This window comes from Lactuca serriola, chromosome 2 (genome assembly GCF_051521515.1).
Source record: "Lactuca serriola cultivar US96UC23 chromosome 2, Lser_US96UC23_V15, whole genome shotgun sequence".
NCBI lineage: Eukaryota > Viridiplantae > Streptophyta > Magnoliopsida > Asterales > Asteraceae > Lactuca > Lactuca serriola.
Genome location: NC_136409.1, coordinates 96711170 through 96783258, shown reverse-complemented (window position 1 = coordinate 96783258; position 72089 = coordinate 96711170). Strand labels below are relative to the sequence as shown.

The following is a 72089-nucleotide window of genomic DNA, read 5'->3' as shown; positions in this document are numbered from 1 at the left end:
GTGGCCCCTAAAATTTTTAGGGTGGACTTAGTGGAACGGCATGAGCCACAGGTCGGAGGCGGTACTGCTTGTACCGCCGGCCACTCCTGTGATACCGTCAATTGAAAGAGAATCCATGTTATGTAAATCGTTGCTAGTCTCTTTCTCTCTCTCTCTCTCTCTCTCTCTCTCTCTCTTGTTGACCGTTTGACCATCGGTAATATTTCAAATTTTTAATCATTTTTCCCACTAAATACAATATTCTACCACTTCAAAAATCACATATTTTCTTTCATTCCATTCCAATTCTCTCTAATTCCAATTCCATTTTCATTTTCTCCGGTTCCAGTCTAATTTCATTTTAAATGGATTCTACTCCTAGCCAATCCCAAAGATGCAGACAATGGTCCGAATAGGAAGAAAGACGTTGGTGAAAGCTTACTTTGACACTTTGGAAGATAAAGACTGAAATTTTTGACGATGTTTTAAATGCAACAAAAACTAAGTATCGCTATCGCCATATGAATAATTTTCCACAAGATGCCGCGTGTGATATTTTAAAAACCCACTTTTATTATTATTATTATTATTATTATTATTATTATTATTATTATTATTATTATTATTATTATCCTTGAGTTTAATTGTCATTTAGTCATTTTATTTACCGTTTGTAGTATTAATGTTTTATTTTATTAAAAGGATATCTAATTTTTATTTTTAAATTCTATCTTTTGAATTTCAAATTATAAAAAGATTAATTTAAAATAATAAATAAATTGAGTAGGTTGGGAGAGATAAAATTTTCATGTGTTGAAAGATGGAAAGGTGATGAAACTCGTTTTGACATTTAGCACCTAATACACAAATTTTCATGTTTTAAGCATCAAGAAGCATGGTTCAAAATTCATTTATAGTTTAAAGCAATATCTCAAACTTTTTATCTAGACCCTTAAATAACCCGTTAAACTTTTTGTATAGAACCTCAATCAATTCATCAAACTTCTTCTTCTGCATATCAATCTTCAAGAATATGCTAGAAATAGGACCTTTAGCAATAAGAGAGGAAGGTTTAAAAGATTACTGTCACACCCCAAAACCTAGAACGGCGGAAACGTTCTGGGGCGGAGGACGTCATGTATAGTATCACAACACAATATAATAGTAAACAAGTAAACAACATCATCCATTGCATTAAATATATATAATTTAATACAAGTGTGTTCTGTAGTATATAAGACACCAAAATATGAATCAAAATAAAAGATGAGTCTTGTATGCGTTCCATCTTCTCAAAAGCTGGCATCGTTACTTGTCTACTGATGACCTAAGAATACAAGTTATTTTGAAAGAGTTTATCGACATTAAAGCTAGTGAGTTCATAAGTATTTAGTGTCTATGTTTGTATCAAAATGTTAGAAACAGTGTTTGAAGTACGAGTTTGTAAACGTTTGTAGTAAAAGTATGTGAATGTTTGTAAGTGTTTGTAAAAGTTTGTAACTCCTAGAAAATCCTATATTTTCTACTAAAAGTAGCCTTCTACCAAGGCACAACTGTTTTGTATCTTTGTTTCTTGTAACAGTGTGTAATTTTCCCAAGCGTAACTATCATTATCAAAATATAGTTTGTACATTATTGTTTAAGTGAAGTAATCACCAAATAAATGTAAAGGGTAAGTTAATGTAGTACTATAGTGTTGTATTATAGTAACTACTATTGTAATAACTACCTTAAACCGGATTTATATTAAGGTATCATGTGATTAGTTGTACCATGTTATCGACTATGAACACGACGATGTAAGATGTCGAAAAGTAATGACATTTGGCACCCAAAGACCTGCAGGTCCCACTGTAGCTAGCAGCAAGGTGTAGGATAATCAATCCATTATAGATCTATAGGAAAACTCATGCTCTCCCTCCAGGAGATTCTGGTTACAATTCGGGCCATGAAAATGAAGGTATGCTCCGATACAGTGGATCACATTTATGTTATAGTATACTTGTATATGTAATGTATGTACTTGTGTAATGAATGTATTGTTTCTCATCATAGTATCGTTGTATAAGTTCTCATCATATTATAGTTGTATAAGTTCTCATCATAGTATAGTTGTATAAGTTCTCATCATAGTATAGTTGTATAAGTTCTCATCATAGTATAGTAAGTAGTGACTCGTGAATGAACTGACTCTTTGTATGCTTCATTGGACTAGAAGTAGTAAGTAGTATAACCCTAAACTATACCTATTATAGTTTACTAGTAGACTTGTTTGTATGACTGAATGTACTGAACTGAGATAAAAGTCTTTATATCTATACGTATATACATAATATATAACTAAGGATTCAACGACACTCGGACAAACAATCGGGTACTTTAAGTCCACAACCAAACAAGGAATAGGAAGTAAAGTGAGTTATCAGGCCTAAGTCCTTCAAACCTTATTTATATAACTATATATGTATTAGACATGGTTTTAGCAATATATAAGTTTGAAAACTATAAGAGAAAGGTTTAGTGTACAAAAGTGAATTTGATAAAGAGTTTGACATGTAAAATAGTTTGATAAGCAGTCTGAAGTCATATGTTTAGTAAAACAGTTTAACATATGGAAAATCCATTTGTATGCTAGTTATTAATCACATGTGATTGATATACTAACTATGATATTCAACTTGTATCCCCCCCCCATAAAAGCATTTAAAATCATTTAAAAGGTTGATTAAGGGGTATGAACTCACCTGTAGTGAGTGATGCGACGGTAGGATCGGTTTAGGAGGTTGAGTGACAATTATGGACTTGAGCACAAACGAATCCTATTAATCAGATAATGAAATATGTATGTATACAATTAGTGTTTGTAACAACTAATTATTGAATTGGGACCACCTTAGGGACTAGTATACACTTATATTGAAGTGTTACAATCATATATGATTGTATATAAGGGGTGTATGGCTCTACAAGGGAGTGTGTGGTCAAAATACACCATATTGGTTTGTGTGCGGCCAGGGTGTGTGTGCGCCCAGGCCTGTGTGCGGCCGTACACTCCTATCCAAACGTGTCAAAATCGATTTTCCAAGGCTTTGTGATGATCCTAAGAAGGTGTTTTGGTCGATGCTATGCTTAGATGAGTGTTTGAGTCCATTTTAGGACTAAAAGATGTATGTGCGGTCACACATGATGTGTGTACGGGCGTACACACATGAATATCATCTAGAACGATGATTTCATGGATCAAACTCGAGGAAAAGGCTTTCTAATGTGTTGTAGTAATGATCTAAGGATGTTTACTTACTTGTATTGCCGATTAGAGCGGAAAACTTGAAGGACTCTTGAGAGAGAATGTTCCAGCTTTGAAGGAGTAGGAAAAGGGTGTAAGGTTGATTTAGGATCCTTTATATAGGTTGGAGTGGTAACGCCTCGAGAGTGCATCAGCCACCACATTGCTTTTGCTATCCTTGTATTTGCATGAAAAATGAAAGGATTGCAAGAACTCCACCCACTTTGCATGTCTTGTGCTCAACTTTTGTTGCCCATTGATGTACTTTAAGGATTCATGATCAGAATGCAAAATAAAATGATTTGCATGTAAATAATGACTCCAATGATCTAAAGCACGGACAATAGCATAAAATTCCATATCATAAGTGCAATAATTCAAACGAGCACCACCCAACTTTTCTGAAAAATAAGCAATAGGACGTTTGGATTGGATCAAAACAGCCCCAATACTAACTCCACTTGCATCACACTCCACTTCAAATGGTTGAGAAAAATCAGGAAGAGCCAAAATAGGAGCATCACACAACAACGCCTTGAGTTTCTCAAACGCCTTTTGAGCTTCTTCTCCCCATGCAAAGACTCCTTTCTTCAAACAACCTGTTATGGGACTTGCAATGGTGCTAAAATCACGAACAAATCTTCTATAGAAAGAAGCAAGACCATGAAATGATCTAACTTCAGAAATATTAGTAGGAATAGGCCATGACTTGATTGCTTCAGTTTTGGATGGGTCCACGGACACGCCATTTCATGACACCACAAAACCCAAAAATGCCACTTCTTCCACCAAAAACGAACATTTTTCTTGCTTCCCATAGAGTTTTGAGCTCTAACCGTCTCGAAAACCTGTTTTAAGTGCACCAAATGATCCTCCAAGCTCTTGCTATATACCAAGATATCATCAAGGTACACAACCACAAACCTGCCCAAAAAAGATTTTAGCACTTCATTCATTAGTCGCACGAAAGTGCTAGGTGCGTTAGTTAGACCGAAATGCATCACGGTCCATTCATACAAGCCATGTTTAGTTTTAAAGGTTGTTTTCCATTCATCCCCTTCACGCATACGAATTTGATGGTAACCACTTCTCAAATCAATTTTTGAGAACACAATAGAACCATGCAACTCGTCCAACAAATCATCAACTCTAGGAATAGGAAATCGGTATTTTATGGTGATGTTATTAATAGCCCTACTATCAACACACATCCTCCAAGAACCATTTTTTTTTGGAACCAACAAAACTGGAACAGCACAAGGACTTCGGCTTTCACGAACATAACCCATTTTCATGAGTTCATCAATTTGTTTTTGCAACTCTTTTGTCACCTCCAGATTACATCTATAGGCAGCTTTATTAGGCAAAGGAGCACCCGGAATAAGGTCAATTTGGTGTTCGATACCACGGATTGGAGGCAAACCCGGTGGTAATTCGCTTGGAAACACATCTTGAAACTCCAAAAGCAAATCAGCAATAGCGTTTTCTCCATGCACCATCTTCTCCACCTTTGCATGCTCTTTGGCCACAAGCATGTAAATAACATCACCTTTGTCAAGAACTTGCTCCACCTCCCTTTCACTAGCAAACATAGAAAGATTAGGTTTTTTTACTTGTTTAGAATTCATGGACCTTATGGCCGTTGGGGACATGGGTTTTAACATAATTTTTTTATTATTGTGTTTCAACTCATATTCATTGCTCCTCCCTCTATGTAACACGTCCCTATCAAATTGCCAAGGACGCCCCAACAAAATATGACATGCATCCATAGGAATAACATCACACAACACTTCATCTTCATAAGACCCCATAGTTAGACCAACTCTAACCTGTTTTGTCACCTTTATTTTTCTTCCATCATCCAACCAATGAAGAACATATGGTTTTGGGTGGTTTGTAGTAGACAACCCCAATTTGGTCACCATTTCATTAGAAGCAACATTAGTACAACTTCCACCATTAATAATCAAACTACACCACTTGTCTCTAACCAAACATTTGGTGTGAAACAATTGGTCTCGTTGATCCATATCAGCCACGGTTTGAACCCCTTGAGTTTTAAGGGTTCTAAGCACCAAAACTGTATCATACACCGGTGCTTCATACTCTACCTCCTCCTCTTCTTCCTCTTCTTGTTGTGTATCATAAAAATACCCGCCAACCTCTCTTCTTCCTCCAACTCTTCACGACATTCAATGGCCTCCCTTAAAGTCACCACCCTTTTGTTTGGACAAGCATTTTGGTAATGACCAAAACCTTGACACTTGAAACATCTAATTTTCGTCAAACTAGTTTCTTTGGTACCACTAGTAAGTTTGGGAGCAACGGGAACACTACTAGAACCAGAAGGAGTAAAAACATAATTTTGTCTATTGCTAGACTCGGGCTTGGACCACGACTTTGACTTGGGATTTTCGAGACTTGAACTTGAACTCCCACCATAACGTGATTTGGCTTGCCCCTCCAACTTCAAACACAAACCACTAAGAGTTCCAAAATCAGCATAAGGATACAACTCCACAACATTGGCAATGTTGTAGTTCAACCCTTTTAGAAAACGAGTCATTTTTTGTTCTTCAATTTCTTCAATAACCCCCATCAAGGATAACTTCTCAAATTCATCAATGTATTCTCCAACATTCATTTTTCCTTACCTCAAATCAGTAGTTTTCTTGTAAGTGGCAATTCTATGAGTAGAAGGAACATATCTCTTTCTTAGCTTTCGTTTAGAGAAAGCCAAGAACAAATTTTTTCTTTGCCTTCACGGGTTCTCTTGGCCTTAAGCCCTTCAAACCACAATGAACCACCACCACTTAGCTTGAGAATGGCATACTTGCAGCTTTTTTCGTCATCCACTTCTTTGAACTCGAACATTCTTTCAATCTTCCTTTCCCACTCCAAGTAGCGTTTAGGATCAGTTCCACCAACAAATTCAGGCAATTCAGACACCTTGAATTCTTCCACAACCCTATGTTCACCACGGCGGGGTTGCCTTCGATTTCCACCTTCTTGGATGTTTCTTAATGCTTCACGAAGATTTTGTAGGAACTCTGGATCATCAAAATCCATTCTGCTCTCTGATACCACTTATGATGCGTGTATGGGCTTGATTTAGTGAGTGGGGTAGTATTTAGGTAAATTAAGAGAGAGTAGCAACCACAAATGATATGTGAATGGAAAGAAATAGATAGATTAGTAACAACTCAAGACCTATTAAGTTGTATACCGATGAAAACAATCCAAGACCTATTGGATTGAGTTCGTATCAAGTCAAGAACACGTCCCAACAAGATAATTTGAGAATTATAACAATAATTCAAAGTGAAAATAATGGTTATTTGATTAAACTTCGTGTATCACTTTTTCCATGCATAATTTGGCTTTATATGAAGCCTTTATTACAAATTTGGCGGTTAATTACAAGCCAACCAACCAATTATTCATTAAAACTAGTAAATAGAAATTAAGGTAACTCTTGAAAGAACACAAAAAAACGTCCATGAGACTTGTGAATGAAAAAAACGGCTATGCTTCATTAAGGAGCCATAAGAAGCATTAAGGAGTCATCATAAGCATTAAAGTGTAACCCTAATCCACCAAAGAGTGTCAAAAACGGCTAGGAGGCTTTATGAAGCAAATAGTAACGTTTTTAGCACTTATGAAGCCTTAAAAATGTTGCCCTAGTCTTCATGCAACCCTAATTCAATTTGTGGGTTACCATGCACAACCCAACCATTGAGCCCAAACCTCCTTCTAGCCCACTAGTAATCACTAATCCATCACATTTTGGGCTTTCATGATCCATGCATGGATCATCCCCTCCCCCTTTTGAAAGGAATTGACCTCAATTCATCAAGTCCATCATCATCAAGATAAGGTGAAAGATTTCCCACATTAAAGGTAGCATGCACTCCATGGTCTCCTCCCAAATCTACCTTATAAGCATTATCATTGACACGTGACACCACTCTGTAAGGACCTTCAGCTCTTGGCATCAACTTGTTTTTCCTTTTGTTAGGAAAACGTTCTTTCCTCATATACACCCACACCAAGTCACCATCTTGAAAGACACGTGGTTTCCTATGCTTGTTGGACTTCTGTTTGTACAACTCATTCACGGCTTCAATCTTCTCACGAACTTGTTGGTGTAGTTTCATCATGGCCTTCAACTTGTCATTAGCATCCTTGTGAACCAATTCATCCTTTGGCAATGGAATCAAATCCAAAGGCATGTAAGGATTCACACCATACACCACCTCAAAAGGAGAGTGACATGTAGCATTCTTAGGAGAACGATTATAGGCAAATTCAGCATGTGCAAGTTTGATGTCCCAATCTTTTTGAGTTTTGCTAACCAACCCTCTCAACAAAGTACCCAAGGTTCTATTAGTCACCTCTTTTTGCCCATCCGTTTGTGGATGATGGGATGTACTAAAAAGTAACTTAGTACCGACTTTCCTCCACAAAGTGTTCCAAAAGTAACTTAGAAACTTAGAATCCCTATCAGAAACAATTGTTTTAGGAATACCATGCAAACGAACCACCTCTTTAAAGTACAAATCAGCCACGTTAGATGCATCATTTGTTTTATGACATGGCACAAAGTGAGCCATTCCTGAAAACCTATCCACCACCATCATAATGGAATCCTTCCCCCTTTGAGTTCTAGGCAAAGGCATAATGAAATCCATGGACACATCTTCCCAAGGACGAATAGGAACCGGCAAAGGAGTGTAAACATCATGCTTGAAAGTTGTTTTCGCCATATGACATGTAACACACTTGCCCACTATGTTGGTTACATCCCCCAACATCTTCGGCCAAAAGAAATGTTCTTTAAGCACCTGCAAAGTTTTGGTAATGCCAAAATGACCAGCCAAACCACCGCCATGAGGTTCACGAATCAACAACTCCCGTATTGCATGTTTTGGGACACAAAGGTGATTGCCTTTGAATAGAAAGCCATCTTGAATCACAAATTCACCATTAGGACCACCTGCACATTTCAAAAACATATCTCCAAAGTCCATATCAGATTGATAATGGTCCTTTAGAGTTTCAAATCCCAAGAAACGAACATCCAAAGTCACCAACAATGAGTAACGCCTCGAGAGTGCATCAGCCACCACATTGCTTTTGCTATCCTTGTATTTGCATGAAAAATGAAAGGATTGCAAGAACTCCACCCACTTTGCATGTCTTGTGCTCAACTTTTGTTGCCCATTGATGTACTTTAAGGATTCATGATCAGAATGCAAAATAAAATGATTTGCATGTAAATAATGACTCCAATGATCTAAAGCACGGACAATAGCATAAAACTCCATATCATAAGTGCAATAATTCAAACGAGCACCACCCAACTTTTCAGAAAAATAAGCAATAGGACGTTTGGATTGGATCAAAACAGCCCCAATACTAACTCCACTTGCATCACACTCCACTTCAAATGGTTGAGAAAAATCAGGAAGAGCCAAAATAGGAGCATCACACAACAACGCCTTGAGTTTCTCAAACGCCTTTTGAGCTTCTTCTCCCCATGCAAAGACTCCTTTCTTCAAACAACCTGTTATGGGACTTGCAATGGTGCTAAAATCACGAACAAATCTTCTATAGAAAGAAGCAAGACCATGAAATGATCTAACTTCAGAAATATTAGTAGGAATAGGCCATGACTTGATTGCTTCAGTTTTGGATGGGTCCACGGACACGCCATTTCATGACACCACAAAACCCAAAAATGCCACTTCTTCCACCAAAAACGAACATTTTTCTTGCTTCCCATAGAGTTTTGAGCTCTAACCGTCTCGAAAACCTGTTTTAAGTGCACCAAATGATCCTCCAAGCTCTTGCTATATACCAAGATATCATCAAGGTACACAACCACAAACCTGCCCAAAAAAGATTTTAGCACTTCATTCATTAGTCGCACGAAAGTGCTAGGTGCGTTAGTTAGACCGAAATGCATCACGGTCCATTCATACAAGCCATGTTTAGTTTTAAAGGTTGTTTTCCATTCATCCCCTTCACGCATACGAATTTGATGGTAACCACTTCTCAAATCAATTTTTGAGAACACAATAGAACCATGCAACTCGTCCAACAAATCATCAACTCTAGGAATAGGAAATCGGTATTTTATGGTGATGTTATTAATAGCCCTACTATCAACACACATCCTCCAAGAACCATCTTTTTTTGGAACCAACAAAACTGGAACAGCACAAGGACTTCGGCTTTCACGAACATAACCCATTTTCATGAGTTCATCAATTTGTTTTTGCAACTCTTTTGTCACCTCCAGATTACATCTATAGGCAGCTTCATTAGGCAAAGGAGCACCCGGAATAAGGTCAATTTGGTGTTCGATACCACGGATTGGAGGCAAACCCGGTGGTAATTCGCTTGGAAACACATCTTGAAACTCCAAAAGCAAATCAGCAATAGCGTTTTCTCCATGCACCATCTTCTCCACCTTTGCATGCTCTTTGGCCACAAGCATGTAAATAACATCACCTTTGTCAAGAACTTGCTCCACCTCCCTTTCACTAGCAAACATAGAAAGATTAGGTTTTTTTACTTGTTTAGAATTCATGGACCTTATGGCCGTTGGGGACATGGGTTTTAACACAATTTTTTTATTATTGTGTTTCAACTCATATTCATTGCTCCTCCCTCTATGTAACACGTCCCTATCAAATTGCCAAGGACGCCCCAACAAAATATGACATGCATCCATAGGAATAACATCACACAACACTTCATCTTCATAAGACCCCATAGTTAGACCAACTCTAACCTGTTTTGTCACCTTTATTTTTCTTCCATCATCCAACCAATGAAGAACATATGGTTTTGGGTGGTTTGTAGTAGACAAACCCAATTTGGTCACCATTTCATTAGAAGCAACATTAGTACAACTTCCACCATTAATAATCAAACTACACCACTTGTCTCTAACCAAACATTTGGTGTGAAACAATTGGTCTCGTTGATCCATATCAGCCACGGTTTGAACCCCTTGAGTTTTAAGGGTTCTAAGCACCAAAACTGTATCATACACCGGTGCTTCATACTCTACCTCCTCCTCTTCTTCCTCTTCTTGTTGTGTATCATAAAAAATACCCGCCAACCTCTCTTCTTCCTCCAACTCTTCACGACATTCAATGGCCTCCCTTAAAGTCACCACCCTTTTGTTTGGACAAGCATTTTGGTAATGACCAAAACCTTGACACTTGAAACATCTAATTTTCGCCAAACTAGTTTCTTTGGTACCACTAGTAAGTTTGGGAGCAACGGGAACACTACTAGAACCAGAAGGAGTAGAAACATAATTTTGTCTATTGCTAGACTCGGGCTTGGACCACGACTTTGACTTGGGATTTTCGAGACTTGAACTTGAACTCCCACCATAACGTGCTTTGGCAATGTTGTAGTTCAACCCTTTTAGAAAACGAGTCATTTTTTGTTCTTCAATTTCTTCAATAACCCCCATCAAGGATAACTTCTCAAATTCATCAATGTATTCTCCAACATTCATTTTTCCTTGCCTCAAATCAGCAGTTTTCTTGTAAGTGGCAATTCTATGAGTAGAAGGAACATATCTCTTTCTTAGCTTTCGTTTTAGAGAAAGCCAAGAACAAATTTTTTCTTTGCCTTCACGGGTTCTCTTGGCCTTAAGCCCTTCAAACCACAATGAAGCACCACCACTTAGCTTGAGAATGGCATACTTGCAGCTTTTTTCGTCATCCACTTCTTTGAACTCGAACATTCTTTCAATCTTCCTTTCCCACTCCAAGTAGCGTTTAGGATCAGTTCCACCAATAAATTCAGGCAATTCAGACACCTTGAATTCTTCCACAACCCTATGTTCACCACGGCGGGGTTGCCTTCGATTTCCACCTTCTTGGATGTTTCTTAATGCTTCACGAAGATTTTGTAGGAACTCTGGATCATCAAAATCCATTCTGCTCTCTGATACCACTTATGATGCGTGTATGGGCTTGATTTAGTGAGTGGGGTAGTGTTTAGGTAAATTAAGAGAGAGTAGCAACCACAAATGATATGTGAATGGAAAGAAATAGATAGATTAGTAACAACTCAAGACCTATTAAGTTGTATACCGATGAAAACAATCCAAGACCTATTGGATTGAGTTCGTATCAAGTCAAGAACACGTCCCAACAAGATAATTTGAGAATTATAACAATAATTCAAAGTGAAAATAATGGTTATTTGATTAAACTTCGTGTATCACTTTTTCCATGCATAATTTGGCTTTATATGAAGCCTTTATTACAAATTTGGCGGTTAGTTACAAGCCAACCAACCAATTATTCATTAAAACTAGTAAATAGAAATTAAGGTAACTCTTGAAAGAACACAAAAAAACGTCCATGAGACTTGTGAATGAAAAAAAACGGCTATGCTTCATTAAGGAGCCATAAGAAGCATTAAGGAGTCATCATAAGCATTAAAGTGTAACCCTAATCCACCAAAGAGTGTCAAAAACGGCTAGGAGGCTTTATGAAGCAAATAGTAATGTTTTTAGCACTTAGGAAGCCTTAAAAATGTTGCCCTAGTCTTCATGCAACCCTAATTCAATTTGTGGGTTACCATGCACAACCCAACCATTGAGCCCAAACCACCTTCTAGCCCACTAGTAATCACTAATCCATCACATTTTGGGCTTTCATGATCCATGCATGGATCAAAGTCTGCATAGTCGTCAGGGCTTAAGCATCAATTCTGCATGATTACCAAGGTTTAGGTATCAAGTCTGCATAATCACCAAGTTTTAGGCATCAAGTCTGCATGATCACCAAGGTTTAGGCACCAAGTCTGCATGAACGCCAAGGTTTAGAGTACACCGGGTGAACACATCGTTCACAACACCTACAGGTTGCGAGCCTGCTAGTGTTCCACTGGACTGTCTAGAATAGTTTGTGGTTGTCATCCATACTCTGCTGAATGACGGGGCCATCATTTGGGAAAGGCTTCTCATATTGTCCACCTCTCACCCTCACCTCGTGGTCTATAACACCTCTCAACTCATCATCCAACTCATATTCCATCTATTACATCTACCCATGTTTTACCCCAACATTATCGTAGATATAAAATACATATACAGTTTAAATCATTTAAAACATGTATAAAATCGTTCAGCTAGCATAGACAACAAGTACCCAGATAATATGCACACATAACATGTAATTTATGTAAAATACTTCATATCTATGTGTAAGATGAAAGTAACTATGCACTCACTTGAGTAGGTGGTGACTCAGCGCTTGGACAGCACTTCGTTACTCTTAACACACTTTTCCTTTTGCAAAACCTAGTATCATTGCCACTAGGGTTTAGTCTAACGATAACCGCGATTAATTAATAGTCTAGCTATTATTATTATTATATAAGCGTTGAAATATACTTATATAACCGATAATAATAGCCCAAGTACTTATTATAAGGTCCTAATAACATTACTATATTAAAACGTAAGCTAAACTAAAGATAGGTTAGGCGTAGCTCACTTACAGCGGGTTTTCTCGAAAACTGGGCTTCGCTGGAGCAGCGTTCCCGAGTCGAAAGACCCCTTTTCTCGGGACTTCGGGATCCTCGGGGCTTCCTTCGGGTGCTAGGGGGTTTTCCTAGACTTTAGGGGGCTTAAGGAGGCTTAGAGAGAGATTCTAGAGAGAGAAAGAGAAGTTGGAAGGTGTGAGAAATGAGGATGCCCCGGCACCCTTTTTATAGGCTGGAAATCACCAAAACTCGTCGAGTTTACCTCAAACTCGTCGATTTTTATGGCCAGGTGTCACCATCTGGTGGCTAGCCTTGGGGAGGAAGCAACGGCCAGGATTGCGCCACGTCACCCGATTTCGCACAACAGCCTCGCGACTTAGAAAAATCATAACTCTCACATACGAGCTCCGTTTTTGACGTTATTTTTTCCACGCGTAGGTAAAAACAAGATCTACAACTTTCATTTAGACTCCGTCGGCTAATTCTCGACCGATCTTAAATTTAATAGTAGGAGGAGATTAGACTGCTAAATGACCGCGAAGAATTTGTAACTCCTTCATACGGACTCCGTTTTCGTTTGTCTTTTTACCGTTGAGTTCCTATTAATGAGATCTTCAACTCTCATTTAGGTCGCGTAATCCAAAAACCGCTCGAACTAAAATTCAAGTTTCGGGCTGTACACTGCTAGGCCGAAACTTTGAAAAATCATAACTTCCTCATACGAAGTCAGATTTGGGCGTTCTTTTTATGGATTTTCTCGGTTTAACATACTCTACAACTTTGGTTTAGATCAATAAGGCTAAAAAGTCTTCTATCATAAATTCACTTTTTACGTCTCTAGGTGTCGTGCCGGTTTTGCCGAAAAACTTCGACGGGCCATAACTTCTTCGTTATAACTCGGATTTCGGCGTTCTTTATATGTACGGAAACTTTGTAACATATACTACAACTTGGTTAAGATTTTTCATTCTAAATAATCTTTTGTCGAAAAGTCGTTTTCGACCCCTATTATCTCTAAATTGACTAGCCCGGATCTACGGGCGTTACAACATGTTGCATATCATCTTCTTCTTGCTCTCTCCTAATGCATTTTGTTAAAGGATCAACTATATTTTTCTTTGACTTTATGTAACTAATGGAAATGATTCAATTCTTTAGCAAGTCTCTTATTTTAATGTGTATGCACTTAATGTGTCTTGATTTGCAGTTGTATATTTGATTTTGTGCTATATTGAGAGTAGACATACTATTATAATGTATACCAATGGCAGTAACATGTTGAGGTCACAGAGGAGTACATTCTAGGAAGCTTTTAAGCCATTCAACCTATTCAACAACTTTGTCTAAAGGAAAAAACTATGCTTCCATTGTAGAACGAGTATTAATAGTTTGCTTAGATGATTTCCAAGATATAGTAGCTCCACGAAGAGTGAACACATATCTACTCATGAATTTTGCCTCAGAAGTATTAGAAATCGAATTTGCATCACAATATCCTTCGAGAATAAGAGAATATCTCGTGTAATTCAATCCAAAATCCATTGTATGCTTTTAATATCTAAGCACTCTTACTAATGCATACCAGCTTTCTCAGTATTATGCGAGTAATGCATCAATCTACTTAGACTATATGCCAAGTCAGGTCTATTATAATTCATAATATGCATTAAGCTTCTAAGAACTTAAGTATATTCTAGCTAAGCTACACTATCACCTTTATTCTTCTTAAGATGACTAGAAGGATCAAAGGGATGACTACCGACTTGTCATTATTGTGTCCAAATTTCTTTATTACACATTCAATATAATGAGACTGAGTAAGAGTATATCTATTAGCTGTTATTTGAACTCTTACACCAAGGATCACATATACTATTCCCAAGTGCCTCATGGAAAAGGAGGAGTATAGCATTCTCTTGGTTTGATTTATCACATCCAAGAAATTATCCATTATAAGTATATCATCTACATACAAGCATATGATGACAAAGTCATTCTTGTATTATTTGACATAAACACATTTATCACATTCATTACTTCTAAATCCATTAGAAAGTAATGTGTTGTCGAACTTCTCATGCCATTGCTTTGGAGCCTGTCTTAGTCCTTAAAATGATCTGAGCAACTTACAAAATTTGTTTTCTTGACCTTTAATCAAAACCCCTTCAAGTTGATTAATATAAATCTCTTCATCTAGTTCACCATGCAAGAAAGCAGTTTTCACATCCATTTGGTGTATTTCTAAATTATGAATGGCTGCAATTTCTACCAATATATGAATTGATGTTATTCTTGTAATACGTAAATAGGTGTCAAAGAAGTCTTGACCCTCCTTTTGACGATACCCTTTAGCTACTAAATGAGCTTTGTACTTCTCAATGGTACCATCAGGTCTAAAATTCTTCTTGAATATCCATTTATTTATGCTCAATTGGTTTTTCCCATGTGGTAAATATACCAATTTCCAAGTGTTATTCTACATAATGGAGTTAATCTCACTTTTAATTTCCACTTTTGAATAAGGGCTTCAGAAGAATCCATAACATCCTTATAAGTTTAGGGTTCTTTATTCACTATGTAGGTCATATAATCAGGTTCAAAATCTTTGGCTATTTTACCCCGTTTGCTTCTTCTAGGTTCTAATTTCTCTTCTTGAACCTTAGAAGAACTCTATTCATTTGATTGTAAGCTTTTGTCATGAATGGTTTCATTCAATCTATCATCTAGAGGTCTTTTCTTGGAGCAGGAAACCTCTTTCCCTTTATCCTTAAAAGGAAAAATGTTTTCAAAGAATTCATCCTTTGCTGATTCCATGATGGTATGATTATGGATATCATCAACATGTGATTCATACACAAGAAACCTATAGGCTGCACTATTCATGACAGGGCCAAGATAGATACAATATATGGTTTTGGTCCAAGTTCAGTCCTCTTAGGAAGAGATACTTGTACCTTAATAAGGAAACCCACACTTTCATCCTTTTGTAAGAGGGTAATGTCCCTTTCCACATATGATAGGGTGATTTATCACTCTTTTTATGAGGAATTCTATTAAATATTGAATTTCTTGCAAGACATGCTTCTCCTCGCATTTTATGTGGTGATCCAGAAGTAATTAACATTGAATTAATCATGTTTTTTAATGTTCTATTCTTCCTTTCAGCCACTCCATTTTGTTGAGGTGTGTATAGAGCAGTTGTTTGATGTATAATACCATGTAAAGAACAAAATTCGGAAAAGTCATTGGACTCATTTTCTCCTCATCGGCATGACCTTAAAATTTTGATATTTTTGTCAAATTTATTCTCAACTTCAGCCTTATAATTCTTAAAAGATTTTAAGGCTTAATCTTTGGTATCTAACAAATAAATATAGGAATACTTTTTGATATCATAAATATAGGATATATAATAATTCTTTCCTCCTCTTGTAGACGTTACTCTAAAATAACATAAATCAGACAAAGTGGATTAAGCTAAGAATTTCATTATATTTTTCTATTGATTTAGGAGGATGCTCTGATAATTTTGATGTTATGAGAATTTTGATTCTACACAAACTTCACATTTCATATTTTTGTCTAAAGAACATTTTGGTAACATGCCAAGTATTTCCATTCTTTGTATAGAACGAAAATTGACATGTTCCAATCGAGAATGCCATAAAATTGAAGGATGATGCATAGACATAGAAGATGGGCTAGTAATGCCAATTACTGAATCAACATTACATCATCATTGTTTGGTGTTTCAACACCATAGTACACAGGTAAAGCACTGACTTTGAGGAGACGGTCACTAAGGTATCCCTTTCCAGCATACACCCCACCGTTAGTGAGAACAAACTTATCATACTCAAATATAAGTTTGAATCCCTTGTTTCTAAGAATGGGATCAGAAATTAGATTCTTAGTAATTTCAAGAACGTGCAAGACATCACTTAGAACAAGTTCTTTGTCAGAAGTCAATTTCAGCTTTCGCTTCATTTTTCCTTTTCCTTAAACTTTTGTAGTAGTATCATTCCCCATAAACATAGGTTCATAATCAAATAATTTTTGGTATGTAGAGAACATGGTTTAAGAGTTGCAGATGTGCCTTGTGGCTCCAATATTAATCCACCAACCCACATAATTACTAACCATATTGGTTTGAATCATCACGACAAATTGATTTGGTGATTCAACCATATTAGTTTGACCAACAGTTCATTCACCAGAATTTCTACCATTGCTTCCATCGTTCACTCCATTGTTTCCTCCACTATTGCCTCCTTGACCATTATTGAATCTGTAATCCTTGGCCTTGTGTCCATTCATGCCACAAACATAGCAAGGACTCGAATTCTTCTTGCTTGTGCCATGGTTTTTGCCATCTTTGGAAGAGTTTTTGGAGCGATTCTCCCCTTTTTTGTTGTTATGCTTTGTCTTGGATGTACTTGTTTCTCCAACAAAGTTTGAACTTGGTTCTAAGGACTTTGCATCATCCTTTTCATTCAATCTGTTACCTTCTTCAACACAAATACTCAACACAAGTTGCTCAAATTTAAGTGCTTAAGATATAATTTGAAATTCTTTCAAGAAATAGGAAGTTTTTTTTAATGATTCTACCAAACAAGAAAGTTAGAATTTATTCTCATACCTTCAACTTCAAGATCATGAGTAATTACTTGAAGTTCCTCCACTTGTTTGAGGACATATTTGGTATCCACTATCTTGAAATTCAAGAAATTTCCATTCACAAATTTCTCGGAACATGCCACTTTTGTTTTATATTTCTTTTCCAATGATTCGCATATGCCTCTTGCAGTAGCAACTGTGGAGTAGATATTGAAGAGGGAATCATCTAAGACATTCAAAATATAATTTCTGGAATTATACTCATTCAAGTTCCTGGATTCCACAACCCTTTTATGTTATGCTAAGTGGGCTGTAATGGGTTGATTTGTTCTTTAGTAGTGGTAGGACCAGTGGTAGGGGATGGAGAATAATCATTGAGAACATTGGAAACATGAAAATTTGTTAGATAAAACAACATCTTTTGTTGTCATCTCTAAAAATCCGAGCCTTTGAATTTATCTGGCTTTTCCACATGTGATTTGATGATGGGGTCTTGATATATTATTTACTTTTTGATTTCTATCTTAGATGATTATGACAATGATATACAATCAATGAAAAAACACAAATAATACAAACAAAATTCAATTATATGTAATATACAAGAATCATTTTTACAAAAACATACTTGAATGAATATTACAACAAGAATACAGTCACTAAAATGTATAGATTGAGGTCTGCATTGTAGTGTCCTAAGATAGAAATTCCTAAGGTATGGATCTATCTTGTGGATACAACAATCAATCAAGAACAAATCTTGACACTGACGAAAAATTCTCTATATTCCCATCATGATTGAAGAGTTTGAAAATAAAAAAAGAGTGTTAGTTTTATCTAACTCTCAAAATTGTGTTAGGTGATCCATATTATATGTAGCATCTATAATGATTAGTTTTGATTTTGAACCCTTGAGTTTTGATTTTCTTGCAAAAAAGGTCCCTAAAGTCAAAATATTGAATTTTTGGTGTTGCTCGTGTACACGGGGTGCATGTCTTGGTACGTTCAACGTACTAGGCCCTGTGCGAGTAAGATGTGTGTGCTCCATTACGCAGGGAATACATGTCTCAGACCAAAACCCTAATAATTAGGGGTTGTGCACCATTTAAACCTCATTATGGCCCAAGACTTTCCCCTACCTCAGCCTCCATTTCCTTTCTCGACCCTCTTAGCAAAACCTAGTTCATTTAAAGCATTTTAAGCTTTTTAGAGTGATTGTGTGTGATTTTTGGTTGTGAATAAGGTTATTCAAGAAGAAAGCATTCCCTCAAGACTTTGGATCCAATATCTTCTCTTTATTTTTTAACACTAGGAAGGTTAAAGGTCCAAACTTGGTTTGTGGTTCATTAAGTTCTAGTTGAGGCTAGTTTTTTCCTTCTCATCCCCAAAGTTTAGATCTTGGTGATTATTAGCTACTCCTAAGCTTTCAAGTTGTATTTTAGACATTTCTAGACATCTTAAATCTTTAAGGTGCAAGGTTGGACCTGTTTTAGTCCCCATTCAAGAGTGAGTGTCGAAAGGGGTGAAATAAGCTAGGTTTTAGAGTTGGACTCATTGTAGCCATCTAAAGGTATAAAGTTTGCAACTTTATGGCTTTAAAGGTCTTAAGGCTTTAAGACACTTTTGCATGAATTCCATGGGGGTGTATGCCATATGTAGCTTCATGTACATCACACATATTGCATCCCTAGTTGCGAACCTCACGCTCCGGCCGAGTACACTACGCGTATCGGTGGATACGTTGGGTGTACGGCCCAGTTCAGTCTAAAATATGCTTTGGGCCCAAATCGATGGGCGTTCTTGTTGAGGTTAGACCTTGGATTTCCTTACTGTTGGACCACTTTAGTTGATTGACTCATATTGGATCTTGGGTGATAGGCCTAGGATTTTATTGGGCTTTGAAGTTTAGTTTGGCCCATCCCACCTGGACATTAGGAATGTGTTGTAACTTAGTCCAGATTATGACACAACTGTTTATTGGGACTTTATTGTTTAGTTAGCACGATGATTTCTTCAGTCTAGAAGCCTGAGCGTTTATGTGGGATTTTAGTAGTTGAGGTGAGTTTTCTCACCATATCCGTGGGTCGAAGGCACCAATGCCGCCCTATTTCTTGTTATGTGGAATGCTTGTTGTCTTTTTTATAATTGTATGAAAGGCCATGGGGGGTATCCCATGACACTTGTGTGTAAGACCGGGATTTGGTCCAAGGCATCGTAAAGAAAGACCATGGGGGTATCCCATGACACTCGTATGTAAGACCGTGATTTGGCCCCCGAAATTGCAAGAATAGACCATGGGGTTAGCCCATGGAACTTGTATTTTTTGTGTATGTGGTATGTTAGGGAAACTCACTAAGATTTTTCTTACAATTTGTATTTGTGGTTTTAGGTACTCCCAATACTAAAGGGAAGGGTTCGGCTTGATGGTGCATCATTCGCTCCTCACTATTTTCCATATTTTTAATATTGTACATTGATGATTTGGCACTATTATTATGTGATGGTTTTTGAAACAATATGATGGTTTTAACTCTTGTTTTTTTTTAAATGAACAATTTTATTCTGGTTTTTAGGCTGTTACAAGTTGGTATCAAAGCCTTGGTTTGAGGGATTCGGTCACACTTTTGGGTGTGTCAGAACTCAAACTAAGGAAATGATAATATTTTCAAAAGAAAAAAAAGAATTTGAGATTTTGAAAAAGATTCTTTTAAGAAAGAGGGGAGTGCAATGCATGCAATCAGCCGAGCTCAAGTAACTGTTTCCTAAGTTACCCATACTTATGTATTGTGTGATGCCTTATAGCTCGATAGAATTTGATGATATGTATTACTTGGAATTAATATCAGCTCAGTTATTTGTTATGTGTATGATTTCAAAGTTGTATATGCTTAGGACTGTATAGCCCTAGAATGATTGGTTTGGACTCATTTCATGTTCCTTGTTTGGTTCTGGACTTAGGGTAGAATCTTCATTTGACAATCATAGCCCTAGAATGATTGGTTGTTAGTGTTGTAGTGTGGTGACTTAGTGGAATTAGATTAGCCTTGGGGATGGTACAGGTCTGTGTGGAAGGTAGTATCGGGCCCGTACTACTGAAAGCATATGACATGTACTCGAGATGAGTGTAGGTTTGGAAACTCTAAGGAGGCCGGTGTTAAGGATTCCCTCAAACCTCTTTCATTGATTGCTTTTATGTCGTATTTTCAGTTCGAGGATGGTGATGACTACTCGGGGAGGTTCAGGTTCATGTGCGGGCTCTTGTTTGGGTTCATGTTCAGGTGCTGAACCAATTGATGAGAGGGTGCATGAGCTTATTGCAGTCGAGGTTACTTGCGGCATACTTAACGCTACTCCTGTAATTTTTGGTAGCGTCAAGGAGGGGATTTTAGAGCTCATGGAGGAACGGATCAGGTCATTTCGGTCCGAGATTGTTGTGAGTCAGATTGGCGCTCGAGCTCTCTCATTCTGGAAGTTCAAGGCGTGTGGAGCGCCTGAGTTCTTTGGAGTTAAGGAACCCATCGCTAGCCGACGCTGGATCACTAACATGGAGAATGCTCACCGAACGAGCTCTTATCCTGAGGGGGAAAATGTGGGATTCACATCCTTGGTTCAGCACCTGAGAGATGGTGTGCGGGACTGGTGGGAGGAGGTTACTCGAGCCATGGGGAAAGCAGGGGTGGTAGAGATGACATGGGAGGACTTTGTTCAGAGATTCCAGAGGGAGTTTGCACCAGCTATAGAGGTGCAATAGCTGTCAAGGGAGTTCCAGGACCTTCACCAGACTGTCGAGACTATGACGGAGACCACCGCCAAATTCAGGGAGAGGGCACTATTGGTTTCACAGTACACTGAATGATATGACGAGATATCATGCTGTAGGTTCAAAATCTTTGGCTATTTTACCCTGTTTTCTTTATTTGATTAATAAATTGAAATAAATAATTTGTTAATATATTATGAAAATAATATATTAATTAGAAATAGTAATATTAATCTAATATTTACTCAGAAATTAATTGGAATTAATTTCAAGATTTAAAGAATTAATTAAAAGTGTAAGGGCTAAAGTGCAATTGCTCAATAGTTTAGCAAAAGGTTTTAGAACCTTCCTAGGGAAGGTTGGACGGTTTTTCTAAGGATAACCTAGGGTTTCTAGATTATCCCATGTGGATAATTAAGGAGGTGGATGATTACCAGATTTGAATTAATAATATTATATTCAAATTAAGGTTATCCATGGCATCCTATCTGCACTATAAATAGACCCCTTGGGCTTATGATTTTTGGCCACTAGAAACCCTAAAGGAATAGCCAAAAATCTTAGCTCTCCCTCTCCTTTCTCCTCTCTCATCCTCTTGCTAGTTTGGGTGTGATCTATTAGAGGCGTGATACTTGTGACGCTCGTTCTCAAAGTTTGAAGAATACTAGGATTTCATTGTTATTGCTATATAACAATCAAGGTACATTTTCTAAACCTTATTTTACAGATTTCGAAAATATACTACCTCTATTACGGTTTTCCATTTAATGTTCAAAAGTTGTATGTTCAATTAGAGAAAACATAGATCAAGAATTAGGGTTGCATGCACACATAGGTTTTTGTTTGTTATGCTCAAAACCCAATAAGTGCCACATAATGCCCAATAACAAAATCTCCTAGCGAGTGTGTACAATCAGACCTTCACTTTCCCGCGATCCTCAGAAGTACCTGCAACATATATAATCAACAACTATAAGCACAAAGATTAGTGATTTCCCTAAAATACCACACACAACACAACACAAATAAACATTTATGGGTTATCAACAACCCTGGACACTACCCAAAGTCTCAGTGGGCAAACAGCATGCCCGATGGGTTATCAACAACCCTGGAGACTACTTGAAGTCTCAGCACACATAGTATCACATATCACAGTAGCATCACTTTGACCCAACTGGTCATCACATGTATATCTACACAACTATTCTACCACATAGGTGACAATAAGTGAGGAGAATCACCCTGATACTTATGACTGGTAAATCTCACTCCCGAACTGCTAGAGCTATACTCTGTCTACTAAACACAACAAGTAATCCTAGTCAATTAAGGTCATAACCTAACTCACAGGTCCACATCCCACAACTACGCCCCTAAAGGGAAAAAAGACCATTTTTCCCTTCCATGGTCCAAAACCCTAAATCTTTTGACCAAAAAGTCAAATTTTAGCAAAAGTCAAATAGTCAAATTTCTCGTATGTACGCAGCGCGTATGCTTTCCTACGCGGGGCGTACAACTCGAATCAGCAAAACCAGGGAAGGGCCTGGCTACGCGGGTCGTAGCCAGGAGTACGCCCGACGTACTCCACCTAGTCCCAAAACCCCAACTTTTATGTCTTAAAACTTTAAGACACTTATTCCAACTTCAGATCTGACCACTATAGCATGTCTTAACCTATAAAGTCACTGAATTTAAACCTCTGCATGGCTAGGTAGGGCACAAAACACCAAGCCCTAACTTTTACAACACTCTAAGCCACTTAGGCTATGTTTGGCGGACTAGCTGAAAAGCTAGCTGTTAGCTGAAAAGCTACCTGATGGCTGAAAAGCTAGCTGTTAAATAAAAAGCTAGCTGATAGCTGAAAAGCTAGCTGATAAAAAATAACGTTTGGTAAAACTAGCTGAAATATATAAAATTACATAAAAGGACATGTAAGAATATGTGTTTCTATAATTAATTAAGGGGTGTATTTGGAAAATTTTAAAAAAAAATCCTAAAAAGCTAGTCTAAGTAGCTTTTCAAAAAGCTAGCTTAGCTTATCAGCTACTTTTTGGCTTACCAAACACGACAACATAAAAAAGCTCGAAAAATAAGGTAGCTTATCAGCTAGTTGTGGCGCGCCAAACACAACCTTAACTCATGCATGGACCAAGGGAAATGACCAAGCAACCATTTTTATGAATCTAAGCATTCTCAAACATGTAAAAGGACATCCAATATGCTCTGGAGTACCCCATATTCACAAAGGTCGAAGCTTTGGGAAAAAAAGCTCATATAAACCTATCTAAAGAGATCTAGAAAGAACATTAGCAAGGTGTGGACTTTATACCTTCAAAAGATGCATAAAGTGAGGTAGTTTCTGGATCCACAAGCTTACATGCAACACCACCTTCTTTATTGACCTTCTTCCTCAACAAGAATTCACAAAATTACCAAAAAGGCTCCAAGATCTTCAATTTCAAGGCTAGGGTTCGATATTAGGGTTTAAAGGGAATGGAGGCTGATTATGGGAGTTCTAAGGGTGAGTTAATGTGTTTAAATAGGGGTGAAACCCTGTAATTTAGGGTTTGGCATCAGCCCACGGACGCCCGACATACTCCCTCATACGCCTAGTGTACGCTACCTCCGTCCTGACTCAAATAAGGACTTACACCCGATGTATATGGCTAGTACGCCCCACGTAATTCGAAAATCCTCAATGCTCGAACTAATAAATAAATAGATTGGTACCTAAGGATTCGGGATGTGACATTTCCCGATCATAACTTCCCAAAATGTGACTTTTCTCATATCGTTTCCCTGAGTTGGATTTTTTTGATGTCCCGCATCACAACACTACCAACGCGTATTCTTCATTCGCAGTCCACCATGTTGGAGGTTCTACGCGACCGTTTTCCCTTTCCTTCTTGCTCTCCCATTGTTGACTGTTTTTTTCCGACTCCCCTCCTACTTGCATGTCACAACTGTCATTTTGCTAGGAAATTCTATTCTCATGAAACCATCATCAATTGTAAGTCTTGTACTCTAAGTGAATACTACACTCTATGCTCATTCAAATACATCTCATATGGGCAAATAAGGGTTGGAAACCCTAGAAATCCCGGCTCAAGCTCATTATGGACTAGGACTTTCTTATTGGGCCTAAGGGGCCAATAAAACATAAATTCATCAAATCTATAACATTTTGGACCATTTGGGCCTAGAATGATTTATTCTAACCCTAATAGACCTTATTGGGCCATAACAACTCCAATTAACCATAATGGACCTTAGAACCCATTCTTTTATACTATTGGGCTGTGAGATACCCTAAAGGCCCAATGGGCCGGAAATTCCTTATTGGGCCTCATAAATTCGAACCAATGCTAGAAATGGTCCAAGCTAATCTACCTCCCTTGTCTTAAGCCCAAATTTTCGGCCCATTACCCATTATCCATTATGCGTTTAAACAAAAAAAGAGATAAATGAGGAATTATGTGCATAAGACACCTCATGTTTGCATGGTGGTCTTCCATGCAAACATCACTTCAATCTCTCTCTCCTCCCCTTTAAAATTCGACCACTCTCTCCCTCTCACACAATAATTCATTCCAACTTCATCTTTACACTCCATTTCCTCTCTAAACTTCAAGAGTTTCTTCCATCTTTTACTCCAAAATTTCATGAGTGTGCTAGTATGTTCAAGAGTACCTCATCAAAGATCCTAACTTGGTAAGTTACTTCATGACTTAGATGTTAAACTTCATCTTTATGCTAAGATCTTTCATCAAATATCATCAATCTCTTGTCCATTCCCCTAGAATCATATCAACTTCGAAGATCTCCTCAAGAGACAAGCTAGGCCGAAAAACAACACCACTTCTTATCATCTCTTCACCAAAAACCGAACCCAACACCCCAAGGTGAGTTCATACCCCTTTTTAGGTTTTCATATGATTTTTGGGGAGAATACAAGTTGCTTTGTGTAGATCTATGTGTATATGCATGACTATGTGTGTTTTCCATGAATTATTTGGTGATTATGTGTTGATTACTTCATTAATCTAAAAATATGTTAAAAACTTGAAGTTTATCAGTTGGATCTTCATAAGAACCTTGAGAAAAGTATGTTTTATCACATATATTACATATAAACTTGTAGATCTGGGAATTATACACTTAAAATAGAAAAAATGAGTGTTGTGCTCAAAGATCCATAACTTATACTCAAAAATCAGCTTTTGACAGGAAAGTTTTAGCCCAATCTCGAACTGTTTTGACCCTCTTATTGGAAATATTTTTCAAAACTGTTTTACATGCAAGAAGTTTAGGTTTCCACCTTTAAAATGAATACTCTCACGTTTTCATACGATTTTTCTATAAGTTTTGGTGAATTTTACAAAACTGCCTATAAGATTTGAAATAATTTCGGGCCAGCCTGTGAAGGTGAGCAATTTCACACTTGTTAGAAGCCATTAAAAATTATGAGAAAAATTTTTGAACAAAGTAGACAAAATTTCCAAACTTCCAGAATTTACGGATCCAAATTTCGACTTACGATGATTTTTATACAAATTTTCCAACAACTAGGTCGGAATTACTCAAAAACCAGAAAATGTGTATTTTCACAAAAATCAAGCCAAGAATGATATTTTTGACAAAAATGGGTGTAAAATGTTATTTTTACCACAAACTAGTCATCAACACAAGTTTTGAACAGAATGGAGACTAAAGTGTTATTCTTACAAAAATTGGGCCTTAATTGTAAATTTTTTGGCTTTTTGGGCCAAGAACGTCATTTTTACAAAAAGTGGGCTTTCATGCTATTTTAGCGAGTACTTGAACCAAAACCAACGATAACTAACAAACGGATTAATTTGATCATTTTCTAGGTTATTGGGCCTTAGTGGCCCATTTTTATGTGTGATAGGTCATGTATAGTATTTATATGTTTATTGGGCCTCATTGACCCATTAACATGTGCGACGGATCTTGGATACTATTTGTGTGCTATTTGGGCCTGTAAATACCTTACATGTGAAATGGGCCTTAGTTGTCCTTTCATATATATATTTCAGGCTCATGTTATATAATTTCATTCCAATTTGGGCCTTTAAAGTATTTACATGTTTAGCGATGCCTTAGTGGTTCACTTACATGGTTCATTGGGCCTGGAATGAGTTTATACTTTTCTTCGCGTAAATTCGATTAAGGATCTAGTAAGTTTTGTCGGTTAGCACCTATTAAGTGTACGATCGTAGCCTGTAGTTATAACCAGAGTCTCTTGGAGGGAGAGCGGAGATTTGTGTATAGATCTATACGGGGATGACACCCCACACCTGAGCTGTTCGCTACACTTAGACTAACTCAATCTAGGGTGATGAATACCTTATAATCAAAAATCAAAATTGGTATCCAACAACGCCAAGACATGCGAAATTGTCATTATTTTAGCATGGTTATGACGACTCACTTAGAGGAATTAGCGTTATGAAGTTTACGGAAGACCGTTCTCTTTTCTCTTGGATTACTCGGAAACATTCTCGTACTTGTACTCAACCTCGGGGGTTGGTATGACAACTTTCTCTTTTACAAACAACATCGGGTTGTCTAGGAACATTCTCTTTACATGCTTATTACATTCCCTCTACATTCTCTTTACCCCTTTTAGTCAAATAAACAAAAACATACATGCATTAATACAAGATCTGACACAAACATACTAAATAGTTTGCAGAAAATGATCGGATTTTCTGGTGGTTTCAAAGTTATACAAATCATTTTCACAAACATGCTTATGAACTCACCAACATTATATATGTTGACATTTTCAAAATAACTTGTATTCTCAGGAATTCGTTGAAGCAAGACGAACGAAACAAACTAATGGATATTGTGTTATATTTTGTTTCATCATACTCTTACTATTTTGGCATGTAATATTCAAATACAATACTCGATGTAAACAATGAATGTTGTTATATTACATGTGTGAGGATGATGATGTTATGTTTCAATTATATACTCTATAATGATATTTCAAGATGAAGTCACGCACAAGCCCCCAGACGTTTCCGTCGTCTGGTTCGGGGTGTGACATTGCGTCTCGGGAACCGTTTCTTGCGTGAGTGGTGGTTGTGTGGTATTTTGTTGCATGGTGTGTTTAAAAGGTTTTGTGGAAGGGTTGTAGGGAATTGTGGTGGTGATGAGGAGGGATTGAAAAAGTTGCCGAAAATTGGAAGTTGCGGTGTGCTTTGAGAGTTGAGGATGTTCGCGTACACCTCATATTGTGCAAAACCGAGAGAAGATGATGTGTTTGTATTTGAAGGAGTGCTGGAGTTTTGATCCATATTATGTTGTGTGTAAAAAATGAAGTGAATATATATATATATATATATATATATATATATATATATATATATATATATATATATATATATATATTAAAAATTGAAAAAAAAAATGTTTTTGTTTCTTTTTTTAACATTTCGACCGTTTTTAACGGGTATTTTTTTACCATTATCAAAAAAGTGGAGCGTTTCCTCCCTTTGCTACACTAACGCTACACTAACGAGCCATAACGTAACGCCAGAGGCGATGTTCCGCCTGTTATGCCTGTGTTATTAGGCCGCTACGTCGGAAAAATAGAAACCCAAACAATTTTATGTTATTTTTAAATAAAAATAATAATTCAAGTTTCTTTAATAGGTAGGACTTGAAAATTTGACTTAGCCTAATCATTACCAAACCGTCTTGGTCAAACTAACCTTTCTCTTTTTGTATTAATTTTCTTCTACCGTTCTACGTGGGACCTTCCATAAGGTTGAATGGGTTTGGAGTTTGGACCATAGCGAGGCTTTGTGGAGGACTTTTGGTCAAACTCTCCTTCTCCTTTTGTATTAGTTATGATCAATAAATAGATCGACTTTCATCAATTAGAACAAGGAGGTGGCCAGTTCCCTTGTGGAAGATGACAGAATCGGTGGTTCTTGTGATCCTCTTAATGATGTCTAATCTTGGAACTTCACAGTCGAACAACAACAATACGAATACTACAAACACACCCATTAGATTATCCTGCGGTATTAACCCTGTGACGTCTTCATCAAGCCTTTTCAGTAGCCTTGATTCTACGATTACTGAGCTCAGAAGCCAATTGTGGAATAAAGATGTATATTTTGCTCGAGCACATGATCTGAGGAGCGTGGACTTGGTGTATGGATTAGCCCAGTGTAGGAACTATCTTTCCGCAGCCCAGTGTGTTGCTTGCTTTGATGCCGCAGTATCTGCAATCAAAACCTGCTCTTCTGTTACTGGTGCTTACGTTTTTCTCGACAACTGCTTTCTCAGGTGAGTTTTCACCTTATCGTTCATTATATATGATTTATTTCGTTGAAGTTGAAACTTAATTGTGGTGTATGCCAAAAAGAAAATATACAACTATATTTGGCTATATTCGGATTTTTTTAAAGCTATATGCAGGTATATTTGTTATCTATTTCTTGACCATTTGTCTTGGATTCAAGACTCACCTTACATGAGTTTATGCATTTTCTTGGCTGAAAAACTTACACGAATATATTATATGTAGATGCAGATGACCCCCCTTTAATATATTGGAACTGATTCCATTTCGGTTGTTTTTCTTATAAATCATTATTTTCAAATCAGTGCTAGATTATAAATGGAATTGATTCCATTTTCGATTATTAAATTTTATATAGTTTTTATCTATATTATTATTATATTAAAATACAAATAAATATAATTGGTGTGATTATTATAGTTATATAATGTCATTTATAGTTACATATTAATTTGATTTGATTTTTATTATATTTTATAATTATTATGATTTAAAGAAGTGTAAAGTATATTGTGAAATTTTATTTCAGTTTACAAATTATATATTCATTATTCCGAGATATAAACAGATTTTTACTTTATTATATATTATTAATTGTACGATTAGATTCATACAAAGCTAACACTTTTTTGTATGATTAGACGTAAAATCTAACTTGGGTGGAGTTAGAATCAAGAATATTCACAACATTATCGATTTTATCCTAAACAGATCTTTTAGAAAGTTTAAATTTTTTTAATGATTTTTAGACTTAAACAACAAGATACAGAATAACAAATATCTCTCTTTTGTTATAAAGTTTTTTTTTGGCATGTTACTTAATAAAGATAAATAATCATTATATATGTCATCCAACAAACATAAAATAAAATTTTTATATATTATTAATTCAAAAAAATAAGTACTTGTATAATAAATAAAAAGAGATTTATAAATATAGCCAAATTTGCTAATTATTCTACACAAAATAACCAAAAATTAGCAAATTACGCAAAATAGTCATTAAAATCGCAAATAATTAGGATCATCTATGAAATCAGAAGTTTATCTGCAGATATACAAGTCATTAATGCATGGCATGTGCATCAAAAACTTGTACATTCGTCCATCTGCGATTTTGACCAAGTTCTTCTGTACATTTTTTTTTGGAAAGTCTTCATTTTTTTATCTTCCAACTAGAAAAGTTCTATAAATTATGTTGAAACTAAACAAGATTTTTAAAGAAATAAATAATAATCTGTTTTTTTTTGCTAATTTTTATTTAAAATCTATCTGTTTGTATGAACTCAAAGTCAACAATATTAGATTTCATAGTCAATCTTACCAAATTTGTAGTTAAACCTAAGTATTAAAAAAAAAGGTCAACGTAAAATCGCAGATGGGATAAGAGAATATCACAGATAGAACAAAACTCATCTGCGATTTGGTGGAATAGTTTTCAAAAAATAGTTTTTATAACCTTCGACAAATAGTTGACCACACCAAATAGTAGATGGAATGCCGAAATCATAGATGGGATCTAGCCATATTCTAGTGGCTATTTTGCATAAATTGTTTTTTTAAGCTATTTTGAACAAAATAATTAACAAATTTGACTAAATCAGCAAATTTCTTACTACAAATGACAATATACGAAATAACCAATAACCCCAAATAACAATATTTATTTCTTTTTACCACCATCAAAATAGCTTAAGGTAATCATTTGAAAATTAAGCACTTTAAAATATAGTTAACTCGTGTTCAAATGACCTACGTTTTAATGCTAGGATGGTCTTATGTTTAAAAATTAGGGAAAATGATAAAAATGTCATACGAACTTTCTAGGGTTTATCCGTTGAGTCCCTAAAGTTTTTGTCGGACTTTATGGGTCCTTAAACTAGGATATGACCTGCTCTTTTAGTCCCTATTAACCTGTAATAGCTTGTTTAGTGACCTTTTAGACAAAAAAAAAACTCACATTGTGCCCATATAGAGCAAAAAAAATAAGTTCGGTGATCAATTCGTACAAAAAAAAACTCTCCATTTCTTCTAAAGCCGATTCACACTCAATTTGAAGAAAAAATAGATTAAAACTCATTTTCTCTGTAAAACTCATCAAACTCACACATCCTTCTCATCATCACATCCATCAAACTTGCAACTCGGAGGGAGAATAAGAGGTAGCTTGTGCGATTTTGAATAGAAAGAAGGAAGGAGGGGGTCAATTCCTTGAAGAGCTGAAATCGAATCAAAGAAAATAGTGGAAGGGGCTATTGATTGAGAATCGATTAGAAGGGGAAGGGAGTTGTGATCTTCGGTGAGTACGTGTGACGATCGAGGGTGAAGACGTAAAGAAGATCAACGATCTATTTTTTGGGAGGGTACGAATTGAGTTTTTTGGACTAAAAGGTCATCGAACTTATTATTTTGGTTTTATAAGGACACAATGTGAGTTTTTTTGTCTAAAAGGTCACTGAACTGGCTATTATATGTTGACATGGACTAAAAGAGCAGATTATATCCTAGTTTAGAGACTCATAAAGCCCGACAAAAACTTTAGGGAGTCAACGGGTAAACCCTAGAAAGTTTGTAGGGCATATTTGTCATTTTTCCTAAAAAAATATTACTTATATATTTTAAGTTAGAAGTTATTCAGATATATGAGTCTATTAGATGTCCAAAATAAATATAATCTTTATAACAAATTAGAACATTCAACAGAAAAGTAAATAGCATTCTAAAATAATGTAAGTCTATTAGATGTCCAAAATAAATATAATCTTTATAACAAATTAGAACATTCAACAGAAAAGTAAATAGCATTCTAAAATAATGTCAAACTTTTTTGTTTATAAAATAATAATATATATTAATAAAAAATAAAAGCAACTGCGCATTAGAGAGCACTTATGTATATGTAAGTGAACATGTAAGTAAAAGTAACTAGAGTTCAATTCCTAACGTTTAAAATCGATTTATGAAATCCGTGTTTTTGATAAATCGATGAAGTTTGTGAAGTCGTGTTCTAGAAATCGTTTCTGAAATCAGTGTGTTCCAGTAATTGATTTGTTAGAAATTCAGGGATTAAAATGACTAGGAATTTTGATAATCGAGTAATCACTTTCATATTGAAGTATTTGTTTGATACTCCCTAATCTTCACTCGGATAAGAGTCGAAAAATGAGAAATCTAGAATAGAGAAGATGAATGTTATGAAATTTGGCGAGTCCTAGAATTTTGACCAAAATTCGGTTAATCTCTCTTAGATAGAAAATTGTCACCAAATTCTTTTATGTTTGAAAACCGGCATTAAACTGTTACAAAGCAATTTCAAATTGTCACAAATAGACAAGAGCCAACATGAAAGTCAAAACGAGTCAATTTTCCAAAATTCAGATTTCTGATGTAATTTCAAGCTCGACCCTAGCCAAGGGCTCTGCCCCTTGGACCCCTCTCCCAAGGGGTTGCCCCCGGACCCCCGTTCGTTCAAGGGTTTCGTCCATAAATGACTATCTATTTTGAATCTTGAATAAACTTAAGCACGTGTGTATTTCACACATTCGTTATTTGTTTAATATTCATTAAGATTGATTTCGGTCAACAAGTTAATCCATTACACTTAAATACAATTAGTAAAACTATTCACCAACATGATTATCGTTTTGAAAGCCCGCTTATGATTTTGGTTTTGGTTTCATAGTTCAATTCCTCGATTTTTATTTTTAGCCTAACTAAACCATAATAATCTAGATTGTCAAACTTTAATTCTCAAGTGAAGTAAATTCATAGCTTATATAGTGTTCTTTAAGCCAAGATTGGAACTTGTTTGATTAGAATAATATTTAAGTAATCTTTACTAGGCCACCCTGATTTTAAAAAAATTCATAGTCTTTATACCGTATACATATTACTCATAGAACATAATAAGTGAATTTGGAAATACAATCAAAGGTTATCAAATTTCTCGTACAAAAAGTAAAAAGTTCAACATTAAACATGTAAAATGAATGATACACAATGGTCCTACCAAACGAGTGTAACATCATAAATATTGCCCATATGACAAGTGTATCATGATAAACTTTAGGGGTTGAGTGGATCTTCTAGCATAGAATTTATCTCTACATGTTCTATGAAAATATATTATCATGAACTCTTTCTTTAATTATAAACTTGATGTTAATGATACATTGGCGTGTCTTTTTTCTCTATAAACAATGCATGTGTTATTTGTTGTCTTCGTGTGAATTAATCAAGTATTCGCCTAACAAGTGCAGATCTTATATAGGGCTAGGGGGGCTATGACTCCCCTGATTTTTTTGGCAGAAGTAGTCCTTACATTTTAATTTTACATATATTAAACCTAAAAATAGAAAATTTTGACCATGACCCTCCTTATTTACCAATTTTATACAAATTATATTTTCGGCCCCTAAATGAAAGATTGAAGCTCCGCCACTACAGTCTAAAACTCCAACTATAAAAGATAGGGAATCATTTTCATTTTATTTAATTTAAAATCATTCTTAGAGCACCTTTTGAGACTAAATTTATCTCTTGCGGCTATGGAGTATCGCTTGTGGTTGTGCAAAGGTTAATTGTTATGTATTGATATAAATAGGTCTTTTTAGATAAGTAAACCTTGAAAGCTATCTCTAGAAATAAGAATACCTATAATATATCATCAACCTATTATGCCATGAAGATACATTTACTCTCACTAACTTGTGATATACACAATCCGCAATGATATTGACCTCAACACACAACTAATTAAATTTATGATTTTGATAAACCCTTATTTATTTATTTACAAACGAAACAAAAAAACCAAAATTTGTCCATATTAGATACCTTTTTCTATTATCCGTTTTAACACCACCCATGTATATCCGATTATTCTTGAGTTTTCAAATTGAACATATTTCATGCAAAGATACTTTAGTTAGGTCATATCAAACATGGCTAAGATGTATTTCAATCTTATATCAAGTTGAAGCCAAATTTGGATTTTATCATTTTGAGTTACCTTGATTGATAGGGAATATGTGTGCAAGTTCATACTAAACTGCGTGCATCTTTTGGGTTAAGGTTCGAAAACTATCCTGAATTTTACGAAGATCCCCAAGCAAAGATGGATGTTAAGATAGCTCCAACCCTGATATGTGGCAATCAATTAGCATCTGAGACAACAATTTTTAACCAAATAGTAGGAGAGCTGTTATCAGATATTCGGGTTGCTACTCCAAGAACCTCAAATTTCTATGTAGCATCCACAAAGCGACTCCCAAGTGGCAATACAACAATATATGCAATTGCACAGTGTGTTGAAAGCGTGACTCAGCCCATTTGCGAACAATGCATGAATATATCATATAACAATCTCAACAGTTGTCCACCAAGTAAAGAAGGAAGGACGCTTGACTTTGGGTGCTTTCTGAGGTATTCTCAGACTCCATTTTTTCAAGATAACCAGACAACCAACATCATACATTTCCTAAGTAAAGGTTAGGCTTCTTTTTCTCTTTCTTCCTCTTATCTTTCTCCCCCCAATCCAAAATATGCAAAAACTTTTTATCTTTATTTGTATATTTCATGTTAGCAACCATTACAGAATATTAATGAAATACTTTTACTGAACTATATGATAAGTCAAATGTTATATTTTTTTTTGTATATTGATATATAGAGAAACCTTTTGATAGATCTTAAAGTTATCCAAACGGAACTCCCACTACTTGGAAAAGCTTTTAACTGATCATTAAAGCAAAATTACATATATTATTCTACATATAGCTTTTGCAAAAAATTTATGTAAAAAGTTGTTTTTTTTGTGACAGGGAGTTCAAGAAAATTAGGTATGATAATCGGAGCAAGTGTTGGTGTAGGTATCATTTTGCTTATCATTGCTTCGTCTTTGTGGTATAAACTACGGAAGAAGCCAAAAATAGATGAAGGTGATAATACATGTGATATTTAAAAAGTTACATTAATTTCTTTCTCCATTTCATGTTACTTAATCTCACTACATATACCAACAAAAACTACTCTATTGTATGTTTATTATCTGATACCTTAGGCAAGCATGAGTTGGAAGGGGTAAAAGCTTACAAATATACAGATTTGCGGTCGGCAACTCATAACTTCAAGGAAGAATATAAAATAGGAAAAGGAGGATACGGTGAAGTATTCAAGGTAGTGATTTAAATAAATGCTTTTATATTTTATTGTCAAAATATAGTTAGACCCTGAATAATATCTATAAAAAAAAAATAAGAGTTAATTTATCCATTAACAGGCTGTTCTAGACAATAAGAATGTAGTGGCAGTGAAGAAGCTCCATGATGGGTATGGTAAATCAAAATTGGAATTCAACAATGAAGTTAAGCTTATAAGCAACATACGTCACCGAAATCTTATGCAATTACTTGGATGGTCTAGTGATGGACCTCAAGTACTTCTTGTCCTAGAATACATGCCACAAGGCAGCCTTGACAGATTCTTATGGGGTAAGATTTGAAAATCACATTACAAGAACTCGTCTTGAAATATTCTTATTCTTAATTACAAATTATCCATGGACAGGCGAAAAGAGAGGAACTCTGAATTGGAAACAACGCTTTGACATTATGGTTGGAATTGCTAGGGGTCTTGTGCATCTACACGAAGAATTTCATGTTAAAATCATTCATAGAGATATAAAGTCAAACAACATTCTCCTTGATGATAATTTTCAACCAAAAATTGCAGATTTCGGGTTGGCTAGGGATCAACCCGAGGATCAAAGTCATGTTAGCACCCTGTTTGCTGGGACACTGTAAGTATTGTTCATTACATATATAGCTCCATTCTTAATTTTTCTAGATTTGGATTTTTTTTTTTTTTTTTTTTTTAAGTTTGAACAACAAATGCAATATAGAGGCTATACTGCACCAGAGTATGCAACCCACGGACAGTTATCAGACAAAGTTGACACATACAGCTTTGGCATTGTGGCCCTTGAAATCATCAGTGGTCGGAGGGGGACTGCTGTCAACTTAGATCCACATGGAAATAATTACCTCCTTGAACATGTAATATACAAACTTCCTTATATACTTGATTAATAGTTTTAATTAAAAATCATATTGTTATAAGTTGTAAGTTTTGAGTTTGCAATAATTATAAATTGGTGAACAGGCATGGGAGCTGTATGAGAGTGGGTTGCATATTGAGCTGGTTGATAAGGCATTAGATCCAAATGAGTATGAAGAAGAGGATATGATGAATATAATAGAGATTGCTTTATTGTGCACTCAGTCACCTGCTAATCTAAGACCAATCATGTCAGAAGTTGTTTTAATGTTGTCAAGTGGGGGATCATTTAGACGATTACAGATGACCAGGCCTACTGTCATTCATCATCATAGGAGGATTCATGTAGATGCTAAAGGATTACATCAGATGTAAAGTTTTTTGTACATATATTAAGCCACGTCTGAAACAGGGTTACCAAGTTTCTAGAACAAATATGATCGACTCTAATTGACTTATTGGAAGTCTGTAAAGAGCAAATATGATTTTTATTTTAAAGTTAACGAATGCGGCTAAATATGTTAAATATGATATTTAGAAATTATGTTTTATAAAATATTTTGATATTTAATGTCACATAAAAAATTATTCCTATTTATTATCTGGTGTTCTAATTACTTTTATAAATTAATATAAATAAACAAAAAAGTCGTTTGTGTTTGTCAAGGATAACATGATTGATTATTTGTATGGATAACAAAACATAGACCATTTTAAGCTAAAAGAAAAATTAATAATAATATAAGGAAATAGTCCACTAGTGTTTATACTTATAGGATACCATGGAATAAAAAATTATCAAAATTTTAATCGAGGGTTGGTAGTGAATACGACACATTACAAACCATATATTAGGGTAACTAATTGCATAACCTAATAGTGTCAAGAACCAAATGCCCTTCAATTTCTTTTTTAGTTTTCGGATTTGACCTCTATTTTCAAGATTTTTGATCTACATTGAACCAAACCTCTTTGTATAATTTCTTCTTCGCATTCCTTGTAATATTCATGATCATCAACCCTCACCTCTAAGAATCCACTAAAAATGATGTTTAAAAAATATCTGAGAAAACGATGGCATATTTGGAAGCGGGAAGAAAACAAATAAATAAATAAGGGCAATTTTTTTTTAAAAAAAAATTATGACTTAACATGGAAAAGAAACAACCATATATAGCTTACCAGATTAAGACGATTTGTCACTCATTGGTATCTCTGTTGTTGTTCCCTTCTTTTTTTTGAATTTGTTAGCATCAATTGTACCATAAAGACAGATTCTAAGACTGCCATCTAGGAGTCTCTGGTGAAAGTGTGTTGTGTACAATTCCCAAAACTCATCTCTGTTGAAAACAAATATATAATTCCATCAATTCTTCAGAATCCATGGAATTCAAATACGATTTCTTGGCAAATTGTACACATGATTAAAAGGATTATCTACTCCAAATTTGGCTAAATGCAAGAAATAGCAACATTATAATTCTTATTACTTTGAACATTTTAACCAATTATACTAACTTTGTATCTCTATCAAAATTATTAGATTGTTTTTCTTTTTATGATATAAAAGATAAGAGCTTTTCTTGTTCAACATTATAGCTTCAAATGTCCACCCATTTTAATTGTAATTTGTAAGAAAGAACAATAAATAGTAGTAAAAAGTAACATTGAATTAAAGTAGTTGACAAGTTTAACCTGATCTGGGGGATGCTAAAAAGAGAATATCCCTTGACATCTGTCTGCATATCAAGCACAACAACTGATAGCCGTGATAGACCCAATGCTTCCATGTCAATTAACTTTTTGATCCTGAAAAAAATTATGCATTGAATTGTTAATCAATATATAAGGAATAACACTTTATAGATACAATAAAATTTTATGATTTTAATGAATGTATTGTATATGTGTATCTTCACGTTCCATCCAACCCCCAAATCAATTATCAATTCTTCACATTCCAACGTAATATTGCATTCCATTCATTCATTTTTGACAACCAAACACACGATGGAATGGAATCTTGAATTCCAATTCCACCGGAATGCACAAATCAAACATGCCCTAAGTATATGGATTGATAATCATGTGTAGTGGAGCCTACCTGCTTGGTGTGCCACAACCAACATTGACATGATTCTTTAAACAGGAAACCTGGAGACAAGAAAGAACACATGTATAAATATCAAAACAAACAAAATAATCGTGTGTGAAGAAACCAATATTACCTGTTCTTCAATCTTCAAATGCTTTGCGAAAAGTTTTGCAGCATGGCATTCTTTAGTAAAAGGCTTCAAACTCCTGAAGGTTTGTGACAAAAATAACTAATGTGTAAATGCTTAGATAACTTGAGAAATTTTTGGTCATGCTTCTGTAATGTTTACACTCTTTTCAATTAGTTACAATATTAATATACACTCACTTTTTAACCAATTTAAACAAATTATACATGGTTTTAAATCACATAAGTAATAACATCAAATAGGTAGCAACAATAAGCAAGTGCTGTTTCTTTCTGACTCAAGGGTCTTAATGCAGAAATAACATAATCCAAATTAGCTATATATATGGATGTTTCTTTTTGATTTGCTATTAATTAACTTGACTTAATGTATTGATAATTTTATCAGGGTAGTATTCAAAACTTAGAATTTGCCAAGTCAATCTCGTATTCATATCAAAAAATATTTATGAATCTATATTATTACTTATATCAAATATTTAACAATCTATATCGTTAATTCCTTATTTATATGAAGAATTGGTCATTTACTCTTATTGGCTTATTCAAATTGTTCATTCAACCCCAAAACAACATTTGTTCATACAACACTTACTCCTGAGTCGGACATCATTTATCTAGTGAGCACTTGATGAAGAGAAAGAAAGAAAGAAATAGGGTCTTAATCAAACTTCTTTTTACAAAGTACAAGAATCATATCTTTTACTGCAACAGGGAGATATACTTTATGACATGAACTAATTACCTGAGTAGTTCCAGTGATCTTAAGGCAGATAAACTAATTGTAAGTAGTGCAGGACTCCCAGGTTCAGAATGTTTGAGCTCTTTTTTACATAAGACTTCTTTCCAAGATGGTCCAAAGGAAGCTTTCATATGTTCACTTAAATTACTGACATCCTGAGGTAGACTTTCAGATAGTTTCACAATACACGCATCTGCAGCATCATCAAAACCAACACAACATGTTATCAAGAGAAAATAAATGAAATATGTGTTTTCAGTTAGAAAGTTATTATAATTGTGTATATAAGAAGCAATATTTGCATTAATTCTTCTTTTATGGGAGACTAATAAGAAAGAACAAAATTTGGGGGGAATATAAAGAGAGGGTGGATTTGTAATAGCCACAAAAAGCAAACAGGTTATTTTAACATACAATGTTGTAAAAATAAACGTTCGACAATTAAACCCTAGAGATTAATAGTATATACTGGAAACTACATATCAGAAAGCATACCTGTAAATGATTCAAGTTCGAGAGACGAAAGTTGTATGCCATTTGCTGATTGATACTGCTGTATGAAAAAATCCAGCTGCTGCGAAGCTGTTGTCAACAATTCAGGTGGCGGAGGTAGCTGTGGCTGCGACTTCTGCGGCTGAGGCTGCAGCGGTGCTTTGGGCTTGGTTTTTTTAACTTTTTTTGACGATTTGGTCTTCGGTTTGAGATTATTACTGCCATGTTTTCCTGGTCGCTTTGAAGATCCATGTGGTTTTGAATTTTTCTGGGGTTTCGCCATGCCTTCTTCTGCTCACCCTGTCAATGCCGTTGGCTGGCGACTAGGTTTACAACCACGTAGGAGGGAACGGCAGACCAAAGGTTCCTTTTTATATCTAGGGCTAATATAGTAATTCTATATTTTTTTTTTTTTTTTAATTCTAATTGGATATTTTAGGGGTGATTGGGATTAGAATTCGAAATGGGTCATGTATTTTGGAATAATCAAAATTAAATAACAAGTTATAGCAAAACGAATTTAAAAAGATATAATGTATAGGGAAAACACTTTTCAAATCGCTTCTTGTTTTTTTGTCTTAAAATTTTATTGTAAATTACAAATAGCTAATATGTAAATAACACACAATGTATCTTCAAGGTTTTGGCAACTCATTAGTTTCAAATTTTGTTATAAAATGATAAAATTTCCTACTTTTTATTAAAACAAGTTGTCCCATTAAAACTTTATTGTTACAAGTTCCAACAATCAATGTTAGTTACAAATAATAATCATGAAAAAATGTTGAGAATAATAATCATGGAAAAATGTTAAGTCGTCAGAAATCAGGTAATGGAAAAGAGTTTTTTATGAGTATAATGACTTGAATAAAAGTATGTTGTTATTCTACAACGCTAAAAAATACTTACAAACCAAAATTATTAAAGAGCAAAGTTTTAAAAGACATATGTAATCCCCATAACTCCAACATACAATCGATCTTAATCCCCCTTCATCATCCAAATCTTTGATAAAAATGTGAAAGATAACACCCCTAAACCAATCATGCTACCAGGGATGCATAAAACGACATGTAATCATGTAGTAGTGGAGCTCATAAAAGTGGCTCAACATGTTTAAGATAACCAAAAGACTTTAACTATAAATAGATTCAAGTTTCAAGATACATAATCCCTAGCAAACAAGAAGTTACAAGTCATTTCTTCTATAGATTCTTGATTTTCAGAAAATCTACATTTTTCCATCTGTTTTTTCTCCTTTCTATAAACCTCAAACTCAACAACTCTACCACTTTTTTCAAGACCAGCCAGCAACACATTATAAGTTCCAACAACAACTGGAATCCCTGCCTCCTTCATATCTTTAAACGTCTGGAGTCCTTTAGATGTGTTTCTTGATGCAAAGTAAGCTGCCATTAAAGCAGTGTAAGTTGTCGTGTTCTTCTCATCATCAGCCAACAAATCAAACACTTTTGAAGCCGAAACATGCTTTTTAGCACACCCAAGCTTGTATATCAACAAGGCACTTTGATTAATTCCAAGAAAGATTCCGTTTTTAATCATTTCTTCAACAATATCCACAATTTTCGGGAAAGAATTCGTCCTAATAAACAAACCAACCAAAGAAAGATACAAAATTTTCTCAAATTTTATCCCTGTTTTCTTACCAAATTCATAAGCCAAAACCGCACCATGAGGTCTATCATGAGCAACATATGCTTCAATAACCGATGAAAGAATCCCGGAAGTCAACGGAACAGTCTTCTCCATCATATCTTTTAGTAAAAAGTCAACCCCAACGAAGTGTTTTCTGGTCAAAAGATTTAACACAAGGTGTTCATCTATGGAGCTTGTGTCTGAAATTGTCCTTTCTAAAGGTTCCACTTTAGTGTGTTGAATTGATAAATGGCGATTTGATTCCTTGAGAAGAGCATCACTTTTCCCTGCACTTGTTAAAGTTTCAAGGGCTTTTGCGTATACGGGTTGGCGAAGTACAAGCGAGTTTTCTTTCATATAAAGAAGAATCTTCATCATAACCGATGTTTCACCAGCTTTGCAACAATTTTCAACTAGAATGTTGCATGTAGCTTTATCGGGTTGCACTCCTGCTTCTTGCATCTTAATAAAGATATCTAAGACCTCGTTGAATTTTCCTGAAATTGATTTCAGTGTACTATAATTGATGTAAGACTAGGATATGATTACAAAAAACAAAAAAAAATGATGATATCATGATATGAACATATAGATTAAATAACACATACCACAACCAGCAAGATGCTCCATTAAGACGGTGTAAGTAAAACAATTTGGAGGGCAACCAGACTGAATCATCTCCCTGTAAACTTTAGTGGCCTCTTTGACTCTACCATGATGAAAAAGAACCTTCATATAAGCAGTGTAAGAAACAACGGTTGGATAAAAGCCCTTTTCTTTCATCTCCTCCCATAACTTCACAGACCCATCAATATCCCCATCATTCGATAGCCAATGCAGCATCGAAGTATAAGTAACCACATCAATTTTAATCCCTTTCTCCTCCATTTGCTGGAAAACAAACCTCATTGACGAAATTCTCCTTGCTTCCCCAAATATATCCATCATAGTAGTGTACGTAAACTGATCATGCTTGAAATTTTTCAATCCAGATGCCCAATTGAAGAACAGCCAAGCTTTTTCCATTGGAGGGTGGGTTTTGAGAACTTGATTGATTGTGTAAGAATCCCATTTAATGCCAAGGGTTTCCAACTGTTTTTGAGCAGAATCCCAAGTCGAATACCTAAGTATGTTTGATATGGTTCTGATTGTATCTTTCATGTACACTATTGGATTTACTACATTCTCTTTTTTGATGTTTGGTTTGTTAGTTTTCTTGAACTTTCTGGCGATTTTCTTAATGGGTTTGTTCTGTTTCAATTGGGGTTGTGAATGAAAACAATTAGCGGTAGTGTTTGCATAGCAAGAAAACCGATCAACACGAAAACGCAAAAGGGGTTTGTGGTTTCTGAGAAACCGAAAGGAAAAATAAGAAGCAACCATGAATATACGAAGCACAAACAAAGCAACTAGAATTTTCCTAAGGTTTTGTCAAGTTAGGGTCACGACACCTAAATATCAGAGGGAAATCTTCTGGGTACTAGTACAAGGAGGAGAGGTTTTAGGATGTGGGGGGAAAGGAGTACCTGGAATTAAAAGAGGACCGAATAGAGTGAAGTATAGAACCAGCGGCGATGATTAAATTCTCGTGTGGCCGGCGGCGAGCAGAGGAAAGCGTAGTCAAGTGGCGTTCCAGTTTTTACTTGAGATTACGATTACATACGTTATAGGTAAACTATGACACGGATTAGCAGTTTCTATGGAATCTAGATCCGGTACTATCCTGTATTGGAATTTAAAAATATGAGACGATAGGTACACTTCTACCAATTTGCTACTGCTACGTCACCTTTTTATTTTTTCCATATCTAATTTTAGCTAACACTCCTAACATTCTATTTTTTTCTAATTTATTTGAATTATTTTATTTTAATACTCAAATATTTTTTATGCACAAATATTAATCAAAATTTATTTTTTAAACCACCAACAATTAATATAATATAAATCAATTACATAAAAATAAGTATAATATTTAAATGCAGGGTCCTTTTAGTAATTTCAGAAACTTGGTTTGTAAGAGGAATTAAGATGGGGTGTAATGTGTAAATCTAAGATTTTTGGAGGTCCAATTCTGTCAAATTCAGATTTTTGTGTTTTGTCCCTTCCAGCAGCATTTCGTCAAATGCATGGGCTGCATTTCTTATCTCCCTCTTTCTCTAACCCATTTGTGAAATTGTCAAAGCTTAAAACATGCCAATTCAATCCTGTATTTAGCTAATTATTTATCTGGAAGAGAGAATAGCAAACCAAGTGTGAATCTTGAAAAAAAAAATGAAAGAGCCAATCAGCTCTCCCCTTTATCTCTCTCTCCTCTCGCTAGCTCTTTGGCGAGTTCTTCTTAGCGAGTCATTTAGCATAACCAAAGGGACGGAGTAGCGTATTGGGAGCGAGGGCAGTGGTGAGGCTTAGCGTCTCCCACTCCCGTTAGTCTAAGAAATTTGAGATTTGGTACACTCCGTATGGGTACCGAGAATCGGTATTTGGGATTGATTTTTGATTAAATTTGGTTTTTGGAAAATCGGAAACGGTATTATTAGTATCGGTTCGTCCTAAACAATGCTTGTGTTTTTTTTAATAAATTATAGTCTTGGTCCATGTGGTTTATATGAAATAACAATTTTGGTCCTATTTTTGAAAAAGTAACACTACTAGTCCTTATAGAGGGTTTTGGTAACAAACTTGCTCCTTGGGATTGTTAGCCCTTGTTAACCACAAGTAATACTTATGTTAAAAAGACAAAAATGTCCTATGTGAAATAACAAAAATATCACCACTTTGTTCTTGAACCCTAAAAATGGTTCACATGTGTCACACCCCGCTAAAGCGGACGAGGCATGGCAATATAAAGGGTTTCATAGCAAAAGTTAAAAGACAACACCAACCATAGTTTAAAAATCATTACAAATTTACAATGGGTTTGAACAAAATTTTAAAAGAAATTACAATGTAAACTGAAATACAACACATGCGAATGCTCCTAAAAGTGATGTGTCCTTAAGTGCCACTTACTCGATGATTCCTGAAAAAACATGTAAAACGAGCGTCATTTATAAAAGTAGTTGGTGAGTACTCACAGGTTAAAAATAATATTGGTTTCATGAATCGTAATCAAAGTTTTAATAGAAGTTTCCATAAATAAGGTATATTGTTAAAATGAGTAAATAAGTTTGTATAAACAAAGTTCATTGTCATCATGAGAGATAAAGTATGTTGCCCAAATAAGATGCAACGTTCATATTCTCATGGGAAATAAAGTTTCCATAAATAGAAATATATTGCAAATGAGTAAATAAGTTTACATAAACAAAGTTCGTTGTCATCATGAGAGATAAAGTATGTTGCCCAAATAAGATGCAAAGTTCATATTCTCATGGGAAATAAAGTTTCTATAAATAGAAATATATTGCAAATGAGTAAATAAGTTTACATAAACAAAGTTCGTTGTCATCATGAGAGATAAAGTATGTTGCCCAAATAAGATGCAACGTTTATATTCTCATGGGAAATAAAGTTTGTTGCTAAAACGAGATACAAAGTTCGTATGTGCATAATGATTATACCATGAGTTCACAACCCAAGCCTAATGACCAAGGGTGCCCTCTTCTATGTTTATCGCTAACATAGGGAAATATGGTAAAATGCACTCAAGCGAATCGTGCGAGGGAGGAGTTGTCTACCTCCTAATAGCGTTATCCATAATAAACATAGGCTCAAATGAGTTAATGAGTTGTGTGAACTGATTCTAGGGACTTAAACGCGATAAGGCCTCATGAATTAACAATAACATACACATACATAGCAACATATAACAACCAAGTTTGATACAAGTCAAATTAAATACAACGAACATAAATATTTTAGGACATGTTTTTCCACCCCAAAACATAAAAACCGAAAATAGGGGGAGTCGTGAATACTCACAATATGCATTGAGATGATGCAAATGGTGCCATGAACTATATTCCACTTGTACCACTACCGATTCCTACAATAATGGTACACATTAATGAGTCTCTAATCGAAATTTATCACTAGTATACTTACTACTATAATAGAATTATGTCAATATTGTGTCAAAATTTAATATTGATAAGTTACAAACATTTTTCTGTGAAAATTAAATTTCAATGAATTCAATTGTTATAACAATTTAAGTGGAAAATTCTCATTATTGAAATGTTAATATTTAACATTTTAAAAGGTGTTCCAATGATTAAATATTCAAAAACTAAATCAATTAAGTTCTAAAATTTCCAAAACTTTGCATTTCAGTTTTAATTGAAGTCAAAGACCTCAAGATAATTTTTCTTGAATTTGTTTATTTGTCTAACTATTTTTCTCTATTTTAGTTTCTTGAATAACCATAAAATCATGAAAAATACTATATAGTTAATAAAAAAAATGACCAAACTTCAGATTTTGGATCTAACTACATTAAAAGACTTCTAGATAAATTTTCATGGATTATAGATATGCATAACCATTTTCATATATTTAATTCTCTGAATTGATAAAAATTCATGAAAAATAGCAATGAGTTAAGAAAATTCCCCAAACTTTTTATAATACTGCCATTTGATATACTTAAGCTGAGAAAAATATAAAAATAGATTTCCAAACTAATTAACCTAATTTTATGATTTTTGATCATTTATTCTAATAAAAATTGAAATAAATAGAAAACAGTTTCCAAAATTTCCCAAACTTTTTGTAACAGTGTTATTACATATATAGAAGCTGTGAAAAATACAAAATATTTTTTTCAACTAGTTTTTCTATTTTTCATTGTTTTATTCACTTTAATAATCATTAATTGGTGAATAATTATCAAACAGTCAAAGTGAATTACCAAAATTTTTGTAAACTTCAATTACAGTGTACATAATTCAGGAAAAATACCAATGGTGAATTTTATATATTTTAATCCGATTTTGTGGATTTAAGTGTGTTTAATCTTAGAAAATAGGGGGAAAATAGTATACTGAATATAAAAATCATAAAAATTTTTATTTAGTGTTCTACTCTATTTTAAGGTCTTCAGGTAAATTTTCATGAATTTTGGATGAGTAGAAATAGTTTTCTCATTATTAGTCCATTATAAATACAAAAATCGGGGAAAAATACTAATACATTATGAAAAATTCTGAAAATATTTTTCTGAGTCTTCCACATAGGGTAGGAGCTGCAAAAATTATTATATAGACTTTTAAAATTCCTTAAAGTGGTTTTATGATTTATTTGTACTAAACAAAAAGAAAATTCAAAACCATATCAAAGAGTAACAAAAATCAATGAAACTCACTGAGATGTCATCATTTATCTTAGGGGTCATCCACTAATTTACCTAGGATTTATAGAACTCAGAAAGTATTTTATATGAATTATTGACCTAATTTATTGCAATAGATATAATAATTCGAGAAAAATGAATTATTTTCTGAAAAATTGTAGAACATATCATTTTGTTGGTGGATTACAGGGAAAAATCAGATTTGATCAGAAAACTTGTTTTAGATTTTTATTTGGGAATAAATCTTTTTATAAACCCATTTGAAAGCTTTTTAACAACATACTTTGATGATCAAGCCTCTAAGCTTGAAGATCATCACATGCATGTTTGTTTGAAGATGATTCATGAGTTTGAAATGTTCAAAATTCGTTTTTGAAAGAAAACTTTGGATGCATGTGGTGTTTTTCCACCAAAACATGTAGAAAAGTGCATTTTCATGGTTTTGACTTAGGTTTAGGTCATGGATCTTCACCATTCTGTAACATGCAAGATGTTTTTGGTGAAAATCTACCAACATCATCATCAAAACTGAAGTGAATGAATATTCACACAAATTTCTTAGAGAATGGCATAGAAGAAGAAGGAAATGCAAGAAAAATCATGAAACTTGAAGGAAAATGAAAGGAAATTGTGTTCTACCTTAATGAACACCACTAGATGATGAATATTTTGAGCATCATGAGTGTTCTTGGACTTGTTTTCTGGAAATTTTCGTGGTTCCTAGAGAGAGGAAGAGAGAAAATAGGGTGGTGAAGGTAGAGAGAAATGAGAGAAAATGAGAGAGAAAATGGAGTGTGAGAGAGAAATGAGTGATTATGTGTTTTGGGAAGAGGGGAGGTGTCTTGGGAAGAGGGTGGATGGTTTTGAGAGTATTATGCCCTCCTTCCCTTTTAATTTTATAAAAACATTCAATTCTTTTATAAAAATATCAAACTTTTTATAAAATATACACCCTAACCAAGTTTTTGCTCATGAAACCTTGATTTTTGACTTATAAATTAAGGGTAAATGTTAATGACTTAAATTTTTATTTTCCTTGATTATATTTCCTTGAATTTAATTATTTTAAGATAATATTATAAGTTTCATAACTATTTTTATAAAATTCTTAAGGTTAAACTTTATAAAATTTAGGTTTTAGGGCTTTTAGGGTTTTGGAGTTTAATAAACTTTGAATATCAAAATAAATTGAATATTTGAGACTTAAAATTATCTTATGGTATTATAACTCTTTTATAGTTATAAATAATGTTTGTAATTTATTTTTATCGGTTTATTGGCATTCTATGTAGTGATTCCGAGATTCAAGCGAAATTGAGGAATCAAAGTATACTAGTCCTAGTCTTCAACTTTGACTTAAGTTTCTATGAGACTTTGACCTAATTTCTACCACTAGGTCAAGTGCATGATGTGTGTATATGATTCATGAAAAGGCGTTCGAGTCAAAGAGTGACCTAAATATGGATATTCACTACATTTAAGTAGGTATAGAATTCACATAACAATGTGAAATATAAGTACATTATCCATTGATTCTACTTGTTTCCTAGTTTTTAGTAGGTTATAACTTAGCATCTAGTTACAAATTCTAGTATGTGTCGTGCCTGTACGTGCAACTAAGTTTATTCAAATCTAGAACCAACTCGAATTTTGACGGTTGTCACAACGTGCCTCTTTTCTCTTTACTAGTAGACAACATTTTCGCCTCTTCCCTCTTCACTGCTACTCACACACCACCATCCTCATCTCTCCGCCTATAATAAATAGAAATTGTTCATCATCGGCGCAGTCATTGGTGTCGCCGCAAAGACCATTCCACCATGTCTTATGTTGACCACCTTTTGTCATTGTTGCACACAAACCCTATCGCCATCTATGCTGCTAGGAAATCCACATCCCATTGTCATCTTCCTTCTTGGCAAATCTAATGAGTTTTTTTTTGGCAAACTCACGGAACAAGCTTCAATTACCGCTCTTATTGTGACATCATTAACCCTTTTCATGATTGGTGGTGGTGAGTAACCTAATGTGCTCCTCTGCCGCCATCTCTTTCTCCACCTCGTGTGTAATTGTTGAAGGCCCAAGAAGATGTTACATTTGTTGGATTAAGCGTCTAAGCTCATAACTAAATTTGTATATACTTGAATTGATAATAGCAGAGTCCTTTGACATGATGATTGATATGTGCATATTTAGTTATATATTTTGTGTAGAATCTTAATACCTTTTGGCTACTTTATTTCGATTAATGAACAAAATGTACTTAATTATGTTTAAATTATATTTTTAGCCTTAAAGACATGCTTGGAAGCAAAAGGAAGCGAGAAATGCAATCGGAAGCTCGGGGATTGAAGAAAGAAGAAAAAAAAGTCAAAAAAACAAACCTACTCCACGAGTCGGACACCTACTCGGCGAGTAGGCACGAATCTTTGCGAACAAATGGATGCCTTACCGCGCACAGATTTTAAGTGAGGGATTCGGCGAGTCGGCCTATGGACTCGACAAGTCGTCCCTGTTTTCAAAAATCTATATAATGGGCATAAACCCACGAAACAAGAACCTTTTCTGGAACCCTTGGGGATTGAATTGAGATTGAAAGTGCAGATGGAGCTATGGAACTCGTGGATCAACCCTAGCCTTCAAATTTGAGGAGATCGAAAGGCACGATTATAATCTTTTTTCTTAATCTAGTGCTTACATTATGTTTGAATCATTAGGTTTAGTTTATGAGACGTTTTCTGCTATGAATATCAGCTAAAAACTCATTTCTTCTGTTTAGGGTAGACAACTTTATGACTATGGTTTGATTTTGTGGTTGGATTAGTTTTAATTGGTGAATTTTGTTTGATTAATCTTGTTAAAGATCCTCATGTGTTGCCAATAACTATTTTCTGTTAATTATCAAGTATATTAAGTTGCATAAACATCTCTTAATTGCTTGTCTCATATAATTTTATGTGAAAACAATGTTATATGCCTATGAATAGTTAACATGAAATTAGGGGTTATTTAGAAAATATGTAAATCAATGTATGAGCTTGTGTGAAGAACAACCATACAATAAGTAAATTGAATTAGTAATTTAATTAGCTAGCTACAAGTCTTACCAAACCTGAATCAATAAACTAGTGAACTTATTAATTTAACCAATTGGTCACTGTTTGAATTGATTTGTTTTCTAAAGATTAGTAATAGTGAACATGAACCTAATCACATTAATCGGTAGCCAATGAAAAATTAATCCACTGCACTTGCCATAAAATCAACCATAAGAATAAAGAAGTTAAACCTGAACAGAAGTCTCCTTTAATATTGAATTTAGTTGATTTTTATTTGTTTTAGTTGCTAATTGTTTTATTTAAGTGTTAGTTAAGTGCTTAAGTTTCTAATCTTGAAAAACTAGAGAAAACTTCTTTCCTTTTATTATTTGTTTTTTTAGATAATTCTAGTAGTTAGTTTAATTATCGTTCCCTATGTTCGATGCCCTGTTTGCTTAACTATACCACCAATTGACAAGTACACTGCCTTTTGTGTGTATAAATTATAATTAAAAGTGGGATTAAAACTAGTGCATTTTACACACATTGAGTTTTTTGCGCCGTTGTCGGGGAACGGTTCTAAAAATTAATTTTAATTGCTAGTGTTATCGATCATTTGTATGAGATCTATCTTGCACAAAGTTACTGCTATAGTAAATTAGTCATTAGGTTTAAGTTTTAAGTTTCTCTATTTTTTAGGATTTTTTATTAATTTTTTTTTTCTGTTTTAACTTTGACTCGTCGAGTCCAGTCGTAGGTACTCGACGAGTCCAAAGCAAATGTCTAGTTTCATTTTTTATTTCATTTTTGGTCTTTTTATGTGTGTTTCTTGTTTTCTTTCAGGTATTATATAACCCGAGGTTCAAACACACCTCTGGTACCTCCATTCGAAGACCCGAAATCCGCTCTTAGGAAGAACAAGGATAAAGCCATTGAAGACTCAAACCCACCAAGGAAATCACATTTCAAGGACCTTAAATCAGTCTTTGGAAAGAAGAAAAGCAAGAAAGCAGGTGAGTCTAACAGTCAAAAGAGCGAGGCAAGCAAGTTTGATAATTTTGAAGAAAATCTGATCCCAAAAGTAACTGAATACGAGTCCAAATACGAAGAAGAAAGCGAGCAAGAAGGCGAACCCGACAACACCATGGCATACATTGTCGACCTCTCGATGGAGGCATACAAAAAGAGGATTCGAGACGACACCGGTCCGGGGCTTGTTCAACCTGCCATACCCGCTACTGCTACATTTGAACTTAAGGGGCGCATCCTCTCTGCATTGAAGGAGATTCCTTTCACCGGAAAGGATCATGAAGACGCTTATAAGCATCTCGATGAAGTTAACGATATCACCGACTAAGTTAACATTCCGAATGTACCAAGAGAAACAGTGTTGTTGAGGATGCTCCATGTCACCTTTAAAGGAGCTACAAAGGATTGGTTGAAAGCACTACTACCAGGCACGATTACTACATGAGAAAAAATGCATGAAGAATTTTTAGAACAATTTTTCCCACCATCTAAAGTTGCTAAACTCAAAAAGGTCATTGCAAATTTTGAACAACAAATGGGTGAGTCACTATATGAGGCATGGGAGCGCTACAAGGGTCTAATTAAGAATTGCCCACAAAATGAACTCAATGTGCAACAAGAAGTGTCAATCTTTTATGATGGGGTAAACGTCATCACTAGAAAACTACTTGAATCTCAAGGCCCATTAACAAAGAAAAATTCGGCTGAAGTGAGGGAACTTATTGAAGAATTCTTTAAGCACTCTAGAGAATATCATAACCCAAGGAATGACTCAACTCGAGGGGTGGTGAATGCTATAAACGATGATATGGCATCATTATTGGCAAAATTGGAGAGCATGGATCGAAGAATGACTAAGATGGACCAATCCATCCATGCCATTAGAGTGGGATGTGATAACTGTAGAGGGCCTCATCTTAATAAGGATTGTGATCTTGATGAGAACGGGAACCGGAAAGCCCAAGTGTGTTTCTCAAGTGGTGATAGATATGATGATGATTTGCGAAAACCCAAGAAAGAATGGCTACCCTATGATGAGTACAAGAAGGCAAAGGAGGAAAAGTATAAGCAAAAAGCAAGAGGTTTTTATCAAAAGGAGGAGCCAGTGCAAGAAAAGAAATTAGACTTTGAAGATATGCTTACAAGATTTGCAACTGAATCCGAGAAAAGGCATAACGATATCGATGCTGCAATTAAAGATCAACAATACATGTTGAGAGATCAACAAAACATGATTAAAGAGCACCAAATTATGATGAAATATCAGCAAACTCTACTTAGGAATCAGCAAGCCTCTATTCTCAACATTGAAAAACAGCTAGGCCAACTTGCACTTCAAATAAATGAGAGACGACCGGGTAGACTTCCTAGTAATACCGAAAATAATCCGAAAGGCGCATATATAAACATCATGACAACTAGGAGTAGGATGATTATAACTCCTCTGGCCCTTATTCAGAAAGAAGACCCTAAGTTAGTGCAAGAGGAAGAAGCGGAAACTCAAAAATTGAAAAATCCCGACCCGAGTCGCAGACATGGACTCGACGAGTCCCCCACCTGAGCAGAAAAATAAACCTCTTGTTAAGCCATATCAGCCTACGCTGCCATTTCCAGGTCGAGCTAGACAAGACAAGCACAATATTGATTATCAAAAGTTCCTGGAACACATCAAAGCCCTTCAAATTAGTATGTCATTCATCGAAGCGGTTGCACAAATGCCTAAATTTTTAAAGGAGATTCTTACAAATAGAAAGAAGATGGAAGAAGTAAAGAAGGTGGTTCTAAATGAAAATTGTTCAGCCGCCATGTTGAACAAATTACCTAAGAAAAAGGGTGACCCATGTAGTTTGACCTTGCCTTGTCAATTCAGAAATTTAGCAACTATCCATGCGTTGGCTGATTCGGGGGCAAGTGTGAACCTCATGCCATATTCATTCTTTAAGAAGTTAAACCTGCCGGAGCCAAGGCCAATTCAAATGGCGATTCACTTAGCAAATAAAACAGTGACATTTCCAAGGGGAATATGCGAAGATCTGTGTCACACCCCAAAACCAAGAACGGTGGAAACGTTCTGGGGCGGAGGACGTCATGTACAGTATCACAATATTGAAAAGTAGAAAACAAGCAACAACATCATCCATTGCATTAATAATATAATTTTAATACAAGTGTTCTGTCAAATTATAATAGACATTAAAGTATAAACAAAATGAAAGATGAGTCTTGAACGAGCTCCATCTTCTCTAAACCTTGAATCGGTACCTGTCTACTGTTGACCTGAGGATACAAGTTATTTTGAAAGAGAGTATCAGCTTTAAAGCTGGTAAGATCATAAGTATTAATGTGTCTTAATTTGTATGTAAGTATTTGTTTGACATGTAATGAAAGAATGGAAAATGTTTTGAAAGAAAGTTCATGTAAGTATGAAAATGTTTGTAAAACAACTGTAAACGTTTGAAAAAAAACCCTAGAAATCCCTATAATTTCTACTATATTAAAAGGGAGTCTTTTACCAAGACCCAACTGTTCTAAATGTAGTCTTCTACCAAGACTTAACTGTTTTTTATGTTCGTTTCTTGTAAAAGTGTGTAATTTTCCCCAAGTGTAACTATTATTAACAAAATATAGTTTGTACATTAATGTTTAAGTGAAATGATCACTAACTATATGTAAAGGGTAAATTAATGTAGTACTGTAGTGTTGTATTATAGGAACTACTACTGTACTAACTACCTTAAACCAGATTTATATTAAGGTATCATGTGATTAATTGTACCATACTATCGACTAAGTAACACGACAAATGTAGGTCATAAAAAGGTATGACGTTTGGCACTCGCAGACCTGCAGGTCCGGCTGTAGCTAGCAACAAGGTGTAGAATAGTCAATCAAGTATAGATCTATACGCAAACTCACACTCTCCCTCCAAGAGACTCTGGCTACAACTTGGGCCATGACATTGAAGGCATGTTCTGATACAGTGGATCACAATTATGTTAACGTATTCATGTATATGTAATGTATTGTTAATCGTTCTAGTATCGTTGTATATGTTCTCTTTCTAGTATAGTTGTAAATGCTCTCTTGTAGATGTATCTATGTAAATGTATCTATGTGAATGTAAACATGTAAATGTATCTATGTAATAGTATAGTAATGTATTGTGTGTACTAGCTGTGACGTGTGTTTCTCTCTATCTAGCAAGTATTGACTCATGAATGAACTGACTCATTGTATGATATTGTTTTCTAGTAATAGTTCTAGTATCTTCCTAAACTACCTATATGGTAGCTTACTAGTAATTTAACTGGTACGTATGAACATGGATGTATACCCTTGCTACCCAAGGGCATTGGATGAAAAGGAAGGACCTTTGTGACTATATATGTACATATGATATATAACTAATATTTAAACAACCTTTGGACGGATACCCGATTTCCCACCAGACCACATCTCAAGCGCGAAAAGGAAATAGGGTGGATAGCCTTCCTAAGTCTTTTAAACATTTCTTATATATCTATACAAATATAGGCATGCAATTGATAATATAAAATCATAAAATAAGTTTTGTAAAACCTTTTAATATAATCATTATCTAAGAAAAGATCGACTTGATGTCAATCTATAAAACGGTTTGAAGGCATGGGTTTGATAAAACAGTTTAAGTATAAAGAAACATTTGTTTGAAACACAATTGTAAATGAGTTTGAAATGAAACATACAGAGTAAAATGTACAGTTTAATAAGGAGTTTTAAACATATAAAGTGTTTATGAAAAACATTTGAAGGAAACTGTTTGGTAAAACGGCTAATGAGTAGCCAATCATTTGAATGCTGCTTATTAATCACATATGATTGGTATAATAACTAGCATGATTCTACTTGTACCCCCCCCCCCAATAAAGTATTTTAAAACATTTAAAACATTGATTAAGGGGTATGAACTCACCTGTTGTGAGTGGATCGGAAGGAAGTGTCGGATAAGTGCTTGGTGTCAAGTGAAGACTTAGACACGCACAAAGATCCTAATTACATATGAGGACATATGTATATAAACAATTAGTCTTTAAACAACTAATAAACAAGTCAAGACACTCTAGGACATGACAAACACTTTGTATAAGTGTTATAAGTGTTAAGGAGTGCATATAAGTGTTGTAGGGAAAGGCTAGTGTGTTTGGGGTTCAAGGAACACTCCTAAATGAGTTTACTCCCTAAAGACCAACACCCCATGAGTTTACGGTCGTAAACTCCTAACCTTTTGACCAATTGTTATTTTGAAGTCTTCTAAGCTATTCCAAACATTCCTACTTCATGTTTAAGCATTAGGAAGTGTTGTGTGGCATCAAAACACTCCTAAATGGAGTTTACGGTCTAAGGATCATTTCTCCATGAGTTTACTACCTTAAACTCATGAGTTTACTACCTTAAACTCATGAGTTTGGTATTTTGGGGGTTTTCAAGTCCTTAGCTCAATCATGGCACTAGTCTAGGTTGGATTTAGACATAAGGAACAACTATGGGACATTTATGGGACTTTTAAACACTTTTTGGGGTGTTTACGGTTTTGGGACATCCCCAAACCGTAAACACATAAAAATGGAAAGTTTTGGTGCTTTTTGTGTGATAAACTCTTCAAGGATGAATCTAGACAAGTCCCTAAGGCATTGTGAAGCATCTAGGCACCTTAACACACCATTTTAGCTCTATTCTTGGTGTTTACGGTTTTGGGACCTCCCAAAACTGTGAACACCTTTATCTTGGTGTTCTTGGGACTTTTCTTTGGTATAAACATGTATAGCAAGCTTTAAATGACTCTAGGATAGAAGTACTTACATTGTGGAAGCTTGAAATGAACTTTAAGTCCAAGAACACTAGTGTGTGTTCTTGGTGTTTTTGGAAAACTAATCAAAACACAAAAATGGATGGATTAAATGAACTTGAAAGGGCTAGAAACACTTACTAGATTGAAGATTTTGAATAAAAACTTGGATGATACTTGAGAGGATATTTTGGAGTTTACTCTTTTGGTGTTTGGGGAGTAAACACAAGAATGACTAGTCTTGGGGAGTAAACTCATGCTTATGCATGAGTTTACGATTTTTGGATGATTTTTTGACCCAAACTTAAAAGTTTGGCCGCGAACTTCTAAGACACGAGGTGTTTGCGGTTTTTAAATTTCAAAACTCGAGACGGCACTTTCTTTCACCCGTTCGTTTAAAGAATAATATTAAAATAATCAATTGAACTTGTTTTTCCCAAAAACAAGTATAAGTGAACTTGACTTATAATATGAAGTGATTGACTGCTAGGGTTTGACCGAATGAAAATTTCGAGTTGTCACAATCTGTTGGTGAAAGTTGATAAATTTGTGTTCCCCATGGACTTCATATTACTAGACATGGAAGCAGATCCTCAAGTTCCCATCATTCTTAAAAGACCTTTCCTCAATACCACAAGTGCTATAGTAGACATGTGAGATTCTAAACTTACCCTTTGGGTAGGAGACGAATTAGTTACATTTAGAGTTGATCAAGTCATGAAGCATGCAAGATATAGTGATTACACGACATTTTCGGTTGATATGTTGGAAGAATTAATGGAATAATGGGAAGAAGACGAGCCAATCAAATCTGCCACAACCTTAGACGATGATTTTGATGCTGAAAGAGACCTGATGGGGATAGAGAGACTACTCAAAGAAGCTGAATATAATGAATTAATCAGAAGTGCAGAAAGCCCGACTCGCTGAGTCGCAGTCGTTGACTCGACGAGTCCAATCGAGAAATCGCGGCCAGACGTAACTTTTGGCTTGGACTCGACGAGTCCCCTCCCTGGACTCGACGTGTTCAGTGCACAAAACACGAAATCGGAGCTGAAAACTCTACCTGATCATTTGGAGTATGCATTTCTTGAAGAAGGTGAACAAAAAACTTGTAATTATAGCTTCTGGCCTCATCAAATCTGAAAAGGAAGAGTTAGTCCGAGTTTTAAATAAGAGAAAGAATGCAGTTGCATGGAAAATCACAAATATTAAAGGGATAAGTCCTTCGTATTGCTCTTACAAGATCAATTTGGAAGAAGGAGCAAAGCCGATAGTGCAACATCAAAGGCGACTGAACCCAAACATGCAAGAAGTGGTCAAGAAGGAGGTGGTCAAACTTTTAGATGCGGGGATCATATACTCCATTTCCGATAGTCCATGGGTGAGTCCTGTTCAATTGGTGCCTAAGAAATGAGGGATGACAGTAGTGACAAACGAAAAGAACAAGCTCATACTAATTCGAACGGTAATCGGTTGGCGAGTGTGCATCGATTACCGAAAGCTAAACGATGCCACTCGTAAAGACCACTTTCCCTATTCCTTTTATAGATCAAATGCTTGAACGTTTATCTGGTCATAGCTATTACTGTTTCTTAGATGGGTTTTCAGGATACTTCCAAATACCCATTGATCCAATTGACCAAGAAAAGAAGATTGCTTATCGATGTATGCCTTTTGGGTTATGCAATGCACCCGCAACTTTTCAAAGATGCATGACGGCTATATTCCACGATATGGTGGAAAAGTTTATGGAAGTTTTTATGGATGATTTTTCTGTTTTTTGGCTCTTCTTTTCATAATTGTCTTACTAACCTTGACTTGGTGTTTTCCAGGTGTGAACAGACCGATCTAGTATTAAATTGGGAAAAATGTCACTTTATGGTTAAAGAGGGAATAGTCCTAGATCACAAGGTATCCAGGGCGATGATTGAGGTGGATGAGGCGAAAATTGAAACTATTGCTAAAGTACCCCCCCCTACCGACTAATGTGAAGGGTGTTAGGGGTTTTTTTAGGGCACGCGGGTTTCTACCGCCGATTTATAAAGGGTTTTTCTAAAACAACTAGACCTCTTACACAATTACTTTTAAAAGATGCACCTTTTAACTTTTTTAAAGAGTGTTTAGCGACTTTTGAGATTTTAAAAGAAAAATTAATTAATACCCCGATCATTATCGCCCCGAATTGGAACCTGCCCTTCGAAATAATGTGTGACGTAAGCGATTATGCCTTAGGATTCGTGCTTGGGCAAAGGGTTGATAAGCACTTTCGACCCATTTATTACGCAAGCAAGACTTTAAATTCGACCCAAGAAAACTACACCACAACCGAAAAAGAACTATTAGCCGTGGTGTATGCCTTTGATAAGTTCCGCCCTTATCTTACTTTATCTAAAACAACTGTTTTTACTGACCACTCTGCTATTAAGTATTTGTTTGCCAAGCAGGATGTGAAGACAAGATTGATCCGATGGGTGCTATTACTACAAGTAATAGCAAGAATTTGACATCGAGATCAAGGATAAAAAAGGAATGGAGAATGTAGCAACTGACCATCTTTCTAGATTAGAAAATCTGCAAAGGGAGGAGAAAGACACCATATCTTCCCAACGGAGTATTTAATGGTAATTATGGGGGAAGAACTGTGGTATGCTGATATTGCAAATTACTTGGTTGGTGATTACCTTCCAAAAGGTCTCACTCATCAACAAAGGAAGAAGCTCTTTTCAGAAATTAAATATTATTTCTGGGATGAGCCATATCTTTTTAGGAGCTGCGCGGATGGAATTATAAGGAGATGCGTTTTTGGCAAAGAAATTCGAGATATATTAGACCATTGCCACAATGGACCGATGGCAGGACATTTTGGGATCCAATACACTGCTAAAAAAGTTTTTGATGCTGGTTTTTATTTGCCTACTATCTTCAAAGATGCTGCTACTCACGTAAGGGAATGTGATGCTTGCCAAAGAAATATTCAAGTTTGTGAAATCTTTGATGTATGGGGTGTGGATTTTATGGGACCATTTCCTTCATCCAAGGGCAACAAATACATTCTAGTGGCGGTGGATTATGTGTCAAAGTGGACAAAAGCACAAGCATTACCCACCAATGATGCTAGGGTTGTGGTAAAATTTTTGAAGAAATTATTTTCTAGATTTGGAGTGCCAAAGGTGCTAATAAGTGATAGGGGTACCATTTTGCTAATGATCAACTAGCAAAAGTGTTGCAAAAATATGGGGTTCACCATAGATTTTCAACACCTTACCATCCACAAACAAATGGGCAAACCGAAATTACAAATAGGGCACTAAAAATGATATTGGAGAAATCGGTGGGCAATAATCAAAAAGATTGGGCGGACAAATTGGACGATGCACTTTGGGCGTTTATGTGATAACCCGAAACTTATTCCGTCACGATATTCCATTTACGTTAGTAAAACCGTTTGTACTTCAATTTTTCCGTTAACTTTCGGTTTAAATTAATTAAAGTGGGACTTTTATTATGACCTCATGAGTATCCAAACGCATTAGAAACACATGAAAACATCCTAAATTATTATTTAGAAAATTTTTAGTTACGACTACGTCAGGTTACAACCATTAAATCGGGTATGACCAAAAGCCTCGTTTAACGTCAGTATCGGGTAGAATTTCATCGGGCCATAAACTCAACCCCTATATAAGGTATTAAGTGACATCATTTTGAAGCTTTTTCTCTCTCTTAAAACACTTTCTCTCACTACTCTCTCTCTAAAATCCGACTTTGATCCAAAATCATCCATTTCAAGCTCCAATTTGGTAAGAAATCTATCCTAGCATGTTTCTAAGTTTGTCTAACTTACAAATCTATGTTTAAATCACCCAAAACACCCAAGAACTTGTGTTTACGGTCTAGGAACCCTCCCAAAACCGTGAACTCCTTTAAATGGGGTTTTGAAGCCCCAAAACCCTTCCAAACCACCTCTAGTGCTTAGTTATGACCTTTGAACTTGCAGGAATGGACTTAGAGCACCAAAATCTTACAATTTAGGGGGTAAACTTGAGTTTATGGACCAAGAACATGCTTGGACCATAAACCCCCATTCATAGACCATAAACACCTTTTAAGGTGTTAAATTTCCCCTTAAACACCTCCAAAAGCTTCTATGAGCTTCAATGAGTGCATAGAACCTTATATTCCTTCATGAGATGTACCAAAACACACACAAATGATTCACACTTGAGTTTATGGCCCAAGAACATTCTTGGACCGTAAACACCCCTTCTTAGACCATAAACACCTCAAAAGGGTGTTAAAGTGCCCTTAACACCTTGTATGGCTCAGAATTGGGTCTAGATCTTAGCATGCCTAACCTACAACCACCAAAATACATGATTCATAGACAAACCTGAGTTTACGGCCGTAAACTCATGTGTTTAAGGTAGTAAACTCACCAAGAACATCTTCTTAGACCGCAAACTCCTTTTCCAAGGTCAATTCAAGTCCCGATCACTTCCTAAGCCATGAAATCAACCCTAGAACCTTCCTTTGTGCATTGTAAGACCATTTAGCACCCAAGAACACACCACCCATGAGTTTACGGCCGTAAAATCATGGGGATATGGTCATTGGACCGTAAACTCCCCTAAGGGCTTACTATTGAAGAGTAAACTCCTTATCTAGGCCCTACACACCCTTAGATGCAACCCGGGTCACTCCAAACACTTGAATTGAAGTGTTTTCGCGTCTAGAAGTGTTTATTCTTATTTAATTAATAGATCAAGGTCTAATTAGATACAATTTATGTATCTATTCATATTACATAGGAACCTCGCGTGTTCTCAATCCCCGAACTGACAATTAGCATCCAACCGGCACACTTCTCGACTGGTGAGTTCATACCCCTACGCCTTTTTCGGTGTTTTTCAATGTTTTCAGGGGGGAATACAAGAAAATTATAAATGTTTTCAAAACTTAAAACTGATGTAATTCTATAAATATCTGGCTAACTTTTAGATATCTTTACCCCTTTTGTATCATGCAAAGCATAAGGGATGTTTTACTGAATATAACTAAGTATATTTCAATTACAGTGTAAGAAACAATCAAAACAATCAAATTATTATGAGAATAATTTGGGATTTTCGGTTCTTGTTTTACGAGCATAGATTTATGTAAAGTTAATAGATAAACTATGTCTTCAGTTTATCTCTATTTAATTTAGAGTATTATGCCAGATAATTTCATTTTATTAAACTGTTTTTACTGTATTATGTTTCAAAACAATTAGTATGTTTGATAATGACTGAGAACACCGTGAATAATTTAATACTAGCTTGTGAGACTATCTTCATTAAACCCTTCGGGTCATCAGTAAATCCTCCCCGGAAGTGTAACCAGAGTCTCCTGGAGGGAGAGCGTAGAATTTGTGAATAGATCTATTCGGGACTGACAATCCCACACCTAAACTGCTAGCTACAATTAGGCAGGCACGCCTGGGGTGACAAATTCTGGATATCGTCCGACGCCTAAATAACGTCAAGGAGGTCTCGTTGTCATATTAGCATGGTTACCCGACTCACAATACGTATTAATATAAGTTTATTCACGGATTTTTATATCTATCTTTGATCTATAGATTTTATATCTAGTACGGGATGGTATTCCCATGGTTTTTATATCTAGTACGGGATGGTATTCTCATGGTTTTTATATCTAGTACGGGATGGTAATCCCATGGCTTTCAATCTATAGTTTTTGTGTATTAAAACTACCTTATATCTAGTACGGGATGGTATTCCCATGGTTTTCAATCTATATTTTTTATATATTAAAAATATCTACTGTTGTACTGGATGGTATTCCCAGTGGATCATTCAATATATAGTTTTATGTATTAAACTATACACTATTGTATTTAACGGAAATTCAGAACTTTAACTAAACTGTCTTTATAAGAAAATATGGGATTTTCTTGGATAACAACTTTTCAGAAAACCAAAGGAAACATGTTCATTTTCAGAAAACAAAACACTTATGAACTCACCAGCTTTATGCTGATTTTTAAACTGCTTGTATTCTCAGGTTCTCCTTAGACAGGTATCCCGCGTTCTTTTGCAGAAGACGGAGTGTATGGAAGTCTCGTCAGATTTTTATTAACTTATGTAACTACAAAACTTGTATTACTTTACTTTCAAACAAATGTAATGAATCTATGTAATATAATGATTTGCGTTTACTATGCTTACTATGTACATTGGTTACGATACTTCATGACGTCCTCCGCCCCAGAACGTTTCCGCCAACGGTTTCGGGGTGTGAAGACTGGTATCAGAGCCCTTGTTTATAGTGAACTAGTATACCAAACCTTACATGGTATAAGACTATAAACACTAAGGGGCCTAAGTGATATGAACTAAAAGTATACTTTAAAATATAAGTATTTTCAAAAGTATACAAGTATACCTAACCGCCAGAAATCTGTAACTACGAGTAGAACAAAACATAAGTAAATGGGTGTTGTACACTGCGGTTAAACCTGGGCAGTTATGTAGTTGTGTCTAGGGTCAATATAACCTGATCAACTATATTCATTCGAGACATGACCAACATGTGCTTGGGAGTGACTGTAGTATACAACATGCCTAAAACTTACCCAATACCTAATACAACGAACCGTCGTTGCAACGAAACATAAAAATACTATGGGAGTATTTTAGCCAAAGCCGAGTACGTTGTAGAAATTCATTCTGAGTATTGCTACTCGTTCCTTCTTTAGCGATAGTTTATCTGCTTTGATAACTCTTCCTGCTTATCGCTTATGGAACCTTATATCTGTCATAAAGAGATATTCCCTGTTTCATATTTCTTGATACAATTCAGAGGACTTACCATCCTCTTTTTCCTAATCATTTTAGATCATCATGCCTCCAAAGAAAGGACCCAACTCTAGGAACAACAACTCTCCGCCACCATATTCTCCTCCGTTCGACCCTGTATTATTTCAGACAGCTCTTACTGCCGCAGTGACGGCTACAATGACGCTATTGTACCCTAGCAGGTTTAGTGGACCAGGAAGTAACACCTATCCTCAAAACCATGAAGATGACCAGGAGTACCATAATGAGTGTAATAAGAGTAAGAAGGTTATTTGGAAAAAGCGAAAGGGTCAGAGTTTACAAGGACCCTCCAAGAGGCATGAATCAGTGGTAGTTCAAGCTACTACTACTCCTGTCGTTGCTCCTACAGCCCAAGCACCTACCACTAGGTATGCTGGTACCCTCCCTTGGTGCAATAAGTGCAGTTACCATCATCTCGCTTCCAGCCCATTCCGTGAGAAGTTTTGCAAAAACTGTGGCCAAGAGGGTCACCTTGCGCGAAACTGTAGAACACCAACCCAATCAACCAGTCAAGCTTCCGAAGCGGGTATCAGTCAAGCCTGCTACGGTTGTGGTGAAATCAGGAATTTCAAGAGAAACTGCCCCAAGGCAGCAACAACTAGCAACGCTGAGATAGCTCTGGCTATAAAACAGGAGGAGGCAGTCGCCGACCCCACCGACGTCGTGGGTACGTTTCTTCTCGAAAATTCTTATACTCGCGTCCTTTTTGAATCCAGTGCCAAAGAAATTTTAGTAATCATTCATTCAAGCGTCTTCTTAAACATAGTCCTCGTCTAGTAACCGAATCATTTACCGTCGAGATAGCTAACGGTGAGAAGAATACGTCAACGATAGATTCATAGGCTGTACCCTCATCCTGAACAATCATTCCTTTCCCATCGACCTAATGCCAATTTCCATAGAGAGCTTTGATGTTATCATTGGGATAGATTGGTTGAGTTCCAATCATCCAGATATCCTTGTTACGAAAAAGCCATCCCTCTTAATCTCCCCTCTGGTCAGACTCTCATAAATCTACAGCGATAGACTTAATTCCAATCTTAGTATTATATTATGCATCAAAGCTCAAAGGCTTCTATGAAAGGAGCGTCGCGCATTCCTAGCTCATGTAATCAACGAGAAAACAAATAGTTAAAGATCTCGAGAGCATCCCTGAAGTCTGCAACTTTCCTGATGTCTTTCCCGAAGAGCTCCCGGAAATTCCTCCCGAACGTCAAGGCGAGTTTTGCATCGATCTAATTCTTGGAGCTACCCTCGTAGTCAAGCCCCCGTATCGATTAGCGCTAGCAGTAATGCGGGAGTTATCTAGTCAGTTTAATGAGCTACTCAGCAAAGGATCCATCAGACCGAGTTCCTCACCCTGGGGAGCCTCGGTATTGTTGTGAAGAAGAAAGATGGATCCTTTCGGATATGTATAGACTACCACGAGTTGAACAAGTTGACCGTCAAAAACCGATATCCTATTCCTCGAATAGATGACCTTTTCGACCAATTTCAGGGAGCCAGTTACTTCTCGAAGATAGACCTCAGATCAGGGTACCATTAGATTTGAGTTCACAAGAATGATGTTTCCAAGACGGCATTCAGGACTCGATATGGACACTACGAGTTCGTAGTGATACCCTTCGACCTAATCACTTTACTTGGTCATGTGGTAAGCAAGGAAGGCATACACGTGGACCCGTCCAAAATTCAAGGCGATCGAGAATTGGTCAGCACTGAAGGCACCCACAGAAATCCGTCAATTCTTGGGTCTCGCTGGCTACTATCGCAGGTTCATCCAAAAATTTTCCAGAATCGCCAAACCCTTAACTACTTTGACACAGAAAGACTTAAACATAAGGCAGCAACGATAAGTAGAGATGCTCAGTGTTATGAGTGTGAAATCCGCTACCATCCCGGCAAGGCCAATGTGGTAGCAGATACCTTGACCCGAAAAGAAGAGTTCAAGCCGCAAGATGGAAAGACTCACATGAACCTACATCCAAGAGATAGTCCGACTGCACGGTGTACCTACATCTATTATCTACGAACGAGATAGCCGGTTTACCTCAAGGTTTTGGCAGTCCCTTCAGAAAGCTCTCAGAACTAAGTTGGACTTGAGAACGGCATATCATCCTCAGACTAACGGACAGAGTAAGAGAATTATCCAGATCCTAGAAGACATACTAAGGACATGTGTCATCGATTTCGGAAAATTATGGAACACCCATTTACCCTTGACTGAATCATCATAGACTTGCATTAAGACTACCTCGTTCGAAGCCCTCTACGGTCGCAAGTACAAGATCCCTTCTGTGCTGGACCGAGATAGAGGACGCGCAGCTAGTCAAGAGACCATTTCCCTGACAGTGCCTTCTATGGTACTTAAAATCACCCATGAAACTGCCGAGAAAATCATCCAGATCCGAGATCGACTGAGAAGCTTCACGAGACAGACAGAAGTGTACGCCGATAAACTACGAAAACTCTTAGAATTCTAGATTGGAAACCATGTCCTGTTGAAGGTCTCGCCCTGGAAAGACATGGTATGCTTTGGAAGCACGGAAAAAAAAACTTAACCCGAGATACATAGAACCTTTCGAAATCCTAGCCAGGATCCGTCCTGTAGCCGATAAACCCCGACTACCTTTAGGACTTAGCTGCATCCATCCTGTATTCTACGTCTCCAATCTTAGGAAGCACCTATCAGATGAGACCCTAATAACTCCTCTTTATGAGATCAAGATCAACCGAAGTCTGAACTTCATGGAAGAACCAACCGAAGCCATAGATCGAGAGATTAGATGTACGAAACAAAGCCGTATCCTGATAGTGAAAGTTCGTTGGAATGCCTAGCAGGAACCCGAGTTCACTTGGGAGCATGAAGACTCGATAAGACAAATATCCGCATCTTTTCGATTATATGATTTGTATCTTAAGTTTTGAATTTCGGGACGAAATTCCCTCTAACGGAGGGATAATGTGACAACCCGAAATTTATTCCGTCACGATATTCCATTTCCGTTAGTAAAACCGTTCGTACTTCAATTTTTCCGTTAACTTTCGGTTTAAATTAATTAAAGTGGGACTTTTATTATGACCTCATGAGTATCCAAACGCATTAGAAACACATGAAAACATCCTAAATTATTATTTAGAAAATTTTTAGTTACGACTATGTCAGGTTACAACCATTAAATCGGGTATGACCAAAAGCCTCGTTTAACGTCAATATCGGGTAGAATTCCATCAGGCCATAAACTCAACCCCTATATAAGGTATTAAGTGGAATCATTTTGAAGCTTTTTCCCTCTCTTAAAACACTTTCTCTCACTACTCTCTCTCTAAAATCCGACTTTGATCCAAAATCATCCATTTCAAGCTCCAATTTGGTAAGAAATCTATCCTAGCATGTTTCTAAGTTTGTCTAACTTACAAATCTATGTTTAAATCACCCAAAACACCCAAGAACTTGTGTTTACGGTCTAGGAACCCTCCCAAAACCGTGAACTCCTTTAAATGGGGTTTTGAAGCCCCAAAACCCTTCCAAACCACCTCTAATGCTTAGTTATGACCTTTGAACTTGCAGGAATGGACTTAGAGCACCAAAATCTTACAATTTAGGGGGTAAACTTGAGTTTATGGACCAAGAACATGCTTGGACCATAAACCCCCATTCATAGACCATAAACACCTTTTAAGGTGTTAAAATTCCCCTTAAACACCTCCAAAAGCTTCTATGAGCTTCCATGAGTGCATAGAACCTTATATTCCTTCATGAGATGTACCAAAACACACACAAATGATTCACACTTGAGTTTATGGCCCAAGAACATTCTTGGACCGTAAACACCCCTTCTTAGACCATAAACACCTCAAAAGGGTGTTAAAGTGCCCTTAACACCTTGTATGGCTCAGAATTGGGTCTAGATCTTAGCATGCCTAACCTACAACCACCAAAATACATGATTCATGGACAAACCTGAGTTTACGGCCGTAAACTCATGTGTTTAAGGTAGTAAACTCACCAAGAACATCTTCTTAGACCGCAAACTCCTTTTCCAAGGTCAATTCAAGTCCCGATCACTTCCTAAGCCATGGAATCAACCCTAGAACCTTCCTTTGTGCATTGTAAGACCATTTAGCACCCAAGAACACACCACCCATGAGTTTACGGCCGTAAAATCATGGGGATATGGTCATTGGACCGTAAACTCCCCTAAGGGCTTACTATTGAAGAGTAAACTCCTTATCTAGGCCCTACACACCCTTAGATGCAACCCGGGTCACTCCAAACACTTGAATTGAAGTGTTTTCGCGTCTAGAAGTGTTTATTCTTATTTAATTAATAGATCAAGGTCTAATTAGATACAATTTATGTATCTATTCATATTACATAGGAACCTCGCGTGTTCTCAATCCCCGAACTGACAATTAGCATCCAACCGGCACACTTCTCGACTGGTGAGTTCATACCCCTACGCCTTTTTCGGTGTTTTTCAATGTTTTCACGGGGGAATACAAGCAAATTATAAGTATTTTCAAAACTTAAAACTGATGTAATTCTATAAATATCTGGCTAACTTTTAGATATCTTTACCCCTTTTGTATCATGCAAAGCATAAGGGATGTTTTACTGAATATAACTAAGTATATTTCAATTACAGTGTAAGAAACAATCAAAACAATCAAATTATTATGAGAATAATTTGGGATTTTTGGTTCTTGTTTTACGAGCATAGATTTATGTAAAGTTAATAGATAAACTATGTCTTTAGTTTATCTCTATTTAATTTAGAGTATTATGCCAGATAATTTCATTTTATTAAACTGTTTTTACTGTATTATGTTTCAAAACAATTAGTATGTTTGATAATGACCGAGAACACCGTGAATAATTTAATACTAGCTTGTGAGACTATCTTCATTAAACCCTTCGGGTCATCAGTAAATCCTCCCCGGAAGTGTAACCAGAGTCTCCTGGAGGGAGAGCGTAGAATTTGTGAATAGATCTATTCGAGACTGACAATCCCACACCTAAACTGCTAGCTACAATTAGGCAGGCACACCTGGGGTGACAAATTCTGGATATCGTCTGACGCCTAAAGAACGTCAAGGAGGTCTCGTTGTCATATTAGCATGGTTACCCGACTCACGATATGTATTAATATAAGTTTATTCACGGATTTTTATATCTATCTTTGATCTATAGATTTTATATCTAGTACGGGATGGTATTCCCATGGTTTTTATATCTAGTACGGGATGGTATTCCCATGGTTTTTATATCTAGTACGGGATGGTAATCCCATGGCTTTCAATCTATAGTTTTTGTGTATTAAAACTACCTTATATCTAGTACGGGATGGTATTCCCATGGTTTTCAATCTATATTTTTTATATATTAAAAATATCTACTGTTGTACTGGATGGTATTCCCAGTGGATCATTCAATATATAGTTTTATGTATTAAACTATACACTATTGTATTTAACGGAAATTCAGAACTTTAACTAAACTGTCTTTATAAGAAAATATGGGATTTTCTTGGATAACAACTTTTCAGAAAACCAAAGGAAACATGTTCATTTTCAGAAAACAAAACACTTATAAACTCACCAGCTTTATGCTGATTTTTAAACTGCTTGTATTCTCAGGTTCACCTTAGACAGGTATCTCGCGTTCTTTTGCAGAAGATGGAGCGTATGGAAGTCTCGTCACATTTTGATTAACTTATGTAACTACAAAACTTGTATTACTTTACTTTCAAACAAATGTAATGAATCTATGTAATGTAATGATTTGCGTTTACTATGCTTACTATGTACATTGGTTACGATACTTCATGACGCCCTCCGCCCCGGAACGTTTCCGCCATCGGTTTCGGGGTGTGACAGTTTAGGACTGCATTCAAGACACCTATTGGAACCACATCTTATAGGCTAGTGTATGGTAAAAATTTCCATTTACTCGTGGAGCTTGAACACAAAGCCTATTGGGCTTTGAAAACGCCTAATTTTGAGTCGAATTAGTTGTGTGCAAATCGACTCTTGCAAATGAAATGCCTTGGACGAATTAAGGAATGAGTCTTATAAAAATTCATTGATTTTATAAATATAAGACCAAGAGATGGCATAATTCAAGGTTGAAGGGTAATAAAGAGTTTGATGAAGGACAAAAAGTTCTCTTGTACAATTCGAGGTTAAAGCTCTTTCCGGGAAAATTACACACTCGTTGGATCTGGCCTTTTACAATAAAACTTGTCTTTCCATACGGGGTGATTGAGCTATGGAGTAAAAATGGGTCAAGCTTCAAAGTCAATGGGCATCGGGTCAAGCGGTATGAAGAAGGAATGCAAGAGGACGAAGGGCTTGAAGAAGGGATAGACTTCGAGGAATCCGCTGAGACGTAGAGCGGGTAGGAGTCCAACTAAAGACTCCTAAAAAATAAGCGCTTACGGGAGGCAACCCGATACTAGAGTTTGCTTTCTTTTTACTTTTCTTTTTTGTTTTATTTTTCGTCTTTTTTTTTTTAGGATTTGTCTATCTAAATCTTCTTATTCATCTAAAATGATTGCTTGAGGACAAGCAAAGCCTAAGTGTGGGGTGTGATGGAATAAATTTGAGTATAACAAAAAAAATTCAAACAGAGTCGTAGACTCGTTGAGTCCACTCATAGACTCGGCGAGTACAGTTGAGAATCTGCGACTTTTTCGTTAAAACCAGAACCTACTCGCCGGGTTGTACCCTCTACTCGATGAGTCGAATTTTTAATCAGAAAAAAATATATTATTTTTACACTCTGTTAATTAGGGTTTTAACCCTAAAAGTTAAAGTGTATCCATTCAGTAGCCTCCACAGCCACACTCGTTGTGTCAAGCTTTCTTCAAGCAATTCTCTCAATTTCTTCTAACTTCTTCCAATTTCTTCAAAAAAGCTAACGTTTTTTCTGTCTAAACTCTATTAAAGATTCAATCTTTAGTGTTTTGAAGGCTTATATTGGTCAATTTGTGAAAAAATCGGGTTTTTGAAATTTACTCCAATTCTAGGGTTTCGATTTTAGCCAAATTAGGTTGTTATAGTTAAAAAAAATTTGTTAATTAACACTTGATATGCAACTCTAAACAAACCCTTGGAACAAATTTTGGGTTTTCATGGCTGAATAGTTACGAATCGCGGGCATGACTCGGACTGTTCTTGCGACTTGCCGAGTCCATTCATGGACTCGAAGAGTCCATGCTGCAGTGGTCTAAATTTTATCTGTTTTAATGTTTTTATGGTATTTTGGTGTTGTTTTTTCTTGTTTTATTTTACATAAAATGTCAAGGAAGGGCCAAAGTTCGGGAGGCAGCCACGGAGACATTCCTTGGTTGAGTTTTTTTGCAAATGACCTCAAAATCATCGATTGTTCGGACAAAGAAGAAGCTGGAAATACTAAAGAAGAAGGAGATATGTGTCCCAAATGAAATAAATTGGGAATGGCTGGGGCAAGTTGGGTTGGTGGAAGATATGACCCCTTATTTGGTCAAGATGTTTGTGCACAACGGGGATTCCATTACTTGTGACGGGAGGAGACGGCTATTTAGGATGCAAGAACCGGTGTACCAGGAGCTTTGTTGGGAATTCTTCTCAACTATTTCTTTCTCCGAGGATAATGAATTTTACAACCCGAATGTCCTCTCATTTTTCCTCAGTGGGGAAGTCCGCCATTGTAGCATTGCAGAGCTTGGGTAAAGGATGGATATATATGATCAACATGTGGTCATGATTGGGCTCTTTGGTGCTTTCCTTGATTAGTTCCATAGGGATTTACCGGAGGGTGCAGTCGCTTCCACATGGTGGAATACTATAGCAAATCGGTTTATATTCCCTCGGCGGCTTAAGAGGGAAGCATTCGTTCTCCCATTCACCGTTTGATTCATCGATTGATCGCGAGCACCATCAATATGCGCAAAGATGATGACAAAGTTCTGACCCTTACATCTTTTATTTATGGAGTATCATCATGACGAACATGTTTTGCAACATACCCTATTGTTTGGCAAGATACTTGGGTGAAGGGGCGGTAAAGAATCGAACTACTTCAAAAATAAATGGTGGGATGTTCATGACTTGATTGGCAAGATCATATGGGGTATTAGAAAGAGGAGTCGGGAATTTCTTGACTATGGTACCCACACCTCCATTTGGTATCATCCTTTATCAAAGGGCTAGAATAGTTGAAGATTATGGGGGTGGCCACTTTGCTATTCCAAATGATGATGCCATTGAGACACCCGAGGAGCCGGGAAGACGGGTCCGACCAAGACAAGGGCATGTACGAGAAGACCCACCGGTAATTCCGGTGGATGATGAGTTGCCCATGGATTGGTACAATGGTTAATTGAGAAACTACCAAGATGATATAGGAAGGAGTATGAACTATCACAATAGTTCACTTATTCATTTGTTCAATCATCTTAATAACCAACCAATGGATGGGCCCGGATACCCTTATGTGAGAAGTTGGGACGAAAGGATAAATCAACGCCAAAGCCGAGCCGGAGGAAGTGTAAAGGTAGATGATGAAGAAGGAGATGAAGATTAAGTTTCTTTTTATCTGTGTTTTATGTGGTTGAGTTTGAAACAATTTTTATTTGTTTTTGGTTGTTTGTGGTTGGTGTGTGAACTCAAAGTAACTAGGATTATTTAGGTTGTTTTATTTGTTTTCCTTTTCTATCACTTGTTTTTGTTTTGATCTTCTCAGTTCGAGGGTTGCATGCGAGAGTACAGAGTGAAGGCTAACCAAGGAAAAAGAATCGAGTCTAGGCAAGAAAGAAAAAAAGAGAAAGAGAGAAGTTTCGAGTCTAGTTACGAGTCTGATAATGAAAGGGCTTATTGAGAGCTTAATCACCGAAGGAAAATGAGAAAAAGTATCAGTTTGATATTACCCAAATACCTGAATAATGGACTTGGAGCAGAAACGAAATTTTCCATTCAGCGATGGACTCGGCGAGTGCACAATATGGGCTCTACGAGTCCATGTGAGAAAACTCGACTTTTTCTGCATTCCACTTCAACTCGGCAAGTAACCCTAGGAACTCGACGAGTTGAACTTTATTTCACCTTTCAAGCTAAAGATTTGATGATATTTGACACAAAAATTGACTACATTTTTGAAGATCATTTTCCGAGCATTTCCAAGAATTTTTCCGTCTATATTTGGAGTTGTACCACACGAGATTTGATATTGCCATATTCATACATGTTTTTAGGCAATATTTACTTATATTTTTATACATATTTTGGTTATTTGCATTGAATAATGATACTTATAAGTTTAAATTGTACTTTGCAGCCAAATAGAAACATTCTTGAAGAAAAGGGACTAAAAACGACAAAGATTGGAACTTTGGAAGCTTGGAGAAGAAAAGAAGAAGAAACCCATATAAACAGCTCAACTCACGACGTGAGGATTGATGACTCAGGGTGTGAGTTACAATATTCCAGAAGATAAGATGCGCGTAGAGGAAACCTTGTCCAACACGGATTATTACTATATTCACGTCGTGAGACATATCAGCTCACAATATGAATGCGGAAAATTCAGAAACTATATATTCGCTTGTTCCCTATGACTTAAAGAACTTTTGGCAGACTTGGAGAGTTTCTGGAGTCGAAAATCAGAAGGAGAGAAGGTCTGGAAATTGGTTGCACACCAAGGAAGAAGGAAGAGTTCATACTTAGCTTAATAGTTTGGTACATTTAAACATGATTAAGACTATGGTTTGTTTATGTTTGTTTGATAAGATGTTCAGCTAAATCTAGCTGCTTCTGTTAGCTAGATGAAGCTGGAACTCATGGTTTAATACTTTATTAATCTAGACTTTGCTTGTTGGTTATGTCGTGTGTTTGATTGGTATTCCTAGCATGTTTGATTTGTTAATTTAATTGCTTAAACTTCTCATTCTGTGTAACTAATGACCATTATTCTGCATGAATTTGAACACCTAGTAATTTAGTGAACATTAGATTATTAGAGCTAAGATTGAACAAATCTTAGTTAAGGAATTGAATTAATAAATTAGGTTGTGCTAGAGAACTCATGTTATGGCCATAATTTGTGTTTGTGAATCCAATCTTACATAGCTCTAATATTATTCAACAATTGATTATGTGTTAAATTATGTGTGACCATACTTAGATTTACAAGAATTAATTGACAGTTAGTAAATTTAGAACTGAATTGCTAATAATGTTTTAATTGGTAACCAACAAGAATTGTCATAATTAATTTATAAACCATTGAGGGAAAGCGGATTCGAACTAACAGAAGTGTTTTGTTTATTGATT

The 72089-nt window shown here is 35.8% G+C and overlaps 3 protein-coding genes and 1 non-coding gene across 8 annotated transcripts; 1 reads left to right on the top strand and 3 right to left on the bottom strand.

Moving 5' to 3' along the window:
- The first annotated feature begins 27959 nt into the window (after positions 1–27959).
- Positions 27960–36082, top strand: LOC145086530 (cold-responsive protein kinase 1-like). Of its 2 annotated transcripts, none has more exons than XM_079024325.1 (8): positions 27960–28502; positions 33592–34007; positions 34341–34457; positions 34580–34695; positions 34799–35009; positions 35086–35317; positions 35397–35573; positions 35680–35819. In XM_079024325.1, the coding sequence occupies exons 1-7, from the start codon at positions 28123–28125 to the stop codon at positions 35539–35541; spliced, it is 1617 nt and encodes a 538-aa protein (XP_078880451.1). In that variant the 5' UTR covers positions 27960–28122; the 3' UTR covers positions 35542–35573; positions 35680–35819. The 2 variants fall into 2 exon arrangements, with proteins under 2 accessions (XP_078880451.1, XP_078880450.1); XM_079024324.1 differs by having other exon boundaries at positions 27964–28502; positions 35420–35573; positions 35680–36082.
- On the bottom strand, positions 34848–39407 carry LOC145086531 (U3 containing 90S pre-ribosomal complex subunit). 4 transcript variants are annotated; one of them, XM_079024329.1, is made up of 7 exons: positions 39054–39407; positions 38562–38751; positions 37803–37875; positions 37679–37728; positions 37270–37383; positions 36757–36914; positions 34848–35159 (listed from the first exon to the last, which is right to left on the bottom strand). In XM_079024329.1, exons 1-6 carry the CDS (start codon positions 39331–39333, stop codon positions 36761–36763), a joined length of 861 nt encoding a protein of 286 aa, XP_078880455.1. In that variant the 5' UTR covers positions 39334–39407; the 3' UTR covers positions 34848–35159; positions 36757–36760. The 4 variants fall into 4 exon arrangements, with proteins under 4 accessions (XP_078880455.1, XP_078880454.1, XP_078880453.1 ...); XM_079024328.1 differs by lacking the exon at positions 34848–35159 and adding an exon at positions 36286–36637; XM_079024327.1 differs by lacking the exon at positions 34848–35159 and adding an exon at positions 36286–36613.
- Positions 39408–40165: 758 nt separating this feature from the next.
- EMB3111 (Tetratricopeptide repeat (TPR)-like superfamily protein) lies at positions 40166–42439 on the bottom strand. Its single transcript, XM_079024323.1, has 2 exons — positions 41315–42439; positions 40166–41203 (listed from the first exon to the last, which is right to left on the bottom strand). The coding sequence occupies exons 1-2, from the start codon at positions 42087–42089 to the stop codon at positions 40209–40211; spliced, it is 1770 nt and encodes a 589-aa protein (XP_078880449.1). The 5' UTR covers positions 42090–42439; the 3' UTR covers positions 40166–40208.
- Positions 42440–50565: 8126 nt separating this feature from the next.
- LOC145091099 (small nucleolar RNA R71) lies at positions 50566–50672 on the bottom strand. Its single transcript, XR_013701987.1, has one exon. It is a non-coding gene; the product is annotated as a small nucleolar RNA R71 (small nucleolar RNA).
- Between the last annotated feature and the right edge of the window lie 21417 nt (positions 50673–72089).

Coding starts and splice junctions, on each gene's coding strand:
- LOC145086530 (XM_079024324.1), top strand. CDS start 28,123: ATGACAGAATCGGTGGTTCTTGTGATCCTCTTAATGATGTCTAATCTT. Junction 34,696..34,798: donor GATACGGTGAAGTATTCAAG/GTAGTGATTTAA, acceptor ATCCATTAACAG/GCTGTTCTAGACAATAAGAA. Junction 35,318..35,419: donor ACCCTGTTTGCTGGGACACT/GTAAGTATTGTT, acceptor AATGCAATATAG/AGGCTATACTGCACCAGAGT.
- LOC145086531 (XM_079024329.1), bottom strand. CDS start 39,333: ATGGCGAAACCCCAGAAAAATTCAAAACCACATGGATCTTCAAAGCGA. Junction 37,876..38,561: donor AGATCACTGGAACTACTCAG/GTAATTAGTTCA, acceptor ACAAACCTTCAG/GAGTTTGAAGCCTTTTACTA. Junction 36,915..37,269: donor TTTAGCATCCCCCAGATCAG/GTTAAACTTGTC, acceptor TGTTTTCAACAG/AGATGAGTTTTGGGAATTGT.
- EMB3111 (XM_079024323.1), bottom strand. CDS start 42,089: ATGGTTGCTTCTTATTTTTCCTTTCGGTTTCTCAGAAACCACAAACCC. Junction 41,204..41,314: donor GGAGCATCTTGCTGGTTGTG/GTATGTGTTATT, acceptor AATCAATTTCAG/GAAAATTCAACGAGGTCTTA.